The sequence below is a fragment of the Ptychodera flava genome, unplaced genomic scaffold, assembly GCF_041260155.1.
Source record: "Ptychodera flava strain L36383 unplaced genomic scaffold, AS_Pfla_20210202 Scaffold_36__1_contigs__length_1797346_pilon, whole genome shotgun sequence".
NCBI classification, from domain to species: Eukaryota; Metazoa; Hemichordata; class Enteropneusta; family Ptychoderidae; genus Ptychodera; species Ptychodera flava.
The window spans coordinates 80,581-152,669 of NW_027248358.1; the positions used below are offsets into that span (position 1 = coordinate 80,581).

General features: G+C 37.7%; 1 protein-coding gene across 1 annotated transcript; it reads right to left on the minus strand.

Annotated features, from left to right (window-relative positions):
* Positions 1-6,236: 6,236 nt before the first annotated feature.
* LOC139127748 (uncharacterized) lies at positions 6,237-19,719 on the minus strand. Its single transcript, XM_070693635.1, has 5 exons — positions 19,689-19,719; positions 15,559-15,703; positions 10,149-10,297; positions 9,751-9,930; positions 6,237-8,545 (listed from the first exon to the last, which is right to left on the minus strand). The coding sequence occupies exons 2-5, from the start codon at positions 15,698-15,700 to the stop codon at positions 8,024-8,026; spliced, it is 993 nt and encodes a 330-aa protein (XP_070549736.1). The 5' UTR covers positions 15,701-15,703; positions 19,689-19,719; the 3' UTR covers positions 6,237-8,023.
* Positions 19,720-72,089: the final 52,370 nt, after the last annotated feature.

Below are 72,089 nucleotides of genomic sequence, written 5' to 3' on the forward strand. Positions count from 1 at the left end.
AGATTCAAACAAAACATCTACTTGATGCAATAATACCGAGAAAAACAATCACAAACAAACGTTAAGCAGATGCTGATGTTACCCCTCCTATGTGTCATCTGTGGGACAAGTTGATACTCATTCAATAAGGACAAGATGAAGTATGTTGACTGTTAATGTCCAACTAAATAGGGTCATTTCTAATGCCCATGGACAAGAATAATGTGATCTGTTCCAATATATATATATATATATATATATATATATATATATATATATATATATATATATATTATATATATATATATATATATATATATATATATATATATATATATATATATATATAAATATACATTGTGGATTTTCTGAGATTCAACAAGATCTTCGTCAGGTGACAGACAGTTATCAATACACGACTATTATATAACCTCGAATGCTTAATTAATTCGAGTGACATGATCTGCTTCACATTACAAGTGTAAGGAAATATAGGGCGAGTGTATTGTTTTGTGCAAGGCTATGGTATTGTAAAATTAAGTGAAGTCAAGTGTAAGTGAAGCAAGATTACATAATAGCTTACACATCCATTGGTAAGTGTATGGCATACTTACAGCATTGACCATACACTCTTACGGATGAATTCTTCATATACCTGTCAACATTCTTTAGCAACAAACCCTGCCATGTCGATGATAATCGGGGTATTACCATCGGCACCCCAATGCAACCATTATTCTGTTTCACCATCTTGCCTTGCCTTGTACTCGATTAAAGCAATGCAATTTATAGAGAGAGCGGCATTCTTGTCATTCGGTTTGCCATAAATCAAACAGCGAGATTGATGTAGATGCTCTGAGAAAAATAATCGCAATCATACCAATCAATAATCCAATGATAGTAGGTCAGAATTCGTAAGACAACAGTTGTAAACATAGACACAAAACAGCACAGAACAGACAGTAAATTGACTGTACACAAACAAAGTCATATTCATGAAAGAAAGATGTATGGACCTCTGGCCAGAAGACCAAGAAGTGATGTCAGGTGTTTCGAAAATAGTAAGCGCATCCTGTCCCACATGTGGCACCCGCCATATATCAATCTATAAGTCAGATATGTACTAGGCTATGTGACAAGAGAGATGATTTCAACTTTAGTATAATCATTTTTCCACACCTCATCAGTAATATTCCACTCTCACCTGCTTATGGGATATTGTATTTATCTACCGGATTGCGATACCTGCCGAAAAAGCATTTGAATGTAGAGACAAGTCTTGCTCTGGTGTAACCTTGATTTAACAGCTTGTAAGAGAGATGGCCATGTCTCTCTACAAAATCACCATATGAACTGCATGCTCTTGCATATCGACTAAGCTGGGAAATATAAACCCCATAAGCTGGTGAGAGTGGAATATTACTTATGAGGTATGGAAAATTGATGATACTAAAGTTGAAATCATCTGAGACACAGACAAGCGAGATTGATACAAATGCTCTGAGTAAGTGATCTCGTGTTATGAGCTAAATCTATTTCACTGTAATGGATTACTTCTTGGTAGAATAACGATCTTTCTATGGACTTTGACAATTCGTTCAGTATCTCTCGCTTGTATGTGCCTTTATTTCCCGTCCCTCTTTAAAGGTAACTTGAATAACACTATACATCAAGAATGATATTTGTACGGTAAAATGACGACCCTAAAAACTTGGCCACCTGGCATTGTTTACATATAACTAACACGATTGTAACTAATTTGGGATAATTGGATTTTCAGAATTTTCAAATTTCTCAAAAATGTTAGGTGCCCTACAGCTGAATGTTGCGGTATTACAAATTACTCATAAAAACAAATGTGTAACTTAAAAAGAAAAACAGATAAGCTTACATTTGCAGATCAAATATAAAAAAAATTCACCATCCAATTATCCCAAATTAGTTCCAATTGTGTTAAATATAACCCTTGAATAAAACAAGTCATCGTTGATGACACAGTCCCCGCTTGTCAATGGGTACTTGAAATGTAAGTCCTAAAAACGAGGGTTGAGTCCTCTTCATTAATTAGGTCTGTGATAAAAATACTGCGATATATATGGCGCTCAATGGCCAAGAATGAGTTCCATGGTGGTGAAAACATAAAACCAATTTAGGCCACCATCCTGGTTACAAAAGATCATTAAATGAGTCAATTAGTAATTAATCGACAGGATGTTGCCAAACATTTTTGCATAAAATCCTAACACTGACAGATTATCACCGGTACCATATTTCATAAATTTTGATGCAGTATTTACAACACTATGAGATCAACATCTGTATCAAGTTTCATCAAATTTGACGCAGTATTTGTGGATAAATTACTCTAATTAGGAACTTTCATTACTTAAGCAAGTACAAAATAATTAGCATGACACTGATAAATGTCCTTTTCACTGTTAAAGCAATGGGAGCTTAACATCTGTACCAAGTTTCATGAAATTTGATGCAGTAATAACGAAACTTAAGTAATTGACATGATACTGCTACATGACGTGAAGCAAATTGATGTGCATGGCTCTGTACATGAAAAATTCGTAACAAAATGGCGGCCATGCAGCCATATTTGATCTTACTGTCTAAAAAATCAACAGGCATGTGTACTACTTAAGTCAATGTCCATGTACCAACTTTGAAAAAAACCCAAAAACGGTTGAGACTTGCCAGAGGTATGGCTCTCGCCCCCGCCCACCCCCCCCCAAAAAACACACAAACAAAACATAACAAACTGGCCGCCATGTGGCCGTATTGGATATTACCGTGAAACAAATCGACTATACATATGTATAACATAAGTCGATGTCCTTGTATCAACTATGAAAAAATCAGTTGATACATGTCTGAGTTATTGTTCCGAACATGAAAAAATCGTAAAAATGGTAGCCATGCAGCCATATTTAATCTTTTCGCAAAACAAATCAATGTGCATATGCATGACATAGGTCAATGTCCTTGTACCAACTTTGAATAACATCGGTTGAGATATGCCTGAAACGTAACAAAATGGCCGTACGGAGGCCATATTGGATTATATCACAAAACAAATCAATGTGCATATGTATGACATAGGTTTATGTCCTTGTACCAACTTTGAATAAAATCAGTTGAGACGGGCCTTTGTCACGGCTAGGGACAAGAAAAATTGTGACAAAATGGCTGCTATGCGGCCATATTAGATCATATCTTGAAACAATGTGACGTCCATATGTATGACATAAGTTAATGTCCTTATACCAACTTGGAATATAATTTGGTGAGATATGCCTGAGTTATGGCACGGTACATGGAAAAATCGTAACAAAAACGGCCGCATGGCAGCCATATTACATCGTATCACAAAACAAATAAATGTGCATATGTATGACATAGCTATATGTCCTTTCACCAGCTTTGAATAAAATCGGTTGAGACATGCCTAAGTAATGGCTAAGGACATGAAAAATTGTAACAAAATGGCCGTCATGCGGCCATATTGGATCATGTCGTGAATCTAATTGACGTGCATATGTACGACATAGGTCAATGTCCATGTACCAACTTTCTTTCTTTTTTTCCATCATCCAACGGGTGCTAGGAGCTAGCCCATTTACAGGATGAGGTACCCATAACCCACTACCAAATGGAGCACAGAGGAGTAAAGTACCTTGCTCAAGGGCACAACACCGAGCTACAGTCTCGAATTCACCATCCTCCGACAGTGAATCCGCTACTCCGGATCTACCTGGACTTGAACCGGGTCTTGAACTCACCATCCTCCGATAGTGAGTCCATTACCCTAACCACCGGTCCACGGTGCCTCCTTTCAATAAAATTTGTTGAAACATGTCTGACTTATGGCTCTGTACATGAAAAATCATAATAAATGGCCGCTCGGCAACCGTATTGGATCGTATCACAAAAGGAATCGACGTGCATATTTGTTCATATGAAGCAATCCTTGTACCAAGTTTGAATGAAATCCCTCCAGGCATCTCTGAGATATCTGCGTGCACCGACGGACGCACGGACGGACGCACGGACATGACCAATCTATAAGTCCCCCCGGACGGTGTCCTTGGGGACTAATCAAGCAACTATATAATCATAAGGTAGATTACCAGTTATTGTATCCAACTAAAAACGACAATGTCTGATTGATATTGGTACTGAAATAGCAAAATGGACATTTTGTCAAATCTACGTGTACATAACACTTGCTTGTACCAGAGTAATCTGCCACACACCTTGCAGAACAGTCTAGTAGAATGTTGAGAAACTAATGTCAAATTTGAAAATGACAATTATGACACAATCAAATTCTCAAATCTCCTCTATGAGTTATAATATAGTATTGCATTCTGGCAAACATCTTCACATATGGTTTCTAATTAATAAGTTGTCACGGTAATATGCGCATTAAAAGTGAAAACCTTAACTTTTTCTTAACACTTCCATAATAACAAAGATAAAAGGAAGATAAAATTTTCTAAGATGAACACGATTGGAACTAATTTTGGATAATTAGATTTTCAGATTTTTCAAATTTCTTAAAAATGTTAGTTGCCCTATAGCTCAATATTGTGATATTACAAATAACTCATAAACAAGTGTGTAACTTAAAAAGAAAGATGAGCTTTCATTTGCAGATCAAATAAGCATTACTTCACCATCCAATTATCCCAAATTAGTTCCCATCGTGTTGATGGTGAATTTTTTCTCACGACTAGCCCTTCAAAATAAGCCCTCTTACGTTATACATTAACGGATAATCATAAAAAATATGAGAGTCTGAATATATATGTCTTTGTATGTCTCTCGTTAATGTCATCTACAAAGCACATATCTTTAAAGGAAAGATGCATGCGCACATCAAAATTTAAAATGTTATTTTAACTAATACACCAACCTGACAGGCTACAACCCAACGAAAAAAAATAAGTAAGATAAAAAGCGTAAGTCTCAAGCAGAATAAAAGTAAGTTCACCCATAATATACTAAAATACTTGCTACAAATGACATCAACGTTAAATTTGGAACACAAAGTATCTCATCAATCATTACTAGATATTTTCATCAGCACACAGTTATAAATAGTGAATTTTCAATGAATTTAGACTAAAATCAACATATTTGAAAACTTGTTTAGCCACCAAGTAAATTATATAATAAACAAATAAACGAAAAAGCTTAAAAACTGGGAGTATTTATGGAATTTGAGAAGCAAGCGCGGCAACAACATGCACTACTTTCAAGTGATTTCACAAATAACACACTTTAAACTAGTAAACTAGTTCTCTTTTGCAATATCGATGCAGTCATGGCAATAACTGCACTCTAATCTAACCTACCGGTGACAAGGGCTAATGGACTGCGATTAAAAGCAGAGTATATTATTTACAAAATATTGATATCTAGCTGTTTAACACTGACAGTAAACACTACTTTCCGTTTAACTTGATGCTCTAATGTTTAAGGTAATATTAACTTGAGCCAGTTTACAACATAATCTATGTGACAATTACAGCCGCAATGATACGATCCTCATACACCAGAAACAGCTCTTCATAAATATTGATTAAGAACAAGATGACGTTCAGCTAAATCAATACATTTGAATCCGGTTTTCTAGTTACCTTTTGAAATAGAAAACGCCACAATGTGATTCAATATACTGGTAGATCAACCAACCAACTAACAAAAAATTATAACACTCAAACCAACAAACAATGTTATTTTCGGTTTCAATGACAGGGATTGTAGGGCTTAAGCAAATCTTGAATACAGATTTGGACTTGGCCGTTGAGAGCTCTGCCTGTTACTAGCATGATATTTTACAAATAATTCTTTATAGAACAAGTAGCCAGTGAAGTTGTTGTGGAGGGGCTTGATGTATTTTGTCTGATTTTGTGGAACGGGAAACAATTCTAGCTACCGTTTATAAGGACACCGACTAATATAATTGTTTACGGCCGGGAAACTCTACAAACAATCTGTAGGGTAGACTAGTTTGGACTCCACTACTTGTAATGTATTCTTTTCCTTATTCCTGGTTTATCAAAATTGGCATTCATGAAGTCTCCTCACAGGTTCCCCCACTTAGGTATTTCCTGATATCGAAATTAACGTAGTATGCCGACAAAACGTTATCATAATTTGAGATATATCAAATGTCAGAGACTCATAATGTTTTTACCGATTTTAATGGGGTCAACAATGTTTGATCAAATAAAGAACGTTATTGAGTTGTAATTTGTCTACTTTCGTCGATCTTTTGACATGTGCAATACACGTTCGATTGAACTTCTACAGATCAAGCATTTCAGTAAGAAAAAGACATGCAGAGCTGATTGCCGTTTGTATATTAATAACGATGAATACAATGTTGACGTGAAAGTTAACCTGGTAGAGAGATGTCAATTATGAGAAGAATGACAGAACACTGATCTTAGTGGTAACCCGAAATGAAGAAGAACAGGTTTGCTGTTAAGACTGCCAATGGTCATGGATTCCAATCATTGTAGTGCAGCGTCTGTTCTCTTGTTTCATAGCAGGTTGTGGTCAATTGTGTCAAAAACATCTGATAAATCAAGATGATGAAGTATAGCGTAGTCTTCAGAGATAGGCAGATATTATTACGAGCTACATATATGTAGTGCTGTCTGAGTTTTACCAAATCTTCTGTAACCACATTGTAGTGATACCAGTAGCTTGTATCAGCATCGATAAAATTCAGGCTTGTTCGGATATCGATGATGTTTCTTTAAAAAGTACCGACAGAAATGATCAGCAATTTCATGAGCGGTTATGTCTGGGAAGTAATTCTGAGCAGGCTTGGACTTTTGAAATAGTGTAGAAGTGATGCGAAAGAGCACTCTAATTGTACGCGAGTAATTGTTAACGAGATGATTTGACGAATAAACTTGTTAAAATCATGACTCTAGTCGTTAAAGATTTCATTATGAAATTTAATTTCTGTGTTCGCCTTAAACGATTAACTGTTTTCGTTTCTTCTTTGCTTGATTTAATGATGATCTGTAACACTAGGTGTATATCTTGCGTTTGGCGATGATGATTACAATTTAAACCCATAATCATTATTTCAAATGTCATCTTTTATTCTTCCCTCTTCACTGAAGGCACTTCATGGATCAAGTAAGCCTCTGACCGTTACTTAAAACAGTTGGAGTTTAATCGCATCAGAGCCGTTGGTATAATCATTTGCCTTATTTATGATATTTTATTTTCTGGAACATTTCCTCTATGAGATCCACCATGTCGCTTCTTTGCATCTTGTGCAATATCGCCAATAGGTTATGGAAGTTACTTTCATGGAAATCTCCCTCTGTTGCTTTTTGTTTCTCTCCAGCTCTTCGAGCGGTTTTCCCGCCATATTGTGACGGAGAAGCTGGTGGTGTACCTGTGTGACAGACTTCGCTCTTGTGTGTTTCCTCCAGCGTAAAATCATGGTCACCATGTTTGTGACTTTTAGTCATTGCACACCTACGGGACCACTCCTCCAATAAGTAGTCGGTGATCGGTCTCTCTGTGCGATCTGCTTCATATGCTTTGACATCTTGGTATACAATTCCCATGAGTTCTGCCATGTCGGGATAGTATGATGCCCTTTCAACATCCATTCTCCTTGTAAAATCACGTCGTGTTTCTTGTAGCATCCATTTTACATCGCAGTGTTTCCCGCTCTGTTTCAGCATGGTAGTATCATAACCTTGGCAAAGAAGATCAGTGGTATCTTCTACTATATCGAATATTGAAGAATGAGCACGTTGACCCTTTTCTTCAGCAGCTATCAGATCCTGCTGTGCGTAGTATTTTAACTTTTCAACATCAGTGACCGTTGCAAGAGACTGTGCACTCATGATACGCTGGTCTAGGTTATTGCCAGGGCACATTTGTTTGAAAATGTCACGAATATCTTCCGTCACCATTTCCAGGATCTCATGACACTTTCCAATTAACTGCTTCTTTTCTGCCCGAACGCAAATATTGACAGCCCTTCTGCGATCTGTCATGAATACAAGGCATTCGACACCATGGCAAATCTTAATTCCATTTTCCATAACCCCTTTGGAGTGTGATCAAGCTGAAGGAACTTCTTGTACAGGCGGACTTGCAATCTTGGGAAAAACCCTGCTGTAAAGCTATCTGTCTCGTCATGGCATTCAAACCGTCGGCCAAAATAAATCATCCACTGTGTTGCAACACCCCATTGGTCACCTGGCATTTTCTCTGTGAGAAGTCCAGACAATAAGAAACTTAACTCCTCGCCGGAATCATTGGGTTTCAGACTAGCTTTGCAGAGAAGCTCGCAATGCTCAAGTAAATCTATCAGTAGCTCTGTATTAGCATGCTTTCCGAGTACCTTTTCAATATCACTGAATGGATAGAACGTCTTCTTCTCAAACTTGTCTACGTATTGGGAAAACACGTTGGTGGCCAGCATCGGTCCGAATATCCTGTCGCAAAGCCATCTAGGTTCCAATACAATGACATCTGCATTTTGCGTGCGTGTTTGCTTAACATAGAGCACCTATAAATAGATATGTAAGTGACAGCGAAAGTAAATTCTGTTTTATAATATTCGAATGTTTAAAATTGTCGTTTTAAAACACGATCATTTAACTTGGTGTACATTTTTTTAGACATGTAAAAGTGATTTTACTAAGAATGGCATGTGAAGAGTGAAATCATGTTTTGATACATCACCATTTTATTGTCTGGTAGTAAATTATAACGTAACTCTGGGACTGACAGTACAGCATTGGGTTTTTTATATTGCATTGTAGTAATATCCATTACATTACAAATGGTAAATGTTTGTTGACAAGAGATACGATATTACTGTTTGTCAATAGAGTCTCACGAGAGCACACAATAAGTTATAAAAATGGTGAACAATTTTCGTTATTTAATGACAATTATGTACAATCGTAATACTACATCCAATTAGGGTCTTTTGGACCACTTACGTTTGAAGTGCATGCTCAAGTAAGTTAATGCATGGGTGTTTGTACCCATCAAGGCCCAAAGTAAGAAACCGACGATCAATTATCTTTACAAACCACCAGATTTAATTGATATTTGGCCTAATTATTGAAATTATAAAATTCTTTAAAAAAAATGTCTGCCTACATCTTGACGAGTTGAATCACGTGACCAAATCTGATATTTTCGCACCAAAATTTACGTCTTTATTAATATTTAATATTCCAACCGTAACCCGTTAAATTTGTTTGATTTCTCTGCACTTTTTGAAAAAACATCGATCATATTCTTTCAAAAATACATGGCACTCATTAAACTTTATCTATACTTCTTTCTGACATTCAAAACATTCATGTAAAACGTCAAAAATATTGTATTTGTTTTTTTTTGTTTTTTGTGAAGAAATGTTATTCAAAATTCAATAATTTTGCATCTGCCAGTAGTTTTAACACGTTTTTTTCCCCATTTTACATTAATTGGTAATAATATTTTAAATATTTTGATGTTTAACGGTTGGAATGTTCAGTTATTTGCAATATACAATTTTTGGCGATAGAACAGATTTTGGTCACGTGACCCGACTTTGGTAATATATTTTGATAAATTTCAACTTAATCAAATGCGAAACATATTTTTTGCAATTTTACAATATTCTGACCAGGTCTGATTAAAAAGTATGTTCAAACTGATTTTACATGTAAGTAAGCCTATGCCCATGCATTGACATACCTGAGTGATGGGAAACCTTACCTCACCCATATCATTCAGGAAGTTGGTTGCCTTTTTCAGAAAATCCAAGCCAACGATTGGGTCGATCTTTCTACACTGTGTGACATAAGACTTCCAATACAGTACGGGATACAGAGTGTCACACCATGTGTGTTTTTCTTTGATTATCTTGGCGCATAGGTTTGGAACCTTTCCTGTCACCTTATAATAGCAATGGGAATGATAGAATGAAAGAAAATAATCAGTGGTATGTATAATTGTCTTACATAAGCATTTAGCAGATAAATGAAAGTTAAGAAAGCGTTTTGTGAACAAAAGTAGAATATGGAAATTATTGTCAATCGTATATAGAATTATGTTATTTTTGTAACCATATTAATACCATGATAAATGCATTACGATATTTATGATTTTCTAACCTTGACTTGTTGTAAGTGGAGCCTGAGTCTTCTCATTTCACTACATCTTGATTTATGACAGTTCAACAGAAAAGTTTCATCAGATATATCCAAATATTGTCTGAACATCTTCTGTACCTCTTCAACAATTTGCTTCGTCAAATGACCAGCTGTGATGTTAACATACGATGATATAGTGAATGTATATAAGTTTTCACCTAGGTTTTTTATAAGACCTAGCCGACTAAGTTCAGCAATCGTACAATCTGTCTTTCAAATTTCAGTATCGATAACCTAAGACAGTTCTAAGCGACGCGTACTTCAAAGCTAAGAAATTTCGAGTAACAACGACCTAATTTCATTGTAGCGAGACCCTTTAATACGAGTTGAGAGAGTGAAAGACATTGAAAGGGGATCTGACGTGGAGACGGATGTAAAATAGACAGAAGGAAATTATTTTGTTGGCGATTGAAGCGAAGGTGTAAAGTCAATGCTCTTTATCGGAGTGTAAAATATAATGCTGTAAACGACGAACAAGCTCAAGATCAGTTCAGAGATTTTTAAAGATTCTACACTTGTATGACGGTGAAATACAATTTTAAATGTTTCTTCGATTGTAACGCTTTTTCTGTTGTTTAAGAAGAATAAGAGTTGTTTACGTTCAATCAATTTTTCATTATTTCACATTATCTATCCATACAAATAAGTCAAGCGCAATCTATAATAAAAACTAGAAATGTACATTTCATGAATTCAGCCAATCCGGCTAATAGATTTAATGCCGGTCTGTATGCTGGCATGTCCGTTACGTCTCTGTTTTAATAGCGCTGGTTGCAAATGACATCTTTTTTTCTTTTATTAATATGCAAACATAAATATTTTTCTACATTTTCGCTATAACGATGATAATAAATCTTCCAGCGTTTTAATGGATACTGGATGTCACTCTAATTCACATGAATTTATGGCTTAGACAACAAACTGCAACAACTGCCAACATTGACGAACAAAATTGGTCCGAGCTGAGCTGATGAAATTTAAAAGCCCGAATATGTGTCAACTTCACTGTCTAAATACGGTTGCAGTGTTAAGCATGTGGGCGTGGGCATGTGGTTCGATGTTGTGCGAGTGTAGGAATCTTTAGTAACGAACCTTAAATCGCGATCAACGCTATTAGAAATAAAGGTGATATAGGCATTCCCGGTGACAGTCAACGCAATTTGAATTAATGTTTGAGTTTAAATTATGTTTGATTAATATTAATACGATGCATATACTATACTAATCACCATTTCCATTGATTTACAAATATTACAGTAAGTTGTGAGAATAACTGCATAATAAGTGTATGATACAATATAATAAAAATATGAACAATATCAATGTTTGAAGAAAAAAAAAACACTGGGCAAAATGCTTGATGTATAACAATATAAACACATATACTGATTTTGTACATGTGTCAAATACGTTGAAGATACGAGTACGTATACTAATAAAATGCAAAACTACAGTATACACTAAGTGTGCAAAGATCTGCATTACGTATACTCATGATCTGCATAGAAATACGCTACGCACATCAACGAATTGGAATGTTCCATATACAAAGATATACACTGCGTATGCAATTAGTATTGTGTTCCATATACGTCAATATACATAAATATGCTAAGTGCATATCAAGCATTTTGTCCAGTGAAATGTGAACCATTATATAGTCTTGGCCGCTGAAATAAAAACACATATCTCAATTTACTTTGCTGCAATCAAAATGGAGTTTTTCGAATTATTTACAATTAAGTCTACCAGAGTATTTTCAAATATACCCTGGTTATATTTACAATTTAAGAAGCTAACGTAGGTGAAAAAATCAGGGACATTTCACAATTACCCTTCATCAAAAGTCCTCAAGTAACAGAGGTTTTGTGCTTTTTTATTCCTGAAAAAGACAAATATGAAAAAATAAGACTTTTTTCTGAAATTAATCGACTTGAAAATAGTAATACGGTTGACAGGTTTTCTGTAGTGAACCAGGGTTTCCCCGAACACAGCGGCAGTATCTCTACAAGCCGGTAGGCGAGGAGGGATAGACCTATGTTTGGGGAAACACGAGTCTTCGATGACGTCACAAGAAGTACTATGAGACTATATATTCGGAAGTTATTAACGGTAAACGAGTGTATTTGATTGCGGATATTAGACTTCTTGCGTGAAAATAACCATATTTGGCGGGAAATAATCACCAAACGAAGCGAAGTGATTATAATCACCGAGAGAAGCGAGTTGATTATTTCCCGCCAAATATGCTTATTTTAACCCCAGGGGTCTTATATACACAACAAATACCTGAACGCACAATTTATAACCACAATATATATCATAATTATCACATGCATATACCCACTTACTCCTTACTCTATTCGAATGAAATTCATTTTCCCTTAAGGTAGTGACTCAGGTCCGTTGGCACATATTTTCAATCAAAAGTTTCACATAAAAAACGGGGTCTCACACCCAACATGTGGTACATTTTCTGTTAGGTCTATATTTGAAAAAGGTAAAAAATTTGTTTACTTGTCGAAACATGCATTCGTATGTTTGTTTAATTCAAAAACGTGTGATTTTGAGTTTTTTTTCACTTAAAAAAGTATACGTAAGAATTGGCAGCACCCCTAAGTGATCTGTTAACGGCACTAGACAGCTGGATGTACTGGTTGAAAAACCATGTTTTGGATGTTTGAAATTCGCTTTTGTTTCTGCACAGTGAGCCTTCGAAGTGTGAACTGTCGAATTTTTGCATACACTAACGGCTTTTGTTCACGTTTGTCAAATTATCGTCCTTTCAGGGGGTTTATCAAAAATCTAAAACAAGGTTTTTCAGGTCTAATCCTGAAGTGTTAGCATGCGAAGAATTGGGGAATCTGCCCACGCGTCGCCGACTTACACTCATTTGAAGGTGCGCATACATAGCAACAATCGGAAATGAGAAAATCGACGATTTGTGTAAAGGTCCCTTTTTCAGACAAACTAGCCGAAAAAGTAAGATTTTTGCCCATTTAAAAAAATTAATTCGACCTGGGTCTAGGATAAATATTGGGCATCAGATTGGAGAATTTCTGACACGTCCTGAACACAAGTTCGCCTAAAAATGATGAAAATTGTGCGTTGAAACGTGAGGCGTTTCAGCGTAAGCGGTGGGTACTATTTACACGATAAACACTAGAAAGATCATTCAGGGCATAATCTGTTTGTCAAATACGTATCTAGCTTATTATTATATTAACTGTACATTGTTTGGTAACGGTTAGAGTCTGGTTACAAGACTAGAAAGGTTTTAAAAAAATACCGGAATGGTTTACAGGTCTGCGTTCTGCCGACGACGCGCGTTCGCTGGCTCGCAAGCGCTCGACTTCCGGTCTCATAGCCCGTAATTTATGCACGTACCAATTATGAAATGGTTGTTAAGTTCATTTTAGCGCCGATTTTTGTGCCTATAGTACACGACGTCACTTGTTTGCTTGCTTTCGAAGATGAGAAGACCAACTCTCGATGCTCTAAAAACGTCTGTAGTTGAGAAGTTCAAGGAATGCGAGTAAGTCGCACTTGTTTATAGTTTTCACATGTGATCTGCTGCAGTCTTTGTGCTCACCATCAGGAATGATACCGGGTTTTTCGTGCGCTATTTCGCTTTCGACTGTGACATGTACTATTATGGTCCCGGGTATGAAACCAAAATCAACTTCAAAAATATATGATTAAAACCACCATTGAATTGTACATAACATAGTTCTTGTTGATTATATCGCAACAACAATGCAGCTAAAAAAGTTAAATGACTTGAATCTGGTGAGGACTTGAGGAGCGATACCGTATCAAGAATTTACATTCGCATATTGCATTCTCAGCATACCCTAATCTAAGGGACCGTTCAGTTTTTACGGCCCCGGGGGGGGGGGGGGGGGGGGGCCGCGAAATCCAGGGGGGCAGCGAAATCCAGGGGGGGGGGGTCATCGCTTTTTCACTGGTAGGAAAGAGGGGGTCACCACATTTTCAAAAACATAATACCAACAATAAAGTTCACTTTATGCCATGGCCATGATCGACCCTCTTTACCGGTGGGCCGCCTTCGGTGGCCCACTACAATAAATATACATTATGTATTACCCATGACCCTCTTAACGGGCAGACGCCTTTGGCGGCCCACTCCAGTTAGGTTTACTTCATGCAATGGCCATGATCCGACCCTCTTTACCGACAGGCAGCCTGCGGCGGCCCACTGCAATAAATTCACTTTATGTAATACCCCACGGCAATCTTACTGTAAAATTCCCAATTGAAGCCGCGGCTTGTACCGGTATTACAAACATTTTTGAGGGACCCCTGGGACCATGCACTTAATAATGGTAATGGCCGCGCGCCTTCAGCGGCCCTGTCCAGTAAAGTCTACTTTATGCAATAGCCATGATCGACCCTCTTTACCGGCGGGCCAACTTTGGTGGCCCACTAGAATAAAGTTGACTTTACGTAATGGCCCATGACCCTCTTAACCGGAGGGCTACCTTTGGCGAACCACTCCAATAAAGAGTACTTTATACATTGTCCATGGACATAAGTTGTCTATGGAAATGAAGTGAAAAATTGCCTTACAGTCGTCCTAATTAACAGACGTTTCAATGGATGTGGCTGAGAAGTTTGTGTACTGGCATCTCTGCTACACGAATAAAGTGCGCCGTGTACCGGAGTTCAAATCCAAACCATGCGGGTAATTTGACATATGGGTTTTGGTTATTTTTCAGGGGGAGGGGTTCATCAATTTTTTTCGTCTGACAAAGGGGGGGTCATCTTTTTTCACAAAAAATGCAGGGGGGGGGTTCTATATTTTTTTGAACACCGGCGACAAGATTTTGCTGGTCCCCCCCCCCCAGGCCATAAAAACTGAACGTTCCCTAAGCTCTGTTTTTGTAACTACAAACATTTAAAACTTTCAATATATGCCAAACTCTCAATTCTGTCAATATTATAGCACTAATATTTCGAACAAAAGATATTACCATTGTGATCGAAATCTACAAAGAATCTAGTTTCAGCGGGGTGACGGTTGTGAACTGTCCGTCATATTTAGTGCAACAGCTAAGGTTGAGAGCATAAAAGAGGCCATAGCCTCATTGTAATGAAAATTTTGATTCGTTCGAGCTCACAAGGTGGCGATATCAATGCGTTAGTATTTGGGGTAATTGTGTGCTTTTTCACAAGTTTCATGAACGGGATAAATGTTCACAATAAATTCAAAATTTACCAGATCATAAATACAAGATGATTTTCATTTGGAAGCAAATTTTAGTGCAATAGCATCCGTCACGAATGATAATTTTACATTTCAAGCGGCTTTGTTCGTAAAGTTTTTAACAGGAGACAATATCATATTTACCTTCGGTTTTGTAGTCTTTATTCAATTCGTCAGCTCGACTGGCAATTAATATAACCCTTGGTTTTCTGACTCCTTTCGTTGCTTCATCAAATGAATATTGATCAAAGTTGATCGATCCTTTTATGAAACGCAGCCAGGTCATGTTCTAGAAATAGAAATAAACAAGAGGACCTAGAATAAATATGTTGGCTGAAAAATGAGAACGATATGTACAGAATATTATGAACAAATCACAAAAATTGAGGACACTGATAAGACGATTTTTTATCACAAAATATCAATTTCAGTATTTGTATAACGATCAAGTTGGATAATCCCGAAAAGCAAGATGAAGCTTTGATCAACATGATTTGGTTATCTTTTCGTCCATCCCATACAGAGCAGTTAATTGTACGCACAGAACTCGAGGACTTTCATTTATGCCATTTTCTTATGAATAAAATATGTAAAGAGCCTGGGATTTCATTCAAGATATCTACTCTAGCGCAGAAAATACAATCCATATTAATCTAACTATTAATTTCTGTCTGAATATTTTGTCTAGGACAGGAATCAAACTTGTTTACTAAGAATATTTCTGTTGACCTCACCTAATCTGAGGTTGCTTTTGTCATCTTTCTCGTACATATTTTATATATTTCCGGTGAAAGAAATTCACTTCACTACGCAACATGTCTGTGTTTATGCACAGGCTACCCAGACAGTATTAATAAGCATATATGAGTTTTTCTCACTGTTTTCTCTATCAGTTCCTCTCCTTTTCTTCATCACAGTCCCTCTATGGATATAGGGACTGTGTCTTCATGCTCTGACTGATCGGAGTAAATAAAATAAACGGTTATATAATCTAACCTAGCCTCTTAACCCTTTATTCATTTTACACCCATTACAAGGACGTTTATCTCTCATATACACATCTTGTAATTAATCAGTCAACACAACTAATTATGCTAATCCGTGGACTTATCAGGGATTTTACGGGTTGGTCAACATCTCGAAAGATAGGAAAGGTTACTAAAATTGGAAGGTAAGAAGCTCTCCTGAAATGTTTTCAGAAATTACTAAATTGCGGCCATTCATGACCATTAATCCAAACTTTTCTGCAGCCAGTGTATTTCAATGGCCGAGGAGAGCCAGCTACTCTAATTTCAAACGTGCATATGGTCGCGAACAGTGCAAACCCTACCAGTGCCTTGCGTGCAGTTCATGGCATGAGGACGTCCGTAAAGCAGGAAGTCGGAAGTTGAAACCTTTGACCTTTACGTTGTTTATATGTGGGCAAACTTGTAAACATATTTCCCAGGGACAAGTCTGATTTTGACTGGGGTCAAAGTTCGTGTGGTTGAGAGTGGTTCTCTCAATCGGGTGGTGTTGCTAAGGTTTTGTCAGTCATTTAGTTCAGCTGTGCGTTCTCGATAATTTTGCTGTATTTTTTCTCGAAACATGGGAAATTCGTTTAAGTTTTAAGAAACATTAATTTCTTTATGACAGGAATGTTCTAGCTTGTCGTATCCTCGAAGTAAATCGGCCGATTTTCTTTGATACATGACAGTTATTTATGTGGTTTGGAGAAATCTTTAGGGCGCCGTCAGATAACAAGTGGAATGAGACAACATTTCGTTAATGTAAGGAAATCATATAGCAAGTACTTCTTGCACTGATGCAAACTCTACGAAATATTATGACATCAAAGGTGTTAGCAATGATAGTTTACAAGGTTTCCTGTCTAAATTCGCTAAAATCATCAAGAATATCTAAAAAATACTACACGTACTTATGACTACATTTTTTGTGTAGAGGTGTTGTTTGCCGTTCACGAACGTCTGTTCTGCACGTACACGAAGTCTGGTTATCACGTGACAAAGACGCTTCCCGTACTGATGATGGAACGTAATTACGTGCAACTAAACTTCTCTATAATGATATATTTACCGGCAGACATGGAGGTAATAGCGAGTGAATAGAAATGACGATGAGTGGTTTAAAAAAATCAAAGTGCTGAACGTAGTGGCCGACATCATCGGTGATGTCAGTTGTGTTCAGAAGTTGCGAGGTCACCGCTGACGTGACTTTAGTGACGGCTGCCCTGAGCCTTGCCCATCGCTTGTACGCCAGAAAAAAGAATGGTCTGCAAGTAGTCATGTCGGAAAAAAGCTGGAAAAACGGCGATAGTTTGGTAATTTTTGAGCGGCCCCTAATAACCAAGCTGTTGATGAGTGTTGGCAATTGCAATTTGGGTGGAAACGTTTCGAAATATCGAGGAACAAAGTTGCGACAAGCGTGCTGTCGGGCAGAACATGTACGTTCCCATGGCTGTTGTGCAAAAACGTGAAAGTCTAAACAAGCCGTAAAAGGCAGAAATCCCGTCCGAAAATCGACAGCTAGCTTAACAGTACAAAAGAAGTTTATAGCCCGTCCGCCGCTTCTTTCGGGAAATGTACACGAACAGCATAAGGCGCCATTGAAAATCGATGAATTCTTAGACTAGTAGCGACCATAGAGCTGGGAACTAGCTCCATGTAGCGACCAACTCTCTTTTATTAGGCTAAAAAAGTAATCGGCGAGATTAACTCTTTGACGCCGTAGAATCATTCTAGTCATGAGCTTGGTTGCTACCGTATATCAGAAAACAACCGACTTTGACGTCAAAAGCCTGTTGCTGGTACGTAGTTTGAGACAGAAAATAACGATATGTTACCGGCAGACATGGATTTAATAGCGAGTGCAGAGAAATGACGGTGACTGGTTTAAAATTCACAGTGCTGGCAAAAATTCTCCAGTGCGTGATGCTGCTAATGTGTCACCATTGTGCCTTGAATCACGACGCGGTTTGTAAATTATACTTGGTATATACACTCCCAGAAAACGAGGTTGACGACCTGAAACATACATCTATATAATTTTGTTGAAAAGCTCATAAAACGGCCCTCCGGCGAGCTTTTTCAGCTTGAACGGTCGATACTTTCTCGGTGGCATTTGTTACATGGAGCAGGACCATGTCTGCTTGGCTATGTTTCAATTTGGCTCAAGCAACGAAAAGCATGCGCGTTTTCAGCGTTCCTTTCGATCCAACTTCCCGTTTATTTTTGAATAATGAGCAGTGTTTGTTTGCGCATATCATGAATATATAAGCGTCCACTAGGTTTACGGACGTCCTCGGGACACGTTTCCCAAGATCTTCATACCTTCTCATTTTTCATTTACATCTCTATCTTTGCAATGTTGACCAACCCTTGATAAGTCCACGGATTAGCATAATTAGTTGTGTTGACTAATTAATTACAAGATGTGTATATGAGAGATAAACGTCCTTGTAATGGGTGTAAAATGAATAAAGGGTTAAGAGGCTAGGTTCGATTATATAACCGTTTATTTTATTTACTCCGATCAGTCAGAGCATGAAGACACAGTCCCTCTATCCATAGAGGGACTGTGATGAAGAAAAGGAGAGGAACTGATAGAGAAAACAGTGAGAAATCTCATGTATGCTTATTAATACTGTCTGGGTAGCCTGTGGTTTATGTGAAGTCTTTATGCGCAACAGGAAAACAGACAGAAAAGGCGAAAGCCTTATCTTATAGCGTGTGGGTAATTTGACTCACAATACTCGTATTCTTTATTTCTACAAAAAGCTAATGAAGTATCGGGACTTGGATAATGTCAAATTGACAGCTCTGCAAAGATTGTTGGAATTGAACATCTTGATATACTCTGTGGTCAAGATAATATGTGGACGTATATTGGTCATTGCATCATTTTCACTTTTGTGCTGGAGTCATCATGCACCACCGCTGAGCATTTACATGCGCATATTGACTAACGTTTCTCTTTGAATATAACGATGCTCATAATTACACACCAATATTAAGTTAGTCTAATTGCCACACGCTTTTCAAGCATCGAATAAGCGACCTCTTCTTTTATCCCACTCTACAAATAACTTGTATGCGATGCTATATTGCAATCATGACTTGACAGTGCTTCGTTTAAAGCCGTCCATAGAGAATTGTGTTTACAAAATCAAAGTGACTTGTAATTCAAGACACCACACAATTTCCTCACCAGCATTATTTTGCCAGTTCTTTAAATTTATAAAATGAAATACGAAAAAAAATGTGCAAATTACTCACCTTTTTTACTGCTACTTCGAATGATACAGGTTTACCGGCAAATTCGGTTACTTTGTAAACAATCAAAAAGACTGCATTGTGTGCCCCAAGAACATATTGTGAGTGACGTAATACTCTGGTTGGCCGGCAAAATCCCACATGCTTACTTCTCCAACATCTTTTAGGGTGACGTTTTGAACATCTATACCAGGTGTACGAGTGTACTCTTGTTGTCCGGGTGGCGGCGCTATTTCCTTTCCTCTCTTGGTCAAGTAGGCTTCTACGAAAGTCTGAAACAATAAGCGCATTAATCTTATCTAAAGTAATTAATCTAAATTAAAATTCTGTCTAGGAAAGTGTAGATAAAAAAAATAATCACAAAGAGAAAACAAGTTGTCCTCTTCCGACAGAAACATTGGATTTATACTTTTGTAGCATTTGTTAACCCTGGTCTAGTCAATAACTAACTTCGTTGCGCATGGGTCGATTTCTAACGTGCTGATCAATAGAAAGAAATTGCAACTGGTATAACACGCATGATCAAAAGAGATGCAATGACTTAAAACAATGCATGCAAATCAGTGGTTGTTATTATAGTCAAATATTGGACAGGACATCCACTCGACATAGTTTTAGCCTTCGTTTTAAGTTTTTCCTTTCTATTTCTTTTCCATGCGAGGAATGGAAGTACTTTCAATAACGTATAGTTGACTGTGTCAGGGCTGTGTTCGCCCATTCAGTCCCTAAGGTCGCTGTGGCAGTTATATGTTCATTACTTACGACGAAAATGATCTGGAAATGAAACTTCAATTTTAAAATATTCATTCGTCTTGGAAAATACTCTCGACGAAACATATCACCACATTGGAAGACTTGATAATACACAGTTAGTGAGGCTACCCACAAATTCCCCTTGATTTTTTCACTCAGACATTTTTTGCTAAAGGCTTCTTCAATTTTTTTCAGTTTCTTAACAATTTTTAACTTACAATTTAAGTTAAGGATTATTTGTTAAAATATGTTCCAAGATTGATTATGTTTAAAATTCAAGAGTAAAATGAATAACAAGTCGATGTTTGGAGATGCTAAAAATTTTACACTTGTCAAGATAAAGTTATCAGCAACTAAGATGGTCTCATCATACCACCTATCAATAATTCAAATTTCCTTTGTTACGAACATTAAATTAAGTCAATAGCCTTTCTTTTGCCAACACAGATGCAAATTATTCCCTTAATTTCCTTGAAAATGTTGTGTATGGCTGTCAAAAATTTGCGTCAACAAAATTACAAAATTGCAATCTCCTCAGCGGAAAAGGCGTTGATCTTCTCATTTTTCCCGGTTAGAAATCAGAAAATTATGATTATCTGAACTACGTAGCCAGAATTTTGAAATATGGACTGTGTTGTTCTGTGCACAGAAGAAATTTGCTTCAGTTTAGTGAGTGATCTCCGTGTGTACAGATCGTGGATAATTGTGGGTAGCCTCACTTACTGTGTAATAGTCAAAGCGTTAATGCTTTACTTTGTAAGTGAGCGAAATTCTCCAATCTTAGAAGGGAGTAATCTGAAACTGTGTCAAAATGAAATATGGAGTAATGAACATTAATATATATGAGCCACAGGTCGTTATACGGACACGCACTATTGTTACCTTCTACATTCACTTGTGCTTAAAACCGACGAGTCAGTCGTAGTGATTTTGAAGGGGATTAATTATACCTGTATATCTGCAAACCTGTAAAAATGATCGAAATGTCCAATATGACCGTATACAATTAACTTTTATTTGAACTCATCAAACTGTAGTAAACGTTAGCACTGAAAGTTAGCTAAATTCTCGCATGCACTGGGTAGCTGGTCTCTTAATACTTATCATATGCCGTATATTTTGTGTGCAATGTTGACATCCAACGTTTCAGTAAATAATACCAGATAGTGATATCAAGTATTACAGAGAATTCTAATATTTCAAAAATTATTTTAAATGTTGCCGTTGTTTGTTTGCATGCCCCTCTAGGTTTACTTTGTCATTCCTTTGAAAATATTTTGGTATGGTCACTTACCCTCTGAAGAGATTCTTTCAATGTAGTTTTGCCAACTCCGCCTTCTCCACAGAGAAACACTTTCATGATTTCTCGTTCAAATCCAGACTCTCTCATCAAGTCATTGTATTCCTTGTGTTTCTGTTTAAAATGATGTAGAATACGCGATAAGTAGATTTGCATCAAAACGTGACACCAATCGTCAAAATGCATTAACAAATTTGTGAAGTTTACCTGTTACGTTGTACAAAGATATGTGTAAAATATACGAACAGCAAAATATTTTAGAAGGAGCAGACTGTAAAGATTTCTGTTTCTTTGAGTGTGTCGTTTAACCTTATGCTTTGATATGCAAACAACCAAACTGAAAAGGAGAAGATCAGCAACGTTTCTTACCCTTTCATAATCCAAGAGTACGTGCTTTGTTAGTTCCAACAGCGACATCGACAGGTCTTTTTCCATCCTTGAGGGGTTAAATAGTAGTAATGGTTTACCACGCTTTATATTAGTCATGTATTCTACAAAGTCTGTAAATCCTGGTCTTTTCTATCCCCAGTTGAATCCGTAGGAATATAATTATAATCCAGTAATAACATAATATGAAGAATAAGGTTGATGATCGATTTCAAGGAGGGAATAAACTTAATTAGGAGATTGCATGCAATTCTATAGACAGCAAAATTGACAAATATGTGACTTTCAAAAATCTCACATAATGAATAGAAGTCAACGATTTCTCTGCCTGATTTTACTTTAGGTTACTATGCATCCAATTTGCCATTTTTTCTCAGACATATGTCATTACAGATTGACAACGTTATTCTAAAGGAGCGTTGGATATCACTGTTAACCGATTTTGTATTTAGTGATGAAGCTTGCGTTGTGAAAACATGACGCAGTTTCGCAATCAAAAATTATGATTGATGATTTCGAGTTTGCTAACTGCAAATTCATTTACACGAGAAAGGAGAGAGATATAAAGTGTTCTTGTAATACTCCAACATTTAATACATACAAAATTGCATTTTATGATTCAATATCAATACATCACCGAGTTGCCAAAAGGGATCTACGTGTTTAATATTTTTATTTCTACTGTGCTGTAGTTAATAGTTTTTTGCATTACTTTCCTGCTATTAAAAAATGCAAAAAAATATTAACTACAGCACAGTAGAAATAAAAATATTAAACACATAGATCCCTTTTGGCAACTCGGTGATGTATTGATATTGAATCATAAAATGCTCTTCTGTATGTATTAAATGTTGGAGTATTACAGGAACACTTTATATCTCTCTCATTTCTCGTGTAACTGAATTTACAGTAAGGAGGCGACACATTGTGATCAATGGCTGTTCCTGCTGTTGATTGCTTACATTTCACTCTTTAAAATAAAGCCGACACCTTAGGTAGGCAATACCTAATTGACTCTGAGTGGATTGATGATGTATTACAATCGATATATTGAATAGGGAGTCGTATGCAGAGTCTACCAAGGAATTAGAGTGTGTTGATTTGTATGGTACTTTAGATTGAAGTGCAGAAAGCACAATATCGTATATCAAACATTGATTGCACACTATAAAGGACGTATTTCAAATATTTATACAAAACCATTCAGTTACCGAAAAAAGTACCGCTCAATTCTTTTTTATCATTGTGTTCTAACCTTTTCGAAATTGAGTGCTAAATTTTCATAATACCTATAAAAATGTCATTCTTTCTGTACCCAGAAAAATCACAATAATTCTGTCTGGCATTATTCTCACAATCATTCTTGTGAAGGCCTATAGACAATGAAAATGGTTATGAAACGATGTTGTATTGAAACAATAATACAAAATACAGCATTACGTAAATTGTATCTTACTTGTGAAGGCATATATATTTATATGTAATCCCATGGTATTTTTCTCTGTTTGGCATCATCGTATAAGAGTATTTTCGCGGAGCCGTACAACTTTAAGTCCAAGACTCGAAGTTGTGCGGCTCCTCGAAAAAACACGAGTATACGATGACGTTAAACAGAGAAGAACACCATTGGATAATAAATGTATCACATGAAAAGTCTTCTTATTTTTATTTTGACGTCGATGGATCAAAATTATCGTACAACAGGGGTAATTTGGATTCCTTAACCATCCTGTTCTACGTCACACACACACACACACACACACACACACACCACAGCAAGTCTATGTGTCAAAGTGTGACACGCTTGTTCATATGGTACAAAGTGAAAATCCAAAAGTACAAAGTGAAACAATGGGTAAGGAATGGTTATTTCTAAATAAAAATTGCAGAATCTGACATAAAAGAGGTTGCTGAACAACGTGGGCTACTTCTTTTCCTTGAAAACGGCTTTTTTAAGGTTCCCACTTTGTACGTACAAAGTGATGTAGAGGCAGGTTTACGTATCAAAGTAAAACATCTTGCACACATTCACGCATACAGTACATAGTGACATCATTTTACACACGCACAGGTTTATGTGTCAAAGTGAGGAAGGACCACCCACGATGCGAACTGAATACGCCACTGTGATTGCAATGTTACGTGTAATTGTGCATCAGTATTGCTAAATATAAATATTCACTGTACTTAGATTGATTTATTTCGACAAGACATTCTAAAATGTCTATAAAGACAGTTGCATTGGCAAAATTAGTATATCTAGGCAGTTTATGTGATGCAGTCAATGGATTTACAACGCCAATGATAACACCACTTTGTTAGTATATAACTTAGCAAGCATTTCAACCGATAATGTTAATAGTGTCATGCTATAATCAGATCATTGTTAGATCAGTATCTGCAATAGGTTCTTCTAATTTAGCACTGCAAATTTGGACAAATATCACTTATCATGAAAGTTTAAGTAATATGCAAATAAAGAGCCAGGGTGAGTGCCTAAATTTTATTGGTGCCATTCACACCATGAATTGAAATCGTTATGAAGGGAAAATAGCTTGATGAAAAAATATCTACAAAGATTTAAACCTTGAGATATGTTGTCTGAATTAACCTTACTCCAATATAGGATGTAAAGGATGTGGGCATCGTTCTTAGTCCCAACCTGTTTTAAATTTCTAGCCATGCATACTTCCACCATCAAATGAAACACAAGATTCTACTCATCAAAACGTTACAATTCTATGAAATACAAAAGTGCCTTGAATACGCTTGTTTAGGATGGTCCTACTTATATTTGTAAATCACAAATGTCTGGTAATGTATAACCTTGAATGGAAATGATTATGGACCAGTTTAATGTCATATTATCCATTGGACTTTGTCACAGATATCACAAATAAATCTGTATTTACTTATTTACTTCAACATTTTAAAACTTACAGCTCTAACAATACCTCTCAGTATGATACCCTCTGAGTGTTTTAAACCTTACGACGTTGATGCAACGAAGTTATGCAGACATTGCCCCTTGATATCTAAATTCTACTTACTTATGCCCCTTTCAGAACTCCTTGTAGTAAGTGGATCAAAATGTTATTCTCTGATCGATTGATGCATGGATACATAAAATGATTTTGTTTGTTACTTTCCTGATATCGACCTTTGTAGTAACATAAGTTATAGGCTGACATCTGTCATGTAGTTTAACATTCTGTATTGTATAGACTTTTAGTACATTTCTGTCGGTTTCAATTTTCGCAGAATTGTTTTTGAAACTGTCTATTCTATTGTATATTGATGATACAAAGTGACATCAAGTCACACACCATGATGTGTTAAACTGGCAAAGTGAGGGACAATACACACCCTGATTGATGATACAAAGTGAAATCAGGCCGTACACCATGATGTGTTTACCTAGCAAAGTGAGGGACCATACACACTCTGATTGATGATACAAAGTGACATAAAGTCACACACAAAGTTGTTTCTCCTGGCAGAGTGACGGACAATGCACATTCTGATTGATGATACAAAGTGACATCAAATCACACACCATGATGTGTTTACCTGGCAAAGTGAGGGACGATACACACCCTGATTGATGATACAAAGTGAAATCAGGCCGTACACCATGATGTGTTTACCTAGCAAAGTGAGGGACCATACACACTCTGATTGATGATACAAAGTGACATAAAGTCACACACCATGATGTGTTTAACTGGCAAAGTGAGAGACCATACACACTCTGATTGATGATACAAAGTGACATCAAATCACACACCATGATGTGTTTACCTAGCAAAGTGAGGGACCATACACACTCTGACTGATGATACAAAGTGACTTCAAGTCACACAATATGATGTGTTTACCTAGCAAAGTGACGGACCATACACACTCTGATTGATGATACAAAGTGACATCAATCACACACCATGATGTGTTTTACCTAGCAAAGTGAGGGACCATACACACTCTGACTGATGGTACAAAGTGACTTCAAGTCACACAATATGATGTGTTTACCTGGCAAAGTGAGGGACCATACATTCTCACGTCCCCAGTGTGCTGGGAGTGTGAGAACACCAGTGTGAGATCAATTTGTTTTCACACTCTGTACTGTTGCGCGAACGAACACCTCGTATGTGACACGTATGTTGATTGGTCAATTCTGCTCAGCGCTTAGTTCTCTGTACTAATTATTTGACAAATAGAACATCGCGTAATGTACAACTGGCACTATAGCAGACAGACGACTGAACTGCAGAGTGAACAGGTTGTTCTAGATTTGAGTACGGTCAGCGTCAGCAACAAATGCACGGAGGATGACCGCTTTTATGTTGTAACAGGAGAATTCAGGTCATTACAAACCTATCGCTGTTTTCGCTCGTCGTCTGAGTTTCTGGAGAAGAACTGACTTGACAGCGATACAGATAATGAAAGACTTCATTGAGCGAGGCTGTAGCAGACGACAGCGTCCATGCAATGTCATCAACAGATTGCCACCAGAGCTGTTTCACAATATTTTCCTCAGATGACATGGAGAATTTTGTGGCTGACCAACAAAACAAAATTGTCATATCAGTAATATACATGTGAACGTGTTTGATATGCGCATCAATGAACGGAACTTCATTTTCTGTGCGGAATGATAGAAATGAAACAAGAGCAATCGAGTGCTGGTTTTTGATAGCATAAACCTACCACAATAAAATGCAATTTTCTAAAGATACTGGAGGGACGTGAGAAAAATAATCCCACACCCCAATGGGTTGGGATGGAATGTATCACACTCGTTGGGGAATTCTGTCTCACACACACCTTCGGCTCGTGTGAGACAGAATTCCCCAACTCGTGTGAGACATTACATTTAAACCCATTGGGGTGTGGGATTCTATTACACTCTGATTGATGATACAAAGTGAAATCAGGTCATACAGCGTGATGTGTTTACCTAGCAAAGTGAGGGACCATACACACTCTGACTGATGATACAAAGTGACATCAAGTCACACACAATGATGTGTTTACTTGGCAAAGTGAGGGACCATACACATTCTAATTGACGATACAAAGTGACATCAAGTCATAACCATGATGTGTTTACCTAGCAAAGTGAGGGACCATACACACTCTGACTGATGATACAAAGTGACATCAAGTCACACACAATGATGTGTTTACTTGGCAAAGTGAGGGACCATACACATTCTGATTGACGATACAAAGTGACATCAAGTCACAACCATGATGTGTTTACCTGTCAAAGTGAGGGACCATACACACTCTGATTGATGATACAAAGTGAAATCAGGTCATATACCAGGATGTGTTTACCTGGCAAAGTTAGGGAGCTTACTCACAATCCTGTTGTCATCACATAGTGAAACCCAGTTACATAATAACATGTATATCTGGCAAAATTAGAGCACACATTCAGATTGGTGCTTATAATTAACATCAGGTCATCACACAGCATATATCAAGCAAAGGGAGGGACAGGTACAAAATCAATTCCCAGGTGTTGAATACCAAGTCTCTTGAAGCAAAACATTCTATCAACATGCATAGTAGTAATTGCACCAAGCCTCTCTAGTTAGACAAGCCTTATTCCCACACAAATACAATGTAAAATTGATGTTTGCATGTGTTTTTTCATCTAGCTGATGCATGCTTGGATTCTACAAGCATTACCTTTAATGCACTGCACTTCTGTCATCTTGAAAGTAGGGTTATACCATTTATGCATACTGTCAACTACCAAGTTCCCATATGGAAGCAAATCAGAGAGCTCATGAGTTAAACAAAAGTTTGGCCTACATGACTGTAAATATCATTGAAATACTTCCTGACACTGTATTCAGAGACTGTCGAGTTATTCAATTTTTGGGTGAATACTCTTTTCATTATTATAGAAAGTTAGCTTGTGTTGCCTAGTTACATAAAAGAAATCGACCCTGTAAAATGAAGCATGTTTGATCCTTGCTTTGTTTGTGTACTGAACAATGCAAAGAATTTTTTAAAACTAATTTAGTACATACACAGGCGGCCCACGCACTACTAATAAGCTTATTATTGAGTTTTTCTCAGTTTTCTCTATCAGTTCCTCTCCTTTTCTTTATGCTCTGACTGATCGAAGTCAATAAAATAAATGACAATATAGCCTAACTTAGCCTCTTGACTCTTTATTTATTTTACACCCCATTACAAGGACGTTAATCTCATATACACACATCTTGTAATTAATTAGTCAACACAACTAATTATGCTAATCCGTGGATTTATCAGGGATTTTAATGGTTGGTCAACATCGCGAAATAGGAAAGGTTACTAAAACGGGAAGGTAGGAAGTTCTCCTGAAATGTGTCCAAAATTACCAGATTGCAGCCAGTCATGACCATTTATCCAAAATTTACTGCACCCAATGTATTTCGATGGCCGAGGAGATCCAGCTACTCTAATTCCAAACATTTAAATGGTCGCAACCAGTGCAAACTCTGCCAGTGCCTTGCGTGCAGTTCATGGCATGAGGACGTCCGTAAAGCAGAGCAAAGTGAGGGACCATACACACTCTGATTGATGATACAAAGTGACATCAAATCACACACCATGATGTGTTTACCTGGCAAAGTGAGGGACCATACACACTCTGATTGATGATACAAAGTGACATCAGGTCACACACCATGATGTGTTTACCTGGCAAAGTGAGGGACCATACACACTCTGACTGATGATACAAAGTGACATCAAGTCACACAATATGATGTGTTTACCTGGCAAAGTGAGGGACCATACACACTCTGACTGATGATACAAAGTGACATCAAGTCACAACCATGATGTGTCATGATGTGTTTACCTGGCAAAGTGAGGCGATCTTTTTCTGCTTGGTCGGTCGATACTTTCTTGGTGGCATTTGTTACATGGAGCAGGGCCATGTCTGCTTGGTTATGTTTGAATTTGGCGCTTGGCAACGAAAAGCATCTGCGTTTTCAGCGTTCCTTTCGATCCAACTTCCCGTTTATTTTTGAATAATGAGCAGTGTTTGTTTGCGCATATCATGAATATATAAGCGTCCACTAGATTTACGGACGTCCTTGGGACACATTTCCCAAGATCTTCATACCTTCTCCTTTTTCAGTAAATCTCTATTTTTCCAACGTTGACAAACCCTTGATAAGTCCACGGATTAGCATAATTAGTTGTGTTGACTAATTAATTACAAGATGTGTATATGAGAGATAATCGTCCTTGTAATGTGTTGTTGAATGAATAAAGAGTCAAGAGGCTTGGTTAGGTTATATAACCATTTATTTTAATTACTCCGATCAGTCAGAGCATGAAGACACAGTCCCTATACCCATAGAGGGACTGTACGTAGAAAAGGAGAGGAACTGATAGAGAAAACAGCCAGAAAAACTCAATAATAATCATATTAATAGTGTGTGGGTCGCCTGTGGTACTTATGATATCCCAGTGGCTTCTAAAAAGTCCCGATGTGCCTGATGGCATTTGTCTTGTGCGTTTGCAACGAAAACTCCCTTCTTGAGAAAATAATCTGACAGTCATAAAGCTATGACAAATAAAGCCCACTTTTTGAACAGCATAATCTACTTTTGTTCCATTTGCTACATGGTCACCACATTAGTGAAAGCAACACACCTAACACATGAAATATGCTGACTTGCATCATTCCTCTGTAAAGGTTATTTGGCTAACTTAAATATATATGTAATAATTTTCAACGTGAAATGCTATCAGTTACTTTGCTACATGGTCATAACATTAGTGGAAGCAATACACCTAACCCATGAAATATGCTGACTTGCATTGGCTTTTACGGGAAAAAACTCATTCCTCTGTAAAGGTTATTTGGCTAACTTAAGTATTATGTAATAATTTTCAAATGCTATAAGTTTAATCCGTAAAATCACATTAATTGCTTTCGAGGGCGAAGAACATTTCTTGTTTGGGGTGTCAGTAAGGTGTAGGTTGGGTTAAGCGGAAACACATTTTTTCTAGGTCTCAGTACATGACAATACAAATATCAACATCATCGCTTTGTAGTATGTACAGGTTGACATTGTGAGATGTGTTTTGCAAGAATCACCAAGCACTAAGGTAGACATTTAGTAAATTATTTAATTGGCGTTGGAGCGTGTGGGATTCTAAGGTGTTCGAGCAGAAAAAACACAAACTTTTTTTTATAAAATCCTTTAATTGGAAATATTCTGTCGCAAAAACTGGGCCATGGCTTTTACATTTCGAAATAATACTTCTTGTGTCAGTAATATCGCAATCACTGAACCGTGAGCAGTGAAACCAAAATGTCAATGCCATCACTTTGTACTATATACAAGTTTACATTGTAAGGATTGTGTTTTTGCAAGAACCCCTAGTTTGTAAAGCTAGAAAACTTAAATGTCTTTCACTTTGTACCGTGCGTGTAATCACTTTCATGCCTTCACTCTGATACATATGTTGAATATATCAATGAACGAAAAAGTCAAAGACAGCTCGTCCTGTATCATTGACTTTTGATTGTTGACATGTGTCGTCTCATTTTTGTCCTTGTTTATTACTTACCATGCATATTTATTTATTTTGCTATATGCCTGTATGTACTTTGTAAGATTCAATATTTAGAATAAAAAGTTTCAAAATCTTCCTTTCTTAAATTGTCAACTTTAGCAATATGTCACGGTGCCTTCACTTTACTTTAACCTACTGAACTACCTAAACTCATGTCAGCGGCAAAAACGCACTAAGTTGCTTTTTTGTTTGTCGATTTGATTTTGCTTTCTTTTGTTTTGGTAAATAATACACAATCTTTATTGCTGAATAACTCTATACGATTGTAACTTAGGTAAATGAGTTAGAGGGTCAATGTTCTGATCATACCATCTGTTTGCTTGAATACTCTCATCGTCATAGGACACGGAAAACGCTGAAAATGCGAAAGTTGTTGAGAGTTTAACATTTAAATTGAATTTTAACTATACCCTTGTTGCATATTTTATGCTACAAACCGCTGCACAAAACTTCAGCTCATGGCAATACAATGTCAATGCCATTGCTTTGCACTATTTTAAGGATTGTGTTTTGCAAGAACCACTAATTGGTAGAGGTAGACAACCTACATGTCTTTCACTTTGTACTGTGCGTCTAATCACTTTCGTGCCTTCACTTTGATACATACATATGATATATCAGTGAACTAAAAAGTCAAAAACATCTCGTCCTGTATTATTGATTTCTGATTTCTCTTTCCAACACGTGTCATGTCTCATTATTTTTATTTACTTTCGTACCATGAATATTTCTCTACTTTCAAATGTGCATACAGATACCTTGTAAGATTTACCCTGTCGAGTAAAAGCTCATAAAACTTCCGTTTTCGAGTTGTCAAAGTTGGCATATGTCCCAGTACCTTCACTCTACTCAATATACAGACTCACACAACTCATGTCAGCGGCAAAAAACGCACGGATTAGTGGTTTTGTTTGTCGACTTTATTTAGTTGTCTCTTGTTTTCAAGGTAGATACCACACAATCTTTATCGTTGAACAACTCTATACGATTGTAATTTAGGTAAATGATAAAGGGTCAATGTTCTTATAAATCCATGTGTACACTTGAATACTCTCATCGTCATTAAACACGGAAACACACTGAAAAATGCGAGGGTTGTTAAGAGTTTAACATGATAATCAATCAACTGTGTTGAGTTTTTTATGCTGGAAAAATCGCTGCATCAAACTTCAGCACAATGGCAATGTAATGTCAATGCCATCACTTTGTACTATATGCAAGTTTACATTGCAAGGATTGTGTTTTCGCAAGTAATATTAACCTACATGTCTTTCACTATGTACTGTGCACGTAATCACTTTCTTGCCTTTACTTTGATACATACGTTGGATATATCAGTGAACTAAAAAAGTCAAAAACAGCTCTTCCTGATTATTGATGTTTGATTTGTCTTTCCGATGCATGCCATCCTATTTTACTTGTTTGTTACTTACCATGCATACTTCTATACTTTCTAATATCTGGGCAGATACCCTGTAAGATCCACCATGTGACGTATAATTATAAGCTATTAAAACATCCGTTTTTGAGTTGTGAAAGTTGGCAATTCATCACGGTGCCTTCACTCAACTAAATAAACTGATTCACTACTGTCAGCGGCAGAAAACGCACTAAGTTGCAGTGGTTTTTTTTGTCTATTTGATTTAGTTTTCTGTTGTTTTGATGAAAAATTCACAATCTTACCGCTGAACAACTCTATAACGATTGTAACTTCGGTAAATGAGATAGAGGGTCCGCTGAACAACTCTATACAATTGTAACTTAGGTAAATGAGATAGAGGGTAATGTTTTGATTATTCCAACTGTACACTTAAAGACTCTCCGCGTCATAGGACACGGAAACACACTGGAAAATGCGATGGCTGTTAAGAGCTTAACATGATAATCTATCAATTTTATTCTAACTACACCGTTGTTGCTTATTTTATTCTGAAAAATGGCGCCATAAAACTTCAACACATGGCAACATAATGTCAATGCCATCACTTTGTACTATATGCAAGTTTACATTGTAAGGATTGTGTTTTCGCAATAACCACTAATTTGTAAAGTATGTAGACAAGCTACATATCTTTCACTTTGTACTGTAATAATCACTTTCGTTTCTTCACTTTGATACGTACGTTGGATATATCAGTGACCTAAAAAAGTCAAAAACAGCTCGTCCTTATTATTGATTTGCTTTTCGATGCGCGTCTTCTTATTGTTTCTTCTTTGTACTTACAATGCATACTTCTTTACTTTCTAATATGCGGGCAGATACCTTGTAAGATCCACCATGTGACGTAAAAGCTTTGAAAAAGTCCGTTTTTGAGTTGTGAAAGTTGGCAATTCGTCACTTGCCTTCACTTAACTGAATAAACAGACTGAATAAATTCACGTCAGTGGCAGAAAACGCACTAAGTTGCTGTTTTGTTTGTCAGTTTGATTTTGTTTTGTGTTGGTAAATAATTCACAATCTTTATCGCTGAACAACTCTATACGATTGTAACTTTGGTAAATGAGATACAGGGTCAATGTTCTCAGTATTCAATCTGTAAGCTTTGATGCTCTCATCGTCATAGGACATGGAAAAACAATGAAAATGCGATAGTTGTTAAGATCTTAACATGATTATCTATCAATTGTATTTAACTATACCCTTTTTGCGTATCTAAGCTAAAAACAGCGGCTTCACCAAACTTCAGCATATTTCAATACATTGTCAATGCCATTGCTTTGTACTACACAAATTAACATTGTAAGGATTTTTTTGCAAGACCACTAATTTGTAAAGGTAGACAACCTACATGTCTTTCACTTTATACTGTGCTTGTAATCATTTTCGTGTCTTCACACTGATACATCCATATGATATATATGTGAACTAAAAAGTCAAAAACAGCTCGTCCTGTATTATTGATTCCTGATTTCTCTTTCCGACGCGAATCATCTCACTTTTGTCAATAAGTTACATACCATGCATACTTCTTATGCATGCAGGTACCTTTAAAATTCACCTTGTGGGATAAAAGCTAATAAAACTTCCGTTTTTGAGTTGTCAAAGTTGGCAATTTGTCACGGTACTTTCACTTTACTTCAATTTACTGACTTTGATGGGTACCATTACTATCTCGGGTAAAGCAGAAGTATTAGACAGATTTGGCTATACGTTTTACGTGAACGTGAACTCGTAGAATCCACGTTTGCGTTGGCGTACACGCTCACGTGAGAAACTCCGTTTGGCAACACGTTACGTCACCCGTTCATATGGCACGCGCAAGAAATGATTCGGCTTGGCTTGGGTCTCCGGAGTCTGTTTCCGCATCACAGGGCTAGCTCAATAGTTATCTGGTATGCCGCAAATCGAGGAAGAAATTGCACATTAAAAATAACGAAAATACATGAATATCTTTGAAGATGTCACTATTTCGTTTATCCAACTAACAACGTGCATGAATGATCGATAGTTTATATAATGTTTTGATACCTAAAGGTGAGAATAAATATAAACGTTTACGAATTACGTAAGGACTACAGCTGTCTCCACGTATATAAGTGACGCCGGCTCCGCGTACATATCATCATCGCAGAAATTCGTGACGTGACGTGTTCACGTAAAACTTGTTTCCGAACTCTATATTGCTGTATAAATCTCAGATGGCATCGAAATTCCCTGAAATTCTGATAACGGTTTGCGATTCTTTCTGTATAGCACTTAAGTCAATCGTACTAAAGTCTTCATCATAGATGAAAAAGAAAATTATCATTCCGTTATTATTAAAAGCACCTCAGATCAAATTGCCAAATAATGTTTTCCCTCTGGAAACAAAAATAGAAAGAAATTTACCTAAGTTCATTAACAATATTTACTGTATCTTGGTCGGAAATCAATTTGAATATACTGTCTTCTATCAACTACTTGTCAGAGTTCGCTGTCTGGGCCAATGGCCAGTCGGAGCTTTACCAGGAGAATATTTGGCGTTGTCTGCCGAACAATTTGAGGAAAGTACCGAACGATCGTGCCTCTCCTCCTTTTGGTCGTTTTACGAAAAACTGCCTAACAGTGTTGAGGTAGAATGCGCCCGAGGGACAGATATTAGTACTCAATCATTGATTTTTTTCCTAGTAGAAATAAAGCCGCAATTTGCAATGATACCTTACAAGTTTTCTTATCTTATTTAGCGGAAATCATCAAGAAAATCTAAAATTTACTGCACATAATTGATGAATACGTGCACATGTGGAAGTTTCGGTGAATGATTGCGAGAAAACTCAACTCTTTCACTCTAGAGAGGCACACTTCCTTGATTGCAAACATTCATCAGCAAAGTATGACTATCACAGGTTATACGTTCTTTTAACTGATTTTAATTTAAAACCAACACTAGTAAATCGTTATCTGATTAATACAATAAATCTATAACAGTGCATCTAAGTTTTGAGCGAACAGATTCATCTAACAGTTAGTTGTCGTCTAATTCGTACATTAAATTATGTTAATGTCGAATCAACTGATTAATTCAATTGAAAACAACATCTAATTCACGCCTTCAATCCACTGTACTAAGTGCACCGACACTTGGCTACATTAAAATTCTGAATTATGGTGGCGTTCACGTTATCTATCTTAACACACAATGGTTCCTATTCAGAAGGACGGAAGCATCCCGTCGTACCTCCGATCGCATCACAAGAACCTACACACTCTGAATAATAGAATTTTCATTCTGTTTTCCAAATGGATGTGGGTTCTAAGTTCATGAAATCAGTCAGAGCGATGCGTCTTTCGACCAGTTGGCATGCTCCGGTGAAAAGAGCCCGTATATGACAAAATAAAAAGCAATGCCATCGCTTTGTAGCATTTACAGGTTGACATTGCAATATATGCTTTGCAATAAATATGAATTGTGAAAGAAGAAAACATGCAATTAGCCCGCTTTGTACTGTTCGTGTAATCACTTCGTGTTTTAATACATATGTTGGGTAGATTCGACAACTGTGAGTACAGTGATATCGGGACTGAGCTGTAAGGTAAAAAGGATATTGTCTGCATGGTACCTTTGTTTTGTAATTTTTCTTTCCAAAATGTTTGTCAACCCATTTTTGCATTCATAAAGCTAACTTTGCTTTCTTCCTCACTTAGCCCATAGACCCTCGAGTTTCTCGAGGGTCTATGCTTACCCATAGCTTTGTAGGTTACATTGCTGAATGCACTTTTGTTTCCGACAAAAGGGTAACATGTTTAGACTAAATCTTCAATGTTAGGACACTTCAGTTCAACGATAAAATATTATCTTTAAAACAGGATGTTCTTGAAGAACCATGCGCCAAACCTAAGCGCTATAGCCTCCTTTAGTCAGAATCTCTGACTTTGCAGAGCAGGGTGTGAGGACAATTTAAGAGCCATATTTTAATGGGCTTCTCAAAATATTACTGGTGCAGATACCCCACCATATTCTCAAGGAGTTACTCAACAAATATCCACATTTTGGGAGAGTTTACGTTTAGAAAAGGTAGAAATTTTACGAATATATTCCACTGTGGTGAAAATTGTGCCACGTATCATACCAGTACAGTGGACGTGCGCGTCGTATAGTTTACCCAATTTTAAAATACAATGTATCAGTTGTTGACTGGTTTCCATCCACCAAAGTGACGCCTTACACTGATGTTTCACGTAAATGCACTGAAAATGGCGCGCGCGTTTTACAGCGGCTTGACACAATGTTGCAAACTTATCAATGGACTATTGGTGGCAAGATAACCCCATGTGCCGTGTGTGTAACACCTGTGTATATTTCTCATATTTAGCAGAAGGTGGCGATAGACAACATAGTACACACACGGGCCAAAGTACACACACGCACACGGTGGGTTTACCGGTCAAAGTGAAACATGACCTAAAACTTCACAGGATGGTAAAATAACCATCCAGGAATCGATTCCGATTAAAAAAACAAAGTGAATGGTAGTCACTTTACCGGCAGGTCGTCACTTTGTATTATTGCAACGAGTGTAAGTCGTCACTCTATACCGTACACATACCCACACACACACACACACACACACACACACACACACACACACACACACACACACACACACACACACATATATATTTATATATATATATATATATATATATATATATATATATATATATATATATATATATATATATATATATATATATATATATATATATATATATATATATATATATTATATTGAAAGTGGTGTTGAAATGGTAGTCGATTTTGTATTGCAACAACTACACAATACTACATATGTAAATTATATCAACATAAAATATGATTTTACTTTTTTGAACATGCAAATTGGTATATAGGGTTCAAAAGTTTACATTTATCATTTTTGGATATTAAGTCATTTGACTGTTGTTTATTATTTGAACGAATATCAGGTATCAATACTCGAATATCAAATAAAAAAAATTTAATATTTTTTTGGTTTTTTTTTTTACCTTATTTTTACTATGTATATCACTACCATATTGCAACAACAGTCGGACTGTCTTTCCATGCCAAGAATGGCCTTCCTCTGCTGCAAGATGAAGAGCAGTATCACCATGCTGAAATATATAGATATAACATATGTATATCTATCTTACACTGAAAGTATCACTCTTATACAACAAAATGTACCGAATATTTTGCTTGTAACATGAACATGTCTGTATATAATGGTCACTTAGGTAATATAGAACAGACTCACGCGAATTTCATAAAAATAGCTTTCAGAACATGATTCACGTCTTTTGAAATACACTCACTTTTATCATGAAACTGAATTCTGTTTACTTTGACTTATTGAGAAAAAATGGCATCAACATGCCATGGGTTAAGTTTTTGGCGTTGTTGCACGATGTTTGATGGATATCGCGTCATATTTGGGTGGTTTGTCCGTATTTTGACGAGTTGCATAACAAGGAGTAAAATGTAGATGCGACACAATATTAACCACATTCCGTGTATTAACACGTTTATATTATACATGCTGCTTTGGTTATGATTGTTATCATAGCGATGTTCGAACATTAGGGACGAAATTGACAGAAAAGCGACTTTGCTTGCTCCTCACCGTACTCATATAAAATTAAATTCTTATTCACGATGGTAACCATAATTACTTGTTAATATAATTCCGCTCTCTGGCAAATTAACGTTATGGAAGGGGTTGTGATAAAGGTTTAAACTTTAAGATATCAATTCAGGTTTTTTACAATTTCAAAGACATTTACGTTTAAGTTCATTACCACGGTAGAAGAAAAACATAGTCTAGGGTGTGCAAAATAGGTGAGATATTTTTGTGTTAGAAAAATAGGCTCAGTCCTACACAAAATTAATTTGGCACGCCAAAATTTGAGCAAAAATCGACCTCGCGCCAGCTTTCAAGATAGCGTTTGATCGAGTGGCTGCACATTGCAGAGACTAAACAGCTCTTCGGAATCTTTGAACATAATAAATTCATTCTTCTCCAAAACTTATACATGTTCTCAGATATCCTATATGCCAAATTTACCATATACGAAGAAATTTGTGAGCTGATTTGGGAAAACTTGAAGTGAGAACAGCGTTGTAACTAGTTATTTCCTATGAACACTTTGTTGCAGTACGTATAAAGATATCTTTTCGTTGATGGTTGGAAAATAGAACAAAACTTAACCTTCACGGAAGTTTAACGTTCTTTAAAGCGTCTCATACCTTTTACATCCTCAACATAAATTAATCATGATTATAAACTGTCTGAGTCACTGTATCGGAAACATGATCTGTCAACACATTTTCTGCAGTGTACTTCCGATGATGCAGTCGGCTTTTTGTGACTTATTTATGGCTATAAGTCAATATAATTCACTAGATAAGTAGGATATTCTTTTACAGAAAACTTGACGGGGAGCTTTTCTGTCGTAACTGACTGTCAACCAGAACCTTACTCGGGAGCAATGCAGACGACATGAGAACACCATGAGCAATGAAAGTTGTCGATCGCAATATGTAAAAATAAATTAATGTGTTCAAATGTTTGTTTTTATTAAAATTGCTTGAGAAGTACATCAAATTAAGCTCAACGCAAAAAAAAGGTAAAGGAAGGGAACAAAATTTTGACTATAATTTAATAACGCCTCCCATACATCGTTTTGCTCTGTTGTACCGGTTTGAGTCGTTAAAAAATACAGAACCATTGCAAATGGACCAAAGTAGACCGATCTTGTCTCTCAACTCTCCACAATTTTAGACAATACTAGTTGCTATTGAACGAAACGCATTTGATTGATATAAACTCGGGCAGAGGTGTTTTCTTTTCTGTTTAATACAGTTGACGGCTAATCATTGCCTACTAATCATTGTAAACGTGCTTTATCATCATTAGTCCGTAGAGAGAGGACTTGTTGTGTCGTAGGAATCATTGTAAACGTGCTTTATCATCATTTGTCCGTAGAGAGAGGACTTGTTGTGTTGTAGGCAGGTTAGTGATGTTGACTATTACGAATAAGAACGAATCAATTTTATTTTAATTTATTGGAAACTGTTGCTATGACGATGTCTTATAGATGTCTATAGATGTATGGCTAAAAACATGAATGACCAAAAAAACTTACTTTATCTTGTACGTCGACGGATGCGTTAGATTCCAACAGCAATCTTGCAGAGACTTCATGAGCGCTAGCCGCTGCTACGTGAAGAGGAGTTTTCCCACTCTATGGAGAAATATAGATACACATCATTGATGATGCAATGACTCTATGATATCGCATTAATACCAAGTCAGACACGAAGTTGTTTCCTCCTACTTTCTCTAAACCCTACCAGGAGAGGAAATATTCAAGAATCATTAATCAGTATTAAATGAATTTTGCATCAAGCTAATTAAGGACGACAAGATTTGACCTCGACTATATCGCATTTGTAAAAGCCTCAAGAATCGCTCTAAACGTCGTTTCATAGCTAGTTCAAGCAGATGTACAACAAAGCGCTTGTCGCAACTCCAACAACAATTTTATCAACCAAGAAATCTGGTTAGACGCGCAATTGTGACAAGGTTACGAAACTAGCGGGGTTAATCAGATATGGATATTGAAAACTTGTTATGAATAATTGTATGCTTTAGAAACTAACAACAGGATATGCAGTTCAATCAACACATTAGGTTTTTTTTTCTGTTTTGTTTTTTCTGAACTGCATACCATAATATCCCATACAACGAGCTTATAACTTGATTGTAATCAAAGGAATTAGAGTTTGCCAGTTCTGTAAAGAAATATAGATTATATCACATAACAACAATAGTCAGACACTGATATTGCAAACGCATAAATTGCCATTTGCACCAGTTTTTAAAAATTACAATGAGAATGCAAACACTGTGTTGATCTACTTTATATCGGGAAGACCTTTTTAGATGATAATCTGTAAATTGTATTTTATTTAAAGACTAATTTCCAATCTTTGAACAAATTCTTTACAAACATGATGTGAGGCAGAGCATGTATGCTGCTCATCAACAATTTCTCAAACATGGTATAAAAAGCCTTGAAGGGATTTCATATTTAATAGGTAATTTAAGTTTATTGCATGCTTGTGCAGTTTACTTGCGCGCTTCCGATATGTTAACGTGTGTCTCTTTAATGTTGCTGATTTAGTAACTACAATCCATTGATATTCAGGCCGCCATGAATATTTTATGCTCAATGAGCTGTAGTGACTTTTAGGGAAAAAAATTGGAGAATAGACAATGCAATTAGATGGAAAGGAATTGCACTAGTGCAGCCATACGCTGTCTGACAGATATCGATACGAGACAGAAATAAAACACGATTGCCGCCGTTTTATGCTAGCATTATGATATAGAGTCCCGAGTACACATCTACATAAACACGTATAAGACACTTAAGAAATTGTGTAAATTCTATCCAAATGATGCTGACACTGGGAAGCGACTTTGTCCAAATCGTCTTAATTAAGCCCAGAAACAAATTCGTACGATAAAATCAGGGCGTGTAGTTTTGAAATCGAAAGCGATAAGTTTTGGTGACGATGAACATCTGAGTGTCTATCTCTTTTCTGACAGTTTTGGTGAAAGTGAAAAAAGTATGAAGCGCAAGGTTCAGGTATTGAGAGTTATACCTAAACAATGATTTTAGCGGGGGGTTATCGGTATCTTGTGGATTACTAGCTTGTTTTGAACGTTTTAATTATAATTACAAATGTAAAAATAATACTTGCTTTATTGTAGTTTAAATGGGCCAGGTTCGAGGCTGTGAGTGGGAGGGACCCTGAAAAGGTCAACGTGGCTGAACAGTTAAGCATCACGATTGGCTTGGACCTTAGAGGGTTCGCATGTGGATAGTCTTCGTTACCAAGCTACTGTCCCCATCAACCAATTGCAACAAAGACAGACAAAGTACAAAGTTTTCGCGAATGGTGTAAGACAGCAGGCTCAACGGAGGTTACACTCGACGTGCTAACCTGCACACGGAAAAGAAATTTCAGGGTGACTAAAAGTATCTTGCCAAAGATGCAGAGCTGAACCAACTCCTCGAAGCTTTTAGAAACGACGCGATAAAGGACAATATATCGGACCAGTGCACCACTGCCCAGAGAAGGATGATTCCGGACTTACATAACCACCAAAATTAGTTCGCTTGACTCTAGCGACGAGACGGAGCTCGCAGCTGAAGTGTACATAAGGAAATTATGCGGACCACCAAGCGTAGACCGAAATCAGACAAATTTTCCCTTCCGCAGTGGGTATCAGGTAACACCAGAATCTTAAAGCGTAACAATCTCTAGTGTTCAATAAGCTCGGAAATAAGGTAAATTATACATTTTTGGCAAGCCTAGATATAGGGAAACATATCGGTTACCATAGTGTCATCATGGTTTACATAACTATCTTGTGACAGGTAATTTGCATAACCATTCAAAAATAAGATTTCCCTATGTTTTGTTTCAATTCATTGAAATATGTGGCAGAAATTTGTGTAAGTGCAAGTTGTTCTAGGGAAGTTTTAAAGCGTGTTTCCGAATCTTTTAAAACCTTAATAAAACATTTTTTTATGCCAGAAAAACGTCCGGACCAGTGAATTTAGCCCTCTCTGATTTCTTTAAAATTGTGCTCAAATAAAAACTAAGCGAGATATAAATACTCTGAGACACACTTTTGAAGAGCGTTGTAAGAGTTTGCATTCCAGTAAGTTTAAGTCAGATATTTTGAAGTATTGAGACAAAACATAAAAACTCATATTTTTGAAAGGTTATGCAAATTACCTGGCACGTGATAGTTATGTAAACAATGGTGACACTGTGGTTACCAACATGCTTCTCTATATCTAGGCCGTTAGAAAATGTACAATTTACGGGGTCTTAGTTTATTAACCACCAGAAAATTGTAAGATTACAGAGGTCAATTTCTTGTCTTGGACCCTTAAAAATATGGGGCCAGTTAAGTTTTTTTTAGGGTCATCTGATATGCGCCAGGAAAAAAACAAGAAACGTACCCCATTATTATTTATCAATGTACACAATCTTGTTTAACTATATATGATTTTCAGATCATTATACTCTTATTGAAGATTCTACGGTCATTATAAGTAGATCAGCCACATAATGCTTTGTCAAAGTCAAATAACTCTATGCCTGGTCCTTTAATGTTTATGAACATGAGTTTGTTCAGTTCGTCTAATGTTGGCTTTCCACCCTCCCACTGAATGCAAGGACTTTGTGAACAAGAATTATCATGAGAGAGAATATCATTTATACAACGCCAAATAATAGACGGATTTCTAGAACTGTTCCTGAAAATGTCACGATAGTGCTGTCTTTTTGCATAGGAAATAGTGTGTACAACTCTGTTTCTTAAGGATCTATAAAGTAGCCAATCATTGGGAGACTTGGATCGAGTAGCCTTAACAAGATGATAATCCCTGACATGAATAAGATTAGACGTCCGGAGTGAACCTTGGCGGCTGTCTGAATCTTTTCACTCATTTCTCTTTTCACACATTTCTCAATAAAAGGAGCATGCGTATCACATACCTGGTAGAAACAATTGATCCACTGATTAATGAGCTTATTCACATTATGTATCTCAGAGAGATGTGGCCAATGGGCGCGGCATACAAATCAAAAATAAAATTAAGAGTTGAAAAATTACAAAACTGTCTGCATTTTATAGAAATATGAGAACCTGTAGTAATGTTGCTGGCATGGAAACGCCTCTCAACACACACGGGATACTCATCGGAAGTACCGACTTTGGGAACGCACATATGAGCAATATTTATTTGACAGCTGCAGGTTACATAAATATGGTCAAAAGAAGAGTACCGGAGAATGGACTAGTGGGAACAGTTACAAGTTGCTCAAATTCAGAGATTCCATTGCTTTATGAATATTGTAGGTTCTTACCCATGGGAGTAAGAAAGTTTATGTTAAAATCCCCTACGACAATAATTTATTTATTTTCAAAGTACGCCGATTCTATCACAGATTCAATATCTTTATCAACAGACAGTGTTGAGCTGGGCGGTCGATATACACCGATAACAATAAGAGGGCGTGCATTTTTCACAATAATTTCCTTAATGATAATTTCAAGAGTACTAAGTTCTAAATTCGTTCTTCGGATAAGAAAAAGTCTGAGTTAATATATGCAAGAAGACCCCGCCCGCTCCAGAAATTCTGTCTTTTCAAATCATACCCGACACAATAAAGTCAAGGTCTTGGTGAGATTCAGTGAGAAAAGTTTCACCTCAAATCAAAATGTCAAAAGACTTGTTCACGTGAGAATACAATAAACTGAGTTCGTCAATCTTGTTAGTAATATTCTGAACATTCCAGAAACCGATGCGCAGACCCTTGACATTAATTAGTTCTTGGAATGGAAATGCACCAGTACACGTGGGTGAACTGATGTCGACTGTGTCTTGTCGATTGTTGCAAACAGCACTACCTTCTTGGCCGAGTTTCTGTGAACGAAAACATCGCTTGGATTTATAGCCAGGTTCTCCACAGTTCCAAGAGCGAATTTCTTCGCCGTGTTTACACACTCTGGAACAACATAGTAATAGTAACATGTTTACGCCAATTTAACAAAGCAGATCCCTCATATTTACGAAACTAGAGTCCCCCTTCGGCATATTACGCAATTATTGCTAAATGTTCTAACAAAATCTAGTAATAATAATTTTGCAATGTGTCAGTATGAAAATTATCTCAGAAAATGCAGTGCCATTAAGCAAATTGAGGAAGAAATTATGTGACTCTCCCCTGTTTATGTTCGCTAAATTTGAAGGCTTTTTAACTATATGATTTTTTTTTTTGCGAAAACAATTTCAGAAAAAAAACCCAAAAAAACATTGAGTTCAAGGTCTTCAAGATAAGATAAAATCAGTAAAGCAAAGATTAAATTCGATTTCACAAATTATAGGAGTCTTATAGATCGATGAAAGTGCAGATAAATAAATAAAGTCTTTCACGAAATAAGATAAAAAGTCAATGAAATGGTGATAAAATGGAGTCTAGGTCATGGTTTTATTCATTTAGCAATATAACATATTAGTTTAACATGTTGACTATAGAAGGTCAGACTTGGTCACGTTGGGACATGTTCATGTGGCTCCGGATATCAGCATTAAGGTAACGATCTACTGTTTTAGGCGGAGTAATCCTGACGTTATTTTGTCTCCGTAACGCTAAACTAGATGAATTGTTCATGTGGCTCTGATCAAGCTTAGAGAATAAAGCCCAATTGTACATTCAGTAAAATAATGCACGATATGGAAAACAAACAAACAAACAAACAGATTAGCTTCTTCTGCTAAGCGATTTGACGTAAATGATTACGAAGGCATTTAAGAATTTTGCCCATTCTGTGAGTGCATATGGCTTTTATGGCTGCAGGGGTATCTCTTTGGCCGGATGAGCTGCTCAGTGTACAAATCTGTCTCACTACTTTAGAAAATACAATATCAAGATTAAAAGGAAAGCGGTTGTTAAAAATAGGATAGACAGGGACAATGTAATTTCAATTTAGTTCACCGAATTCTCCTTTGACGACTAACTTTTGAAGTTAAATTAATTGAGCTGAAGCGAGCGTGAGGCGAGGGATCCGATGATTACTATATCTGACACACCAATAGCCAAATGCACAATAAATTGACAAAACATGTAGGGTGTGTGACGTCTACAGGATGACGACTTTTGACATCATTACTATGTCCATCAATCACGCTGACAGTAAAACAATGCAGACTTAGTAAACTTTAAACCTGTGATCCTGACGTATCTTTGATGATTTTAATTAAGTATACTGGAGGTACCCAAAATTTGTGGGCTGACTTTATCAAATATTAAAACAGATGAAGAAATAAATTTTAATAGCGAAGTGTGTTCATCAGAAGGCGATCGCAACATTCAGGAAAATACGGTTGACAGACCATCGCATAGTACAGGGTGAACTCTAAAGTTTGCAAGACTTGTGACTGGGGCGCTCGTACGTCAAAGAAGTGATGTTAGAAGGGTAGACCAGCAAGAACAGGCGGTCTCAGTTTAGCTAGGTAGTCTGCTAAATAGATCTATTTTCGGCTTGATCTATCGATATCGTGGTCGATATGCCCCCACTGCAACCTAAATACTCATTTAGGTTGCGATGGCGGGCATATCTACCCAGCTCGAGCGCGTGTGCCCGCCTGTAGCATGACACTCGAACCATAGCGCATTCTGCGTAGACGTCGTACCAGAAACGCCGCTTTTTCCGATCGTTTCTTCCAAAGAAATGTCATTCAAAGTTCATATTCAAGTTTTTCAGGTGCTTGCTGTCGTTAAAAATATTATAATTATCGTCTTGACGTTTTAGAAAACAAATTGAGGACCTAACCCAACGTCGTGTGTTGCTCAATTGCTAGAGAATCTGATGTTAAGGAAAGGCAGCGACTTTTTCAAAGTTGAATAAATTTTCTTTCTGCTTGTATTAGTCATTTAATCGAAGTGCTTTAAAAAAATTGTTAACAAATTAATTAAGCTATAGACAATGGGCTGTCTCGATTCTCCTGTCTATGATATTTGCTGATTCTTTCTCTTCTTTGTCGATCGGATGAAAGTATTTTCATCTTCAATACTCTGTCCCAATTTGACATGTAATATACTAACCTATACTGTCATTAGTTTCTGACCAACCTCTGTACAAAAACTTGGCCCGTTCGCAAAAGCACATAATCTTATTTGACGAGATGTTTTGCGAAACTGTGAATAGATATATTAGATGAACGATTGTACTTCACGTATTGGGGAGATAGGCTCATTCATGTTGTTGTCTCTGCGAAAAAAAACGGGGATGTTTAGGCCATAACAAAGGCGATGACTCGGTTAGTCAAATAAAAAAAACTTTTCGGACACCATTTTTTTATCTAAGCGTACATTTGTCGGTTCGGCGTGCGACCGTATGCAGATCGCCCATATTCTCTTTGAAACTAGTGAAAACAATTCTGCGACAATGATGGTGTCTCCTCGTGCACGACCTTGAACCCTTAGCTGTGACTATTGTTTTTTGATGTGTTCCGTGATTGATGATTGGTAGAACTAATGTATCAAAATTTGAAGACACACGTGACTGAATCCTGTGATTATTAGGGGCGAGACGGACGGCAACACCAACAGTCCACAAACCAAGGGAGTATCAGTATTACACAGTGCATTGCATGCTTTCTGAGAATGAACCGCGTGTTTCCATAGGTACCATGCGAAATCCAGCGTTGACCAATATTCCTGTCCTGTTTCGAGGATAATGTTCGAGCTGCGTAGCTAATGTTATGGTTCAGATATTCTAATCTTTTGTGTTTGAAAGGATTATCGATTTAAAGACAATACTAAACTTTTGTTATTAGTTTACCATTACATAACCCAGCACACGGGGCAAAGCAAAATTCTTTCCAGGTTTGAAAATTTCTGCGACTTGCTCTCTCCAGCGGTCGCAAGAAAAGTACGTCGGTATCGTGGCTCTGCCATGTTTATTGTTGTTTGTACGACTAGTTTGAAAGTCATATACTTTCTTAACTTAGAAATTCATATTGCAATTCAATATTTTACGCACAAAGTCACCTTTGCATTTAAATACGTCCATTCGGAAGAAAAAAAACGTTTACAGACTTTCGATGGTGATAACTAGCTCCAGGCCGTGACACGTCTCCAGTTACGAAAGTAACCTGATAAACTTCGTAAATCGAAATCGACATCAACATTGAGCGGTGATAGTGAACCGTTAAATGTATGTCGGCATAATACAACATATAAAACATAGCTATACTTTGAGAGAGAGAGAGAGAGAGAGAGAGAGAGAGAGAGAGAGAGAGAGAGAGAGAGAGAGAGAGAGAGAGAGAGGAGGGAGGGAGAGGGGGTGGTTTATGCAGTCGCGAACTGATCATGGTCTTTAGGATGGATGGATGCAGTGTTGATTTACACATTTGCGCTGCACCGATATCGAAAATGTACAGATAATTTCCTGACATTTAAGTTATTTTCGAACAAAAGTAGAACAAAACCAAAAGTGTTGGAGTTACTCTTCAAATGTTTGACTCGCAAGTTTGCTAAAGTTAGATTATACTTACAGACAATGGTCGCCGTAGTTTGCTGTTCAAAAGAATGTTCTTCAATACCACGTTACTTATGATCAGTGATGTCACATTTTAGTATTTTTATAAATATATATTATGCATCATGGTGTTAATTTTTGATTATATTCAACGATTTCAAAACGTAATTACTTTTTCTCGTCGGATTGAGAGGTTTTTTTGTAGTTCTGTAGACGAAACGATTGGACATAGCAGAATATCTTGGCGATGGCAGAACTTCTATATAGTTTCTATAGTTTAGCTGCAATAATTGTACAGTTGCAGCCCGCGCCCGGCCCCGGGTAAGCCTAATTCGGAACGTAATAACGTCAGTTGCAGCGATGTCGTGGATTGACTGTGCCTTTTTCATTGCTTTTGAAGTACATATTGTTACAAGCATCACGGGCTTCACGAAACATTGTGTATGAAACGTTTTACTGGTCCAGCAGTTATATTCAGTTAGTACGTATAATCTGTTGTTTGCATGTCAACACATTTTCAATCTCCTGTGCACACTTATCGTAACCGTAATTTACACAGACATAACATTCGATCCCGCCCTTTAATGTCAAAGGTGAACGGGATTAACTTGATCCCGGGTATCAAGACCCTGGCCTCCCCTTCGTGTTTACCAACTTGAAAAAATACATGGCTAAAATCATACTTATCAATATCTATGAGTTTCGTTGTGTAATCATTAGTCGGTTTTTGCAAACCCATTATTGGTTTCATCTATGCGAGTACGCCTACGAAATCACGGGAATGGGCGAAGACGTTCAGGACTCCCGGTAGGTTGCGATGGAGACGGGATGTCTTGGTTTCAGAGCGGGTTTCTTGTTGCTAAATTTAATAATTTTAATGATTAAAGTTTCAGTTGAAGCTTAGTAATGTCACATTGTACTATTGCATGGGAATAGATACCGTATTCACTTACCTTGTTCTGTATGTCTACTGATGCTTTGTATTGCAACAGTAATTTAGTCGTCTTCTCTCCGCCATACTCTGCTGCATAGTGCAATGGTGTATCGCCATTCTGCAGAAAAGTGAATAATATAAAGTTTAATTATGAAGTGAAATAACTGACAAGGACATGAGTTTGGCAGTCAGTAGGCAAGAGCCTGTAATGTTTTAATGAAGGTAACTGGAAAGTCTTGCAGGCCTTAAAAGAGAATAATAAACACTGTAGAAAAGCTAACGTACAAAATAGAGAAGTCTTGCACGTACAGAACTATGAATTTTATAAGACATGCGAAAGACATGAGCTTGTTATGCTTAAAACCAATAGATGCATAGTCTAACTTGGTTTTTGAATTAATAATTAAAAAAAACACACACACAATGCACCCGCATTCTTAACTAAGGTAGGGCAGGGTGGGAAAGAAACTGAGACAGCTGCCCACGACTTCTGGCCTCAAATGTAAGTATGGCACAAATAAACATGGCCCGTAGAGGGCGGTGTCTCCCACGCTGTCAGTGTAGATAATTATGCAACATTACTCAAGTACTTGCTTTTCGCAATGTTGCCTAAATTATACAGCAGGATATACTTAAGCAATGATGTACCCCCTCCCGGGCCTTCATGGACGAAAGCGAATATTGCACAATATAATGTTCGAGGCGAAGGCGAGTACACTATGAAGTGCAAAGTTTGCTATGGTCCATGGGCCGGGAGGGGATACATCATTGATATTTTTTTATAGTTTTGGCAATGCCAGTGAATTTGTAGATGTAGAAAACGAATTTAAAACAAAACATTAATTGATATTGAAGCCCTTGAACATCATCCGGCGTGATCGGCCCTGAATGTGTATACATTATACATTTATACACACTCTAAACTACACTGTACACGCACGTCTAGCACGAAAATATGAGCAGTACACTCATGGTTTGATTGGGAAATACAAAAACTATGTATTTTGGAAGGAAACGAAAACTATTTATATCTCTGCAATCCATATCGAACTTGAATCGTCATCTTTCAATATCATGTCATTCAAAAAGATAAAACACGTGATATGCCAGTCATCAAGAAAACGGGTGTCCATGCATCGACACCAATGCCTTGTGCAGCGAGCTGTCGGGTATCAGCTGATCAGCATGCGTCGCTAGTAGTCACGGTACTACATCCAGTTACAAACAATATCAACAGAGTTCCACACTTTCATTGAAATGTTTACATTTCATTCATAATTGCGTCTATAAATTTTATTTCGCATGGCTTCTTGACAATAACTATTGTATTTTGGAGACCGGGGAAACGATGTAAACAGGTGTTTGGCAGGTACATTTGACAAACATACTGGCGAGGTTTTGTCGGCAACTAGTCGAAACCGATCATGAAAGTTGTCGTCCATTTACCGATGCATCAGAAAAATTTGTAGCCCGGCAAGACATTAGATTAAAGGAGATCGCATGGTCGTTATGATTGTTGGTTGTAGTTGCCTTTGGACCGATATTTTTCTTAGCTCCAGAATCCTTTCTGCAGATGCTATCTGACAATGTTAATGACATCAACTGCCGTTGTTGGTCCTTGGATGGCTGGTTTGAGTAGCTTTTATCGATTGCCTAGTTTACATGGTCACTTTTGTAACATACATAATATGCCGTGTGTCAAACCCAGCATCATCTAGGAGTTTGCAAGCGTACTGAGTTCTGCTTCACTTACGTTATAATGCACCGTTCACACTGTAGCGCATCGGGCGGGACTGCTGAGCGACAGCAAGACAGAGGAGACGACAGGTGCATCCGGGAGGACTCAACAATTTTGATAAATCTTAAAAAAAATGCATTTTAATCGATATTTTGCACCGGTATCAATATTTCGGTGTGCGTTTTACATGGTTTACTGCATAACATCTCTCCCTTTAAAACACTTACTTCTTTATTCGTTTACAAACAAAAACTTTGTATTGTTATGCTTACTGTGGGGGCTCAATGCTGGATAATCGGATACATAATCAGTAATAATCAGGATGTATGACGTCATAAAATTCAAAACTATTATACAATAACAATACAAAGGCTTCAATTATCCTGGTGATTTGTCTGACATGTTTAATAGTAAGGACTCATAGTGCTTTCTTATTGTGATGTGACATGCACACGTGAAAAGCAAATATTCTGTTAAATTAAAAAAATCAATAGGATTAGTGACAATTCGCGGTCAAAAGATTTCGTTGGAATAGGTAAATATCGACATATCAGTATTTCAACAATAGCCTTATTCCTTACTTGATTTACTAAATGAAATGGATTTCAACATCAGGCGGGGTGAGGCCTTCAAAATTCTCTTCTGGTTGTAAATGTCTTCGCCGAAGGCGTTTCGATTGATCACGGTTAATTGAAAACAAATAGAGCGTAGACAACAGCTGTCAGATGTTTGTGTCCGTCATTGCAAGCTAGCGATTGTTCTCTCGCCAAGTGATTACCGTTGAGGGCGCTTGCTCCGAACTAAATTTATACCTTGTTGATTGACGTGTAAATGTGACATCGCTTTGATGGCTAATAAGTAATATTTACAGAGCAACTAATCGCATCCGCTCAGGTTTAATAAAATACACGTGTAACCCCTGATTTGGCTTTCCTCTTCAACGTTTTCGGTGGCCAATGGCAATCACCGCTCCTGATTCAAGTCTGACTTTGAATAACGTGAGAACAGTTCCCTACGCCCCATGGCCTGCATTAATTTAGGAAGGAGTCGGGGTGGACCTAAGTCCGAGCTGGGACTTAACGTTCGCAGTGCGTGTGAACGCATCGAAAAATACCGACGTCGCAAAAACGCCCCAATGTGGCGAGTTTTGGGCATATTTTCGATGTTACCTATTGCCTTTGTTCTGATGTCGTTGAGTTTAACCATGACAAATGTGTCCTACTAGTACGCAGCCGAACGTGGTAATAATTGGTCCAAAGAAGAAGTAGCGCTTTTGCTTGCTGTAAGGCGAGAAGAGAGCATCCAGAAATTGATGAACGTCGCTTCCAGAGAAGATGCAGTTTATTGAACAGTAGCAGACAAAACATACAGCAGGCAAGCCTCTGGGGGTACTCCCATAGAAAAGGAGTACGGGCATGCCCCCGAATGGTCCACTTTTTCACTAAAAATCCCTAAACATGCATTGATTTTTCATCGTTAAAACCTTAAACAGATAATAAAGAAAAGGTCCCCTTCATTAGAAAAACCTTCACATGCAACAAAATAAAGATGAGAATTTCCAGACACTGTCCAGGAAAAACCGTAACAATGAGTAGTATTTTTGGGATATTCGTGGTAGATGTTTCCATTGGGTGGCACACCCCATATGACAAGAGAAAGAGTACACCCCCAGGCAGTCAAAAGATTTAAGAGAAGCCTGTCCCTGAGATTAAAACGAGGAAGTCAACATTCGAAGGTATATACGACCACAATAACAGAAGCGACCGAGAAAGGAAGACCATACCTTACTCTGATGAATTTGTGAAATCTTGGTGGATCACCCGGCAGTTAATCCATAAGCCATTTATGTTGTTGCCTTGATGCCTAACATTACTGTAGAGGGCGTTTAGGTCGGTGTCACTTTCAAAACAAAGCGTAAGGACGCACACAGTTCCCTTGGGCTAATGCTCTGTATTTGCAAAGCGTCAACATAGACCTTGCAACGCCCAAGAAACTCACATTGAGAATAAGAGTGCAGGCACACTCCTGTATTCGGATTCCGTACACTTAACTCACAATTGACTGTCATTTAAGAATATTTAAATATATTTCTTACAAAGAAAAACTGTTTCGCACATTGAAAGTTTTGGAATAGTGAAATAGCACAGCTTGTCAGTTCTCACTGCAATAACTTTACATCAGTAAACCAGTTTTTCAGTCTCTTTTGTACCGTATTATAGTTTTCTCATTGTTCTGAAGCTTATGGCGAACACTTGTAACACCTTATGATCTAAATCGGGATTTTCTGATATCATCGTTTCTAGATATGTTAAGGCAAAAAAGTTAGTTTTTAAAGATCATTTTAAGCGCTTACTGCTGTGATTGTTAATACTTTGGCATACGTGCTTTAGGAACTGAAGTGGTAATTTAAAATGCATCATGATTTTTATTGATGAGACGAACTGACCTCGGATATCTCAGGTTACTGCTATAGTTGCAGAACCACGAATGAGTTACTCAATATATTGAATGAAAATATTTCAATTTCTCTTTCACAGTTGCGATGACCAAAGGTAACGAATTCTTGTCAAATTCTAGCAATTTTGCAGTGGACTCCGAAATTAGTGCTCTATTTATGTGTGGCAGCCGTCTCTAGAAGGGAAAAGCTACTTTGGGGTTTTAAGCTATCAAATTTAGTTATTGAATCTGTGGGAGGATTGAACGAAACGGGTATCTCTGAAATTATCAATTGGTCCAGACCGATTTTAATGTCTGGTATTGCGAGGCTGAAGGACTGATTGAGAAGTCTCGGCCATTGGTTTCCGTCGCCACTGAGGATTTCATAGACAATAGTCTAGTCGACCGAACCAGCATGGTGATGCCTCAACTGCACAAACGGAGTCAACGACAGGAGACCAGTGCATTGTTTTGTAAATTTGGCTCAACTCATAGGTGGTAAAAGCAGTCAGCTTGCCAAGGTGTCTCACACGAAACTTTTAGTACTTTGATTGGATTGTTTGTAATTTAGAAATTATTAATTGGAAAGAAGATGTATACATCATAGTTGACATCTGATATGCAGAACATAGGCCTTGGGTCATACAATTGTTACAACAGCAACTTAACAACCAGGTTCATGTTTTTCGGAAGGTGTCAAACATTTGGCTTATCTAACATATTTGGAAAACATTGATAACAGTATAATTAGTCGATGTATTATAAACCCAAAATGGCAAGTTTCTGTGTGTGGAAAAGTTTTAATGGACAAGAGAAATTTATTTTTAAAGTAGTAAATACATTTCAATATTGCTATAAATAAATAAAATTGCCTTAAGTCTATATTGAAAATTTGAAAATTATGAAATATAATTTTGTTTTCGCGGGGGTGGGGATAGTTAAAGGACAACCAGAAAAATAAAACATTCTTGGAGGGTATTTATTTTTCAAATTGTGTAGTACAAAGATGGAATTTCCGTTGGACATTTTATTTTTTGTGCAAATGAATTTGGCAGTTTTGTTCTTTAAAGATGTAATGTGTTGAGAGAAGATATCAATTATCATACACCTTCAAAGTGTGCTGTCGGGAGGGATCAGCCTGAACGGAGGGTACCAAATCTGCATATTTTATCGTGCTCGAGAGCCTCGTTTTCGCTACTTCGCTGAGTGAGGGAGTGTGTGTGGGAGAGAGACAGGCGTACGATCTCAAAAACAAAGCTGTGAACTCAAACAGAAACTTATCCTTCTTCTAACTATACAGATTTTGATTGACAATAAACCATTTATTCAGATTTTTCAAAGTATTTGACCAGAGAGTGCAAAATTGTTTTACGATGGCTCAATTACCGTGCAAGGCGGACGATCGAACGACGTATTGGAATCCAACTTTTGCCGAAAAACCTAATTTTAATGATTTTATAGAGCTTGAGCCAAACTGAAACTTTCAGAAAATGTTCCTTATAGTATTGATAGTTAGTGGTCCAAATTTTAGGGCCGTACAATACATTGCATGTATTTGCGGCATGATTAATTGACAACGTGTTAGACCGGTGTGCGCATTGAATTGTGGCGCGGGCGTCCACGCTGCCGAGTACGGAAAACGGACAACGCAAGTGTAGCTGTTTTCCGCTGTTGTTCACGGGTTTCCCATCACGTGTACATAAATAAGACACCCTACACTCTGTGTTACAGTTTTCAGACATTTAATGACATGCTGTTCGTTTTACTCACTTTGCTCTGTATTGATCGCGTTTTACAAGTCATGGTACTGCATATTAAATCAAGTGATGCTGCTAACCCATTTTGGATAGTTTTTTTGTTTTCGGTACAAGCTATTTTGGGCTACAAACTTGGCGAAGTTAGCTACACCATACAATAAAAGGCGTCGAAAACACAAACAGAGACAGTCCATGTCCGATATGTAAGCGCCATTCACGTCGAAATATAGTTACGTCGTCCATGGATTAACGTAACTAATTTATCACGAAAGTTTTCTAAACACATCAAAATTGAAAATTGGGCTTTGAAGTTTCAAAATATCAATATTTATCCCCTACAATAATAATCCAAATACGACGTCCGATTACTACGCATCTCAACATCGGGTAAAAAATTTGACAACTTTTACCATGGATGTAAAAAATCCATGCTTTTACCCTCTAAATATCACTTCCGTCGTGTTAACAGTTTGAGGATAAACACAATAAAGTTTCGAAAGGTATGATAATAAGATTTTGTTGTGATTATCATTTATGAAACGGCTTTGGGCGATATTCACCATCCTGTCCTATAACTATCACACTGAGTGTAGCACTATTTCTTAGAATGCTTACACAAGCACAACACATACACACAAATAACGTACTCAGTACGTCCGAAGTGAAGGCCGCCAAGATGGAAACGCCTATTCACGGGTGAAATATAAATGTCTGTTCAGGCTGGGATACATCTCTCTCTCTCTCTCTCTCTCTCTCTCCTCTCTCTCTCTCTCTCTCTCTCTCTCTCTCTCTCTCTCTCTCTCTCTCTCTCTCTCTCTCTCTCTCTCTCTCTCTCTCTCTCTATCTGTCTATCTATCTATCTCTATATATAACATCTCTCTCTATCTATCTATCTATCTATCTATCTATCTATCTATCTATCTATCTATCTATCTATCTATCTATATATATATATATATATATATATATATATATAATATATATATATATATATATCTTTCTTTACAAAATATTCTTCTTTCCTCTTTGAATGTTACGACTAAACACACACATGTAATGCAAAATTGGGATTAACTACAAGACAATCAAATTTATCATCCTCTATACCAATAATATGACGTCGAATCGCAAGACTCCCCAATACTCTATCCTGAAGAGATTGACACACGTGTTTACATTTCAGTCTAAGTTCCTTGACGAATGGATCTCCAAACGAACCAAAAGTACAATCACTGCAGCATTTTTATCATTTCGCGTAGTGGAATGCCCTGTTCGCGGGGACACACTCGATTCTCGGAGAACAAAATCGATCTCTCCAATTACAACTGACTAATATCAGTAAATAGGACATCTCTTTGGCGTTACTCTGATGAGTCTTATTCACAAGGAAACCTACGTTTGCAAGAGATGTGACGACAACGAATGAGGCTATATGCTGGCATAGTAAAATGGATGAACACTGTGATTAAATAAACCTTAAAGAATATTCGCCTTGTAGCTGGCCGAATAATAAATACGCTTCTATTTTCCCTGCGAGTGAATAGCGAATAGATAATTCACAGTCAAGCAATAAGATAAAACCTCTATGCACCCTTGGTACTCAAAGCGTTGCCCGGCGCAGGATTTCCATTGTAAATTTATCGTCTCAGCCCGATTTTTTGGAGGATTTAGGACTGCAAAATCATAATTGATAATAAGGCTAGCAATGTGTCAGCAAGTAAATCATAGACTTCTCGTATTCTGTCATTAAAATTATGAACACTTTCTCTCCACTGCAAATATTTTCCATTGTGTCTCTTTGCTTCGTTTTTTTACGCATTGCGCTATTTTCAGACCAAGTACTAATTTGCTTGGCGATAAGATTTGTCGATCGTTTCGTGATTGTTACAAATGTAATGTTTGTCTGAGTAGTGTTTATCCGTTTTATTAAGACTATAGACCATTCCGGTGGTTCGTGTGGTGGTTCGGTGGTTGGGTGACTTCGAAACAAATGCCAATCTCGATCACGCGCGTCCGTAAGCCAGGGTAGGCGATCTTATTAACAGCTATAATATCAATAAAATAGATGCTAAGATGTGAATGGTTCCAAAAGTAATTTGTTGGAGAACAGATATCAAACACTTCTTCTTCTGTTATAGAGTAGGGGCGAAGGTTACGGGGCGCCAGATTTACTGTCGTTTTGATGGGTAAGCCTAATTCACAAGCCACGATCCGCGTGCCGCGAGCCAAAGTTCACGATGATGCACGATTAGCATGTTAAGCTAGAATAGGCGCATCTTCACTCTAGTGTAATTCATTGATTCATTTCCATGGATAAATCAACATTCGGGCTTCAACGCCGCCTTCTAAATGCATGAACTGGTGACCAGCGAATGTGTGTTTACGAATTCTACATCAAGGGGCATATGCAGAATGGGACTCGAGAGAAATTATAGGGAGGGAGGGCCAGTAATTTTCAAAATCACACTGCCCGTAAAATTGTAACTTGTAACAATAGTTTTGTAAGGAAAGCTTGCTATATTTCACATATCTAGGTTTTAAGCCACGAATATTAAAAAGATTTTTACAATATTATTTTTTGGAATCTATGACCTTTGACCTGCCCTACTCCCCCCTGCAACTAAGCTATGGATTATCCTACGTAAAAGTCAAAGACGGCTGGCGTGTATCGAACTGTGACTGGTATGGGACACCGACCTTCGACCCTCAAATCATCCTGTACCTCACTAATTATGCACATCTATAAATTATATGATAGCTAACAGAGGTGGAGGTCTGAAGTTTACTGGACGGAGATGATTGTTTACTAAGATTTCTGCTAAAATATCAAGCGACCAGGATGACATTTGACGTAGCCAATATTGCTATAGGTCTGATTTTTAGTGGACAGCCATCATGGGACGAAAGTACACAGCAAAAATATTAAGTAACCAGGATGACCTTTGACCTGAATTTAACTTATTTGCCAGTATATTAGTGCAACAGCCTTCATAATTGGTGGGATGAGGCGTCTCATTATGAATTAGTTAATATTTGTCAAATAAAATATTATTGATGTTGATTATAGCACGTACAATTGGGGAGAGTCACTTTTCTCAGCATCATTTTGAAAAATTCGACCTCCCTGCCTATACGTTTTTCAAGTCCCTTACCGGCCAGCTCATGTTGAATTGCCTGAACACACATATCGCAGGTCACCACTTAATGTTCATACAAGACGTCTATTAAACGTGATTTAACAGTGAAGATGAATCGATAAAGTGAATTGGAGTGAAAATGCACCTATTTCTAGCTTAACATGCTAATCCGTGCATCGTGAACTTTGGCTCGCTGCACGCGGATCGTGGCTCGTGGCTCGCAGCACGCGGCACGTGAATTAGGCTTACCCCGTTTTGATAGTGGCACAACGCAAGACAAGGCCTTTGACTCTAAAACCAGGTATGTGAAAGGTCAGAAATCGATAGTCTGCGTCCCCAATCTGCGTTAATGCATTTTAATCTGCAATGTCGAACTGCACTCCCGTTCTGCAATATCAATCTTCGCCCGTATTCTGCGCGCTCGATACATGAATGTTTTTATTTAGATTTTTTAACAGCGACATTTACGAAACTACCGCGATATAGCTCCCGGCCAGATCGTAGGATATGGCTGAGTGTCCAAATATATTTGCATTACATGTATATTTAACTGCGTGGCATGGCTGTGTGAACCGGTTATATCTATATGGGCCTCCAGCCATCATACCCACACTTCTACTCCGTTTGATCGTATTTTCATTACATGTGGGAGAGACCACTATTTATTAACCCATAATACCCTAATAACCTATTCAGTGTGTTCGTAACATATTAAAAAAAAATGAACGAATTCTGGAATACTGGTTATTGAGTAACGTACTATCGAATGCAGTTCGGAATCAAACGCGACACACAGTTATATACAGTTATACTCATGGATTCTAGAAAAAATTGTCGCTGAAATAAACTTTCGATGAATTTTCTTTCTCATATTGAGGTCAAAAAATGAACAATTAATAAGTGCAAAGTTAAGTCAGCTTACAATTATTATAACTCTTGTGCGCGCCGGCCTGTTACTTGTCGACACGATTGGGCCGCACAAAAATATAGAGCTTTTCCGATAACCCAATATAACCCTACCTTATATTTTACCTGCTGACCCACAACATTTTAGAGCTAAATAAACACACAAGTAAAAAAAGAGAAAGAAAACCCTTAAAATCACGCGTTCGTTACTTGGTATTTGATTTTTGCTTTAACGAAAGATGTCTTTATATTTTTCCTCTTTTATACGTGTGATACATGTTTCTGCAAATGTTGTGGCCGGTGTTTGACCGCCCTGAACCCCTGAGAAATGCATATTTAAAAATACAAATATTTTGGGAAAAAATTCCTGCCCACCTGTAGCTCCCTACCCTATTTTTGTAAACCATGTTATGGGAGCACAATTTATTTCTAAACCTTGGCTAAGATGAGGAGTGAAGCAAAGCACTTGCTCTCATATCCTCAAAAGTATTACCTGAAGTTGATCTCTTTGTGAAAGGAATTTTTATATCTCTTTACAGGTGGTTTGCAGGGAACTTTTCGGTATATTTTAATTATCCGACAATTAAAGCCCTAAAAGCCATAAGCGTGTTTCCATTTACCTTGGATATTCTTTGAATTCTACTCACTACATGATGTGTACCCTTTTGAAAACTGCAGTACACAGTTATTTGTGTCGACTCGGAATGAGCAAGTTAATTGAACAGTTTTTATATCGTCTTTGATCTCTCGGCATTTTAAAAAACTTCAAGTTTAAACTGCAAAATCAAGGACTTCGGGCGTATGACATCATGTTTGTCTCTCGGCAGATTATGACATGTAGATGCACATAAGACAATATTTTTCAACTCGTTCATGTGGTGGCCGTTTTATGAGAGCGACAACCGTATATTATTTGTCTAGTTCAAACTTGTACACATAGTCCAAATCAGTGAGTAATAATACTTCTCTACACATCCTTCAGTAAGTAAATGTACATCAACTAAGTTTAGTTTGAAAGTAAACTCGTGAAAATACTGTAAAAAATCGTAGATCATAAGCCTTTAAGCCATATGTAACCCTGGTGGGAGTTCGAGTTCCAATTTTCAAATTTAAAGACGGCCCATACACTTTGAACAAAACTCATGCAATGCTAGTGCAACACGGTCATGTCCCGTTTATCAAGATGCTTGCAAACAGTAGAATTTTGTCACTCCATTTATTTAAAGGATGCATTAAACGGGAAGTTGCAGGACCGTGGACGCACAATAGGGGGATTACTGATGACGCAGCCCGTTCCATACACTGGGTGGGAGCATCGCTTTTACGGTATAATAAATTTGAATAATTATGCTTTCCTGACAAAGAGGGGTCAAAAGGCCGAGAGCTCACAGGGAACACATTTTGAAACATATGCGTTCTTCGACAAAAAACGAAGAATTTTTTTAAAATTTATTTTCAACTCAGTCGCTATATATTCATAGACATCATATACAAGATTCAATGACAATGACTGCCTGAAACATGTCAAAATTATGGGATTCAGTTGGACCAAACACGGCATGTCCAATCAGCAGCGAGGCTTTGTACATGTTAACGAACTTCAAACGCAATTACAACCATTGGCGCCACCCTGCACAGTGACCTGAAGTCGGACATTTAAACTTTCTTGGGACACGGATTAGTTAAAGTTTGGATAACCGGATTAAACAACATGGTATTAAACTAGGTTTTACTGCGTAGGCTCCTGTCATAATTTTGATATTAATCAGCTGTATATTGTAAGATATCTATATGAACTTTATCACATGAGGAAACATCGGTTGGTAAACAGTGCTACCTGTAATCTGCTAACAGTTGTGTCACTGGCCATCCATATACTCCTAGCGATAAATTCTCCACAGGGTTAAAGTGAACAAGTGTTTGCGAAGTTATTGGCAAGTACGGCACTTGAGATCGGAATGGAAGGTCACATTTTCAGCAATATAGTTATCAGAAACAAAGCAACTTGACGTTAGAAGTTATTGCATTTTATACTTTTAAACCATCGCCGACGTGACAAGTTTTGATGCAATCAGTTTCCCCTAGGCCCTAGTGCCCTGCACTCCTCAGGGTAGTGCGGGTAAAACTGATTGCTGCGCCACGACCACGATACGCCCCGTGTGAAGGTGAGATTTGACAACCCCATGAGTTGAATCTACTTTTTTACTTTTGGTAGATTTAAAGACGATTATGTTTTACGACCTTTACCGACACGACGGATCGAAAAGAAATGTGCGCCACGGGAATTGTTGAACTGATACAGCATTGAAATCCTGGCTGAACTCCTTTTCGTAGTTAATTGTAGGAATATCTTGTATGAAATTTTCAAACTATAAAACATAAGGGGCACTTCTGTAAAATTAGGTTTAATTTGATATTTATATTCATATTAACAGGAACCTTTGAAAACAGTTTCCCTATGATGTTTGACGATACAATACTGATCGATGTCACTTTGTCTTTGCTCACTACATGATCAAAGTCGGTACATCAGTATTTTTACGACAATATTATTTTTTATCTTAGATAACTAGTATTTTAAATATGGGCAAGTAGCCCGTTTGATCAACAAAATAAGTTACTAAAGTTTGCTCAACATTAAAGTATAAAGCTTTCCAAAACGAGCTCTAGGGCATTTAGTTAGAGTACTTGGGTCTCAGCCATTTCCGTTGCGATTACAACTGTCGCATGTCAAACTATGCCCTACTCCAGTTGCAGCTTTGTTAATGTGAGATGACCTCAACAAGACAAACGACTGAGAGTCTATCTGTACACGCTTGTCAAAACATGTGTATAATAAACATGAAAGTTATAACTGCAGACATTTTTTGACTCAGCATTGTGCATGAGGAGAGGGATTATCATAATCTGCATGGTCGTCCATCCCCACACTCTCTGCACAGCCCCTCGTTCGCTTTGCAGCTCTATTCTCAACCGTATGATTATGCGCCCTCAATGGTCTTTCTAGCAAGCGAGGCCCACAGAGCCAGCCGGACAATAGCGTAGCGAATTTTTATACGCTTTAAATATCGTGCAAGGAAAACCCACATGGAGAGAATACTTAGGCACAAAAAGCGATGACAATGAAGGTACACGGTCAAACAGTGTCCCGTTGCGCATGCATTTGAAAAAAGTGATAATATATCATTGTAGCTTATCATATTTTCGATAGAGTGATGACCCATGGAATATTTAAATAGTGACACTTGAGAGCGAGGGCAAGATCACGATTTATTGCCTGCCCAAGGGATGGTGGTCATTATCGAAATATTGATGATGCCCGAGCCGTAGGCGAGGGCATCATCAATATTTCGATCATGACCACCAGCCCGAGGTAGGCAAAAAATCGTGATCTTGCCCAAGCTCTCATGTGTTATTATTTTATTACACCGAACAAGCAAACATGCAAAGAAACAAGAACACAATGACTTCTTCGAGTACAGTTCGCCTTCCGAGTCCGGACCTCAGCGTAAAATGTTGTCAGTGCCGAGTCTAGGGTTGCCGCTAAAGTTTGCCGATCTCCTCGGTGGCGTATCCAAATTTGTTGCTTGCATAGTCGCTGAACACAAAAATTGCATTCCTTGTTGCCATTTTCGTTCGTTTGCTGTTTACTTGCATCAAAATACCGTCTAACTGTGCCGGTGACAACTCTGCATGACGTTTTGCAGCCATAAGTTGCCAACTGCAAAGTACAACAAGCGAACGACAATTTGTTTTGCGCAGAAAGGATGCGCAGTAAGTAAAATGACGTCATCCATGTAATATCAATGCAGAGGGCATCATCAAGTTCGCAGAGGGCATCATCACATTCGCAGAGGGCATCATCACGTTCTTCTACATGTCACGTGAGTCGTGTTTAACCAATGGCAGTGCACGCTGAATGAGTGAGGTGTAATAAAATACTTTCTTTGGCATGAAGCTTTGAGTTTATTTCAGCTGTGACAATACAACTTCAGACTAATGATTTGAGTTATTGACAAGATCATGGTGTAAAGGCAAAAACATCACCATCAACATATCGGCCTCTCGAAGTCATGGGTTCATGAACGTAAAATTAAAACAAACTTGATTGTGAAACACCTCAGTTCATGTAATTCGCCTCGCGTTGATGCAAACAACAACAACAGACGCAAATGTTAGAAGGGCAGGTTTATCACCCTAATCAAAAGCACATAAATTAACTCAATAAACATTTCAATTGACAAATAACTAATAAAATGTAAATAATGTCGACAAGAACTAATAATGCCAGAAGCAGTAATGGAACATTTTGTCCGTTTTCAATGATTTGTTTTGTTTGTTTTATTCACTTTTCGTGCTGTAGGTGTAGCTTATTGATAGACGAACTTGTTGAGATAACATAATTATTGACCACAAAAAGTCTTATCTGTATCGTGTTAATTGTGTTATCTTAGCGGTTTGTCATGTCGTGATCCTTATAAAACAACACCTCATTATTGAATTCGCCAAGAGAGGGTAAGCGAACTTTTGATAGATCGTCTCCATACGCCACGAGTTTACGGGATCGACCGATACGGCCACATTGAAATTAATAAGTTAAATATTGTTTGAAGTTAGTTTAAATTATTGATCAGAACAGAAATCTCATGCAAAAAGCCATGAATAGTACAACATTTGGATAACATAATGCTGTACGCTACCCTTCCGCCTGTCATCTCCTGTCTGGAGTTCGGGGACAGCTAGAGGCGCTGTAGCCATCTCCCTGCTATTGCATGGAATTGTTTTGCATGTTCACCAACCGGTAATCCTTTAATGGCCAGTTTAAATGCACCTCTTTGCATTTCAGCCAGTGTTAACAGTGATAACCGTTAGACCTAACCGTTGGGCCAGGAAACAGCAGTAAATTTATCATATCGTTCTTGTATACACTGACAATTCGCCTTGAAAAAGGAATGGGTTGAAATCTGCGGGGGCTGAAGGAGCGTGATGCACATTTCATTCTCAGAAGTCTGTCAGCATGTGTCTAACAGCTGCTATGAAGTGAGAGAGGAAATCATGAAGGCTCTGCGTTCATTATGAACGCAACAAAAACGATAAACTACCATACTAAATCAAGTGCAGCATGAAACGATCAGTATCTGCCATGACTTTTGGCAAGTCTCTTTGCAGTTGTCAATGTGTCGGGATATCGTTGTATTTGACCCAAGCAGTGTTTTTGTAATCATTTGCCCTGCAAATCTAACTCGACACTCAGGCCATGAATTTTTTGTGATTCTGTTTAAGTGACTAATCTTAATGTTATTACCTGCCACCTATAGACTTTCTGGAAGCCAAACCTGTACTGAACGGGGAAAAAATCAGCATATGAGCAAAATAAAATGTGAAAATGAAGCATAATTTTAAGGGAGGTGTATAACACAAGAGAATTAAATTGAGGCCCAAGTTCAAATTTCAGATGCCCTCACAACACCTATACTCGTTAACAAAATACAAAATGAAATTATAATGTTACTATTGCGTGTAAATTATTTTTTTTTATTTTTTATTTTATTTTATTTATAATATTCATCCACAGCGGACACGATACGTGTACCGACATAGGATAGGATGACTGAAACAGGTGCGAACCACCTATACAAAGCCAGTCACCCTAATGAAATGAAATATGTACAAATGAAAAAAGCAAACAACAATAACATACACGAGATAAAAAATGAAGAAAGTCTACAAACAAATCAATAAAATCTACATAGGTCTACACCTGCCACACAGACAACGAGAAATCCACGTACAAGTGTTGTCTGGATCAAAACAATTATAAAATTTATCCCAATACCATTTCGTCAATGTTACTCTAAATGTACAAAGTGAAGCAGTGGTTCTAATTGTCGCCGGTAAATTGTTCCAGAGAATGACAATTCTATTAAAGAGAAGGTGTTGGAAAGTGACAGTTTTACAATGGTTTCTATCAAATGCATTTGTATCAGCACTAGAACGTGTATTAATTTTAGATGAGTGAGTTTTGACATACTTATGAACATTTAAAGAGTATTTCCCAGTAGTGCATTTATAAAAGAAAATCAGATCAAGAATCTCCCTGCGAAATGCCTACGGTAAAAGGTTTACAGCAACTAATCTTTGTTTATAATCAATGTCAGTGGGATAATTAAGAATATACCTTGTTGCTGCTCTTTGGATTTTTTCAATTGTTACTAAGTTGCGCTTAGACTGGGCTGCCCAAACGACACTTCCGTACTCCAGATGACTACGCATTAGTGAACAGTAAAGAGCTTTAAGTGTTTTAGAGTCACATTTGTAGCCACAAGTGCGCTTGATCATGCCAAGCAATCTATGAGATTTCATGCAAATACGATCAATGTGAGTATTCCAATTCAAGTCGAAAGTGAGATCAACACCTAAATCACAGTATTTTTTAACTGATGCTAAGTCATTACCATTCATGATATCATCAAAATTCAGCAAATTTTTACATCGTGTAAAGTGGAGGACATTGCACTTTCCTGAAGCTGTATTAAAAGTCATACCCCAATTGACACTCCAGCTATAAAGAGAATGAATATCTCTCTGTAAAGCTTCACAATCTTGTGAATTTTTTATCACACGAAAACACTTGGAGTCATCAGCAAAGAGAGCTAAGGTAGTCTTAGGAGATACACAGACGGGCATATCATTGACATATAATAAAAATAAAAAAGGACCCAAAATGGATCCCTGGGAACTCCTGAAGGAACAGGCAACCAATCTGAGCATTCACCTTCAACTACCACTCTCTGTCTTCGATGTGACAAATAATTAGAGAACCAATTATGCAGCATACCATTAAAACCAAAAGAATGCAACTTATTTAATAATTTGTCATGAGGTACTTTGTCAAATGCCTTTGAGAAGTCCAGATAAAACATATCCACCTGTCCTCTTTTATCTAAGACTTCTCCGATGTCATGAACAATTTGTACAAGTTGGGTACTACATGACTTCCCCATGCAGAAACCATGTTGTAAACTATATATCTTTTCAGATAAGATTGGATAAACTCTATTGAATAAACACCTTTCCATCACTTTGCTGGCTGAGCTCAACAAAGAAACAGGTCTATAATTACAAACGTCCTCCCTCAGACCTTTCTTATACACAGGAATAACATAAGCATGTTTCCACTGTGATGGTAGCTTTCCCGCATTCAATGACATGTTAAAAAGGTCACACAGAGAAGAAGATAACTCCCTAATTCGATTTCGTGCTGTATACGTTAGGATTAATTAACCATTAAACGTATTATAAACGTTCCTTTGTAAACAGACGATTAGATACGTTAACACAAAGCATTGGCCAATTTAAAGACGCCCATTGGTTATAAATACCGGATTACATGAAAGGACGCTGATGATGCAAAGAGACGCCCTATGAATAGTTTGAACTGAGAGCTCCAGCAATTGGGGTGTTTTGCGTGTTTTGAATGGAAAATTTAAAAATCGGAATGCTCTACAGCAGGGTAAATACCTTATCAATGAATAATGACTCTATATTTTTCAAACCGATAAGTTTTTGCTGCAATTTTAGTGAGTAATTATGCGATCGACCCAGAGGACAACGATGGGGATTTGAATATCACTGCCCATCAAACCTTGTGCAAAGTAAGGCAAGAATCAGCTGGATGTGTACCTATTTAGTATTCGCCTTAGCTAAAAATAAGTAAAATATGTGCCAAGATTTCCACTGTCGAAAGACGCGCGCAATAGTTTTTTCACAGTTCTCAAACTTTTGTACCTACCCGCCACATTTCCGGGGAGGAAAAGGTGATCAGACTGGGCCGTTGGTTTGGTTTGTGGCTTCTACCCTACACCAAACGATGGCTAACGTGAACGGTACGGCAAATTTAGATATAACGATCGGACGAGAAAATTCAGCAAAATGGCTAACATTTTTCTTGTTGTTACGACTGCGTCATTGGCCTGCATCAGATGATGTTTTCGGACCAAATATCGCCAATCATGCCAAACGTGCGTCTGGTCCAAGATGTCCCAATAATTCCGAGAGAATCGGAGTCGTACAGACGCCTTGCCGGCACCATATTACAAGTGCTATAGCCACAAAACTGGTGACGTCAAAATTGCCGTAACAAAACACAGACGCCCGTAATTGCGGCACTGACTAACAAATACGGTTAAAATAATTTAAATTTGCACTTTCTTCAAACCCCTGTTACAATTTTCGACTACTTAGATTTGGTGTCGGATGAAGCACAGTGGGGGCCAGGAATTTGGGTTAGCTGACCAAATTGTCGGAACGGAGCGAGCGAAGAGAGCGGAATTCGAAAATGTTGTCAGTTAACCCCAATTCCGGGCTCCCACTGTGCTTCACCCGACACAAAATCAAGCAAAGGAAGACCGACATAAACGTTTTAGGGTTATAGGGTTAGTTAGTTCGGTGGTCGCGGCAATAATTCCATCTTATTCCGGTTACAATATCACCTATCTCACATTTTATTCATCAAATTTGTTGTCATATACCAACTGACCCGACGGAAATGGCCATATTGACCCCTTTGAAATACAGCAGTTGCCAAAGACGACACACTTCGATGACACAATTCAGAATTCATTGAAATGCAAATAATAACCAATGTGACGGCCAAAAAAATCTGTGACAAAACGCGGCCAATCTGTTTATCACAACGAATTTTTTATAAAGGAATTCGAAAACAGATTTTTTGTTGATTTTCATGCTTGGCTAAAATATGTCGCATATTGAAATACACCCTATTTTTTTTTATTATTTTCAATATCAATTTATCATTTCGAAATAAGCATTATGGTGCTACTGCGTGGCAGAAAGCGGCCAATCGCCCTGTCCAGTTTATTATCAGGCTGGCGTAAATTGAAAATAGGAAATGCAGGCTATTTCTTATTTTCAATTAGGTGCAGGCATGCGCAATGACCTGTAGTGCCACCAACCCAGACAGCAAAGGGAGTCCAACGTAATTAAACAATGATTACATTGCAACAAAAAATGTATCACAAGTATCCCGCGAATTGAAAAGATTTTGACGTCAAGATACACTGCACTGAGCTTTGTGGTACGTGCTGGATGGAGAAGGCAGATCTAAAAGTCACACCCCCCTATTCTAACTTGAATGACTAGGGCACGTAATGTTTACCCCTAAATGGCCCGCCAAACAAGGCTATACAATAAAAATGGACCCCAAATCGGACATTCTTGAAACGAAACAACGTTTCGTTAAGGGCGACATTTTCTATTTTGTGTTTTCTCATCTCCCGACCGACCGTAAATTTCAGCTCCGACATGAAAAAAAAACTTTTTATTTGCGTCGGCTCTGAGGCGATCATCCTACCAACAGCATCGCCATCATCACTTGTGAGATTGCAGCGACTCAGACTGAAAGGACAGAGAGCACAGAACACTGAACTGAAAGACAAGAAATTGAAGTGACTGAATGGACAGAACATTGAACTGAAACAAATACACGTTGGTGAGACTGTCGACAGTCGTTTGCGCCATTTCGTCGCTGCAGTTGCGCTGGATTCGGCTGAGAGAAAGGGTCGATGCCTGGGCGCAAGTCTTCGGCATTTGCTGACATTCCCCCGTCGGCTACACTCTCAAAGAGCATGGGCATCCATGTTCATTCCACACAAGTTCAAGATATCCCTGATCTGGGATTTTTCAATAAAAACGACCCCCTATTTTGAGGAATATGGGAGAGAATAGGACCAAAATACCCCCTTACTTACAAAATCCAGGAGAGGGAGACGTAATATTAGAGTAAGGTCAATCTGAATTATTGTTTCACATATATTAACACATCAGAGTCTGAAAGAAACTGTCAACTTTGAAACAGGAATGTCAAACTCATAAAATTCATTAGATTTTGAATTACAGTTTTAAACCAGATCAAAGCATAGGAAACGCACAATGAAACTTTTGTTGAAGTTTGAGTGTCTGATAGGCATTTCCTGGGATATTTCAAACCTTAAGCCAGGTTTTTGGTAAAGTACGCATGGATACCCATTTCCCCCGACAGTGACACCACGGGGGCATTCCTGACTCGCGCCTTGGGCGCTACGCTTGCGGCCCCAGTCCCGGGCCCACCCCAACCCCGTATGTGCAAGAGACAATAACAGAAAAGAAAATGAACAAGGGACTGCATGTCGATAGTCTCAGTTTTGTTTGCCCAGTCCCAACCAGGCCCTGACAACAGGTGGGCGCTTTGACAAATTGTACCAAGAAGAAAACATCTCTCCCAGGCATTTGTTTTGTTTGATAGATTTATTGACTCGTACATAGCGGACCATTTTGGCATACGCGATGCTCTTGTATAAACCCGGAACGCGGCTTAGCACTCACAGGAAAAGCTTGACACCTATGCTTGTTACGCAAAATTTCAAAACACTCCTTACTTTGATCTGGGGTTTTAAAGAACAAAAGAAACCCTTATAAAGTGCGAAATATAGAAGAAATATAAACCAGAAAAAGGTACCTAATTAATCAAGAGACAGTGAAATAATTGCAGATACAGTTACAACCATGCCAATGACCGATGACATTGACTTGACACAACAGTGTAATCTTTGTGATTGTTGGACAGCTGGCGACCACTATTACAGTCTGGGGCAACATATGACAACTTTTGGGAAAAGAGTGTTCATGATGATGCCTTTATTAAAATAGTCACATTTTCACCTCAGCGCTGAAATGGTTGTACGTGTAAGTACATTGTTTACCAGATTTCAAAGTGTTATTCTAATCCTTTCATGGATAAACCTTTGCAAAAAAGTACGTGTTTTCACGGGCCTAGATGATGAACAAAAAACTCCCGCTTTTCCATGATTTTGAGAACACGCTTGGGTATCCAAATTTCCATTAGAGTACCATAATCAGGTTTATAACCCCTTTGTGAAGAGCAAATCTGGCACCAAATACGAATCCACTTCCGGGCTGATGATTCGATAAATGTAATATACAGTCAGTCACTCCCAGGGGCTGTGTTACAGTGTAACAATTACCGTGCGACGCGACGTCTACGCGCCTCTATGCGTTAGCGACGCAGCATGCCACTGCGCATGTCTGCGCCAAATTGGAAATAGGATATAGCCTGTATTTCCTATTTTCAATTTACGTCGGGCTGGTGAGTGAACAAGGCTTCGCGTTGGCCGCAATCTGCTACCCGGACTTACCATTATGCTTATTTCGAAATCATACGCTTACATAAGAAATAGGAAATAGAAATATGAGTATATTTCAATGTTCAATAGATTTTAGCGTACAAGAAAAATCAACAAAAAATCTATTGTCAAATTTCTTTATTAAAATTTCGTTGTGGTAACAGATTGGCCGCGTTTTGTTACGGATTCAAAAAACTTTGTCTGTTTTCATTTGCATTACTTCTTCTGTAGACCAAAAATCACCCTGTACGTTAGTTCAAACTCTGCTATTGATTAGTTTAAATTTTGTCCGGATTTGTTTTTTTCATTTATCTTTGCGACCATGCCTCCCAATAGATTTTGACCCTGCTGTATTATGAAAAATATGAATCCATGGATGTACAAAAAACACCTATAATGAATTCAAATTCAGGAAGTCCAATTCATTGGATCGACACAGTGACATACATTTTGTGTTTGGAGTCTTTGGTCGCCATATTTGTCCTTGCTTTTTGACTTCTGTTGAGCGGCGTAATGCCAATGCTTTATCGATTTCTTCCTCGGGTATGATGAATAACGTGGGTGGGGTTGGGAGGCTTATTCATCGTTGTCCCAGTCTCTTCAGTTCTCTCATTTCACCGCTAATCATTGTCTTCATTTTGTGGATCCTCAAACCTTCGCCCATAGCAACATTTTGGAAGGCAAGTGGATATGCATGCAAAGCAAACTTGGGTGGGCTTCAAATCTTCAGACTTATTTTCAAACTTATCTTTATGGGTTCATGGGTAGGAGGCGTTTCGGCGATGTCACTTGTTCAACATATTTCAATTCTTTATCCTGTGAGTTAACAGCCCCCTTCATCGATTCAACACTGCACATAACAGCATATTGTGCCAAATGTTTTGGGACGGGCTAAAAACTAATGTCACGCCTAAGTTTAGCTCAGGAGGTCACTGCCACTGATGTGTGACACTGAGAATACACAAAATGGAAGAAGAAACGAGTTCGTGCATGTGACAGTACATATATGGGGACACTAGATCATTATATTGCAGCGAATTTCGTTTGCTTCTGTACTTTATACACTTCGTCGATCGGTGGAATTTTATAATGTCACCTTCGTGGCATACCCTACGAATTGTTTTCACGTTTCATCTACAATAGCAATGAAATATTGCAGTTCATGCATGTTGAGTGATAAAACACATTTATACAAAGTGTATACTGTCAAAAACGGAACACACACCTTTCGTATAGTAAAAAAAAGACAGCAAATAACAAATTTCAGCAATAAATATCAAACGCAAAGTTTTCAACATATAAAACATCCTAAACAAGCGACATTTTTATGCGTTAACTGTGCAAATACAACAAAAAATATGAAAAAATATTCAAACAATAACAAATCTGCACAACAAACACAGCAATGCAAAGAAAAAAATAAAGACGGGCAATAAAGCAATCAATAAAGAGGTACATATTCAATAAAAAGGAAATGCGTAAAGACTTTTCAAATCATTGCAAGTGAACATTATAAATTAATCAGCTCCTGCTTAGCATTATCATCCTAACATTTATATGGAACATTGCATCCCTTTCTCGCAACATGTTCTTGTGGAGTACAGGTTATAGGTAGTGCTTCACATGCTGTAGGCGCTGAGTTCTAGCCCTGCTAGTGGTATTAGTTGTTGTGTAGAAATGTGGAACTAAAAACTAACACTTCTCTCCCTGTCATTAATCAACCGTTGCTTCCATATAGGTATCAATGTGGTTGAAGAAGACGTGGATAGAGTAATAGGTTACTACATAAAGAGGGAAAGGAGTGACGATAGTAAAAAATTGGGACCCATCTTTTCAATTATTTCCCCCTGAGTTTTCAAGCCCCCATTCCGGACTCTTTGCCCCAAAATAATTTATCGCCCCTTTTATAAGGTATTCTTTGACCTCATTTCCATACGTACGCACATCTTTGACGTCAATGGTTTTTGGCTAGACCACTTGTAAAATGGTGCCGCGTTGCCACTGCCAAACTTTTGATGCTAAACTCAGAATGACAAATAAAGACATGTTCAATACCCCGGCACAGAGGTATGAAGCGGTACGGTATCCATATATAGCTTCCAATGGAGTGTCGTTTGTACCTCAATGAGTCTCCTAATAAACCGTTTTTGACGTCCTCTAAATTTGTTCTATCGTCACTAAAAATGAGCGTACGACGTATCCATGTGTGCATGTACTATCGATTATGACGATAACCGACGCGATGCAGTTCCGATCTGCATATCGGTCAAACTTCACTACGTATGAGAAATTTACGAGATTTCCTGCCCAAGTTTGGAAATGCATCTGATTTTTGTACTTTTTGCTTCCAATCCTAAATAAGGTTCGCAACACCAATTGGCAAATAATGTAATACACGATAACCCGGGCTTGTTTACTGACATGCCAAGACTGCCCGACACAAGCGCTGTAGGTTCGAAATCATATCCATATGAAAAGATACCTTACTTGAGGTGTGAACTGACTGTCAATCGACGATTGCTCTAGAAATATCACTATTTGCTCTTTAGTTAATTGTGGCTTCCATACGTATTTGCAAATGGGGGAAAAAGTTTGAGTCCTTTGACTTCTTGTGTGAAATGGTAAAGCGACCCCTGAAAAGACAACGTGACGAAGTCGTAC

Bases quoted from the DNA above. Each gene is read 5' to 3' on its own strand.
- LOC139127748 (XM_070693635.1), bottom strand. From the start codon at position 15,700: ATGACCTGGCTGCGTTTCATAAAAGGATCGATCAACTTTGATCAATAT. The intron at 9,931-10,148 runs GTTAGAAAATCA...TGCTATTATAAG, and splicing joins TCCACTTACAACAAGTCAAG to GTGACAGGAAAGGTTCCAAA. The intron at 8,546-9,750 runs GTAAGGTTTCCC...ATCTATTTATAG, and splicing joins TCCTGAATGATATGGGTGAG to GTGCTCTATGTTAAGCAAAC.